This window comes from Zosterops lateralis (genome assembly GCF_965231275.1).
Source record: "Zosterops lateralis genome assembly, chromosome: 6".
In the NCBI taxonomy this organism is placed as follows: domain Eukaryota; kingdom Metazoa; phylum Chordata; class Aves; order Passeriformes; family Zosteropidae; genus Zosterops; species Zosterops lateralis.
In genome coordinates, this window is record NC_139761.1 from 8,176,652 (window position 1) to 8,247,216 (window position 70,565).

Sequence of the window (70,565 nt, forward strand, 5' to 3'; positions counted from 1 at the left end):
CTTTCCATTGCTAAAGAATTCTCATGACAGCCGCTGCCAGCCAGAGCACTGGTGACTCATCTCAGAAGACACACATGCAAAGTGCTCTGACCTCAGGATTTTCATAGTCTGAAAGCAAACTAATGAATAAAAGCAATGAATTTAGAACAAACTGGAGATACGGGCTTCTGAACTCGTTGACATGGATGTAAATTAGCTATTGACCTCGATGAATTTAAACCTCTCTGATGATTTTTCCTCTGATAAAAAGTGAGTGTGGAGGGAGGGGATTGTCCTGCTGTGCACTGAGCTGGTGCAGCCTCACCTCAAGTCCTGTGTGCAGTTTTAGGAGCCCCAATATAAAAAAGACATTAAGCTACTAGAGAAGGGCCATGAGGATGGTGAAAGCTCTGGAGGGGAGGATATGAGGAGTGTCTGAGGTCACTTGGCCTGTTCAGTCTGTATACTGAGGGGAGACCTCATCATGGTTTACAACTTCCTCATGGTGGGAACGAAGGGAGCAGGCATTGGTCTCTTCTCTCTGGTGACAGTGACAGGACTTGAGGGTTGTCCTGACATTGAATCAGAAGAGACTTAGGTCAGATGTTAGGAAAAGGTTTTTCACCCAGAGGGTGGTTGGGCACAGGAAAAGGCACCCCAGGGAAGTGGCCACAGCCCCAACCCTGACAGACTTCAAGAAGCATTTGGACAATGCTCTCAGGTACACAGTGTGATTCTTAGGTGTCCTATGCAGAGTCAGGAGTTGGACTTGATGATCCTTGTGGGTCCCTTCCAACTCAGGATATTCTACAATTCTGTGAACCAACACTGGAACCCGTGCCATAGATGAAAGGGCCAGCAATTGTCAGGGTCTGATGCAACAGCTGCAGCTCTGCCTTAGTGAAGTTCCATGCTGTTCTAAATTACTATGTCATTATGCATCTTCTCTTCATGAAAATCCTTGGAGTTTCTTTGTTCAGACACACTCTGAAACAAAGGCCTTAGAAGTAACAAAGACTTGTGCAGCCTGATCTAACTTAAAAATTTACCTAGATAATCTCCAGAGGTGCTTTCCAAACAAAAGTGTTCTGTGATAGATTACTGAAGGGGTTAGGGACCTGGTGCCAAGCAATGTATCCACATGGGAAAACTGCAAATGCTGACTTCTTTGGATAAACAGAAAAGCAGCTTTATGGCTGAGTGAGGGCATCAAGAAACACTCCATGTTGTTAAAATATCAGGTAAAGTGACTGTTTCTTGTCTGATAATTCAAGTGCACAATCTATTTTTTGTCAGACAGTATCTGACTGTGCCACTCATGCAAAGGAAAGGTCTCAGCACTGGCGCAAGTGTGAGACACAGCAAAGGGCATTTCTCAGTTCAGAGAAGATCTCACGGGCGGATTGATTGTGTGGGTCTTTCCATGGTTTCCTCCTGCAGAGACACCACCAGTGAGCCCTCAGGGACTGCTTCATGCTGTGAAGAAAGACCAGATCAGCAGTTCTCAAGACAGCCATTTGGATCTGTACCCATTTGGATCTGGCTCCCAACTTCTCCAGCTTAGCCCAAGCTACAAGATGAGTTAGAGATCTGAGTACAGAACTGAACCTAGACTGTCCCTCCCGATTTGGTCTTTAGATGGCCAGGTCTCCACACATAAGGCTCAGAGCAGGTAAGTTGCTCACTAATGTAAGGGGATGGGATTAGAAAATTTAACTCTTTTATACTCACCATTTACTCAGGTATAACTTCCATCATTTGACTAAAAGAAGAGTGGGCTATTATATAAATAAAACATTTTATTTTTACATGTGTCTCAGACATTTATAATATACCTGGGAGATAAGCTCACTGCTGATTATTTTAAGTATGACTATAAAACATGAAGTGAATAATTTCTGGCTATGAACTAGAACTGGCCAGACTAGTTTTTGCCGACAATATATGTGATTTGTTTGCTTATTCATCAATTTTAAGTTATATCTGAAGACTGAAATTTTTTTAAAGTACAGTTTAGGGTAACTCATGTATAAAACTCTATTCCTGACTAAGAAGTGCTTTCATCTTCTGTATTAAATTTTGCTGCAAGAGGATTGCTACAATTTTTGCTACAAAGCTGACAAAACCCCATAGGAATGAACCCAGACTCTCTACGTGTGACAAGTTTCTTCTGCAGTTGGTGACTTTGTGACTGCTCTCACTTACAACCTAATGTCAAATTTCTGCTGGGTAGTGAGTGATGAAATCTAACTCAGAACCAGGCTTTCAGAAACATCCACACAACCAAATGACTTTTCTTAGTGAGGATATTGTAAGTCTACAGCTCACACTGTGGGACACAGGTCTTGTAGGAAACTTCCTCTATACAGTGAAACGATGCCGAAGTTCCCTGACAGTTTGGAATGCCTGTCTTATTTTCAAACCAGTACAAAGTAACAGTAGCAAATAAGAGTGTGGAAACTGTATCAGAGACATGCAATAATTTTTTAAACCTCTGGCATGCAGAGAAGTATACAGGTGCCAGCATCCCCAGAGTTGGATCTCCCAGCATGTCTCCTGCACCCGGGTCTAGAGGATGTAATACCAGTCTTTTCCATCTCTTCCAGCACCTGCTGGAAGTAGGTGGTTTGCGTGGCATCGCTCTCCCTCTCTCCCTGCAAAATGAACCTCTGCACAGGAGAGGGCGCTTCTATTTGCAGCAGGAATCCAGCATGATTTTAAGTGACAAGAATGTGAAGCACAAAAAGAGAAATGTTATCCCAACCTGGACTAATACTAATACCCTGCTAATAGCTGTTAGTAGCTGCCATCATGAGCTGTTGGTAACAGAGGGTAGGGCTCTGAACTCATTATGTCTCATCTGTAATTCAGATCACTGGTAACTACAAGGACTTTACTGTCTTACTCCACCTTGTAAGAAATGCTCAGAGTTAAGGAGCAAACAGCAGCCTTTCAGACAGAAAGCCGGATGAGGAGATATGATAAGACGTGGTAAAAATTTTACAAAACATCACATGATTATTGTCTACAAGGGCAACCTCTCACTGCACCATGAAATGATCCATCCTGTTTGGCAGTGACAGGGTCTGTGCATTTCAGCCCATGATCACAGAGCATCCTCTATGTTCAAAGGTCTGTCTTGAAATATTTTCTTGAGGGCAATGAAGAATCAAAGAGAAGAGAGATACTGTGGGAAAAGGGTGCTGTATGATATACAAAGTCCTGAAAAACCTTATGAACCTTATGTCACAGATGTTCTGAACAAATATGCAAATGTTCATGTTCAGAAAGCTACTTAGAAATGCAGCAGTCTGTATCACAGTTCCCCATCTGTAAAATGTGACATTTCTTCCCTTGAGCATTGTCTAGCTCCTCAGTTCAAAATATAAGCCCTTGAAGGAGATACTAGAAAGCGTGAGCAGGTGTGTCTATGCATATTCAGAGCTTATTGCAATGGAGCAGTGAACAGTGTGGAGGCAAATATAAGGTATTAAAGCACAAATTCTAATTAGTCAGCACTTTCAGGGTCAGATTCAAAGTACTTTATTTGTTTCTATTTATGCTGGGGCATCAGAAAAAAAATATGCAGACTTTCATTTTAACTTTGTGTCTCCTTCTGTTAACATGGGCATTAGACCCTTGGGGATTTTGCTGAGGTTTTCTTCACTGTGATATTCTGGTGTTTGGAGGTGTCTTGTTGTTTTCAAAAGATAAGAGTGATACTGATCTGAGAGTCGATTTCCAGACTGGAAACACTCAGGGCCAAGTACTCAGAAGGCTCGTAGTACCTGTCTGGCTACAGGAGTGAAGACATCAGTAGCACTATTGCACCGCTGTACACAGGAGGCCACCAGCAATAATCTCTAAAATCCCTTTTCTTGAAGATCTATCCATGTGGACTCTGCCTCTCAAGCTCTTCCCTTCCTGACACTATTTTCATGAGTTGGAAAGCACTTTCTTAGCAGCAGTTTCCTGGGATGAGTCTCTGACAGTCTGATACACTTGAGACAACAACACTATTACTTATTGATTTGATTAATTGGGGGCAGGGGAGTGTTGCCTTTCTCAAATACAGTCAAGGAGACGAGGCTCATATGATCCACTACAGATAGTTTTTATTCTTGTGTATTTGACATTTATAGGTGATGAGGCAATGTGTTTGATACAGGACATTTGATAAGGTATAAAAAAATCCTATAATTTTCTGTTTAGCTGCATGTATGGTTTCTAACTGCCTCTAATTCTTTTGTTCAAGTCCTTCATAAAATAAGGCTCTTGGTGGAATGGTGCATCACTGCACTGCTGGCAGGTACAGCTGTGTCCCAAAGCAGACAAATGCACAAGTTTCACACTAAACTCAGGACTGGCTGGAGTGATATGGAAAAGGGAAGAAAAATGTACATTAAATAGCAAGGGAACTCAGGAATATCACTAACTTCTTGCTGTCTTGACTTGTGGGAATGGCCCACCAGCAAAAGTCAGGAGATTCCAGACAGGCCAAGAACAAATTGAAGTTTCATCAGAAACAGGAAGAGGACAAATGAGAATCTTCCTCTGTACACAGTGGTGTGAAGCAGATAGCAAAGTCAGACTGCAAACTGCAAAGTCATAAAGTTTTGATGGGAAACTAAAGGTCAGAGAGCCACTTCAGTTTACATAAAATCAGAATTCAAAGGTGTGTGTGATTTTATAACTCAACATGGGGCTTTCCCTAAGGAGAGGCTGAGTGGACCCTTCTTGCTGTGTTAAAGGATGAGTCATTGCCTTTTCTGACCAGAAATATTCCCCTCTCATGAGAAGGGAGAAGCTGGAAATTATACTAAATACTTCCCTTTTTGTCTTCCTAGCACATTCAGTTTCAGATACTAGAACAAGTTCTGAGTCAAATTCCAAGATAAGAAATAACACTGTACAAGAGAAAAGATTATTTTTTTTTAAACCTCTGGAGATACTGAAACCCATTCCAAATCAATCAATGTGAAATTAAGCCAAAGCCATAAAAATAACCATCCTCCTCCTCCCGTAAGGCTGCGGAAAATTAAATGTGAATCTGAACTTTTTTTGCCAAACCATAGTTTCAGATCATAACTACTTCAACCCTGCAGAATTTGGGGATATTTATTTAATTTAGAAATGTAGTTTGGGCATAATCTTCTATGATGTAGGGCAGTATTTATGTATAACCCTGACCTGTCCATCCTTCAGTATCATGTCTAGTTGAAGAGCATGAAGAAAAGTTTTTATGAAAGCAACACATCATTGAAATATTCAACAGATCAGTCAACTATGAGTTGTGACTCTACTGCTTCTTTTCTGAACCACGTAGAACTTTCATCTCAGAAATAACGCTGAGAGGTTAATTCATCCTCTTCTATACTTCCACCATTTGTTTAGGATAATTTTTTTGTGTGTGTTTTCCAGTGTAATTCAAGTTCTGACCACTTTTAAGTCAGAGGATAATGTTTTTCCAGTAGTTGAATGTAGTCACAAGAGGGCACCAGACTCTACCCTATTTCTCCTCCTGGGCATGCTGGACAATGGAAGAAAAAAACCATTAGTACCTCCTATATCCCTAAAGGTCACATCCTGTAAACATAATTTGTAAGACTTTGTGCTACTCTTAGGTAGAACAATCTGTACAGAAGAGTGTGTCTGTGTGCTTATCCTTACCGTACAAATAGCTGTTGGGCCAGACACAAGATCAGGCTGTAATATTTATCCAAATATGGCAGAAACACACAGCCCTTTTTCAAAGGATTGCTACAAACAGGCTGAGAAAGAAGAAGAGGAAAAAAAAAAAAAAAAAAAAAAAAAAAAAAAAAAAAAAAAAAAAAAAACCAAGGAAAAAAAAAAAAAACGGAACTGAAAACAAACAGGGAAATCACAGGGAGAAAAAGACAATTCCCTTGCATTAAAATAAAAAAAAAAATGGAGGATGATAGAACTTGCCAGGATCTGTCCATGATTTCCTGGAGATGGATGTAAGTGGCAGGCAGACCATCTAAGGCATTCAGCTGCCCCATGCAGTATCTAAACACCCAGAAAATTCTAAACAACTCTTTGATGAGCCCCACTTTGCCTCTCTGCCTCAGCAAATCGCTCTCCACATCATCCTGCACCACTGCTCACAGCAGTTCCTGCGACTTTATCCCAAGTCTCTTGGCATTTGGTGCTGTTTGTAAGTAACTCCAATTAAAGATTTATTATTCCATTAATACGAGGCATGTTGAAATGATTGCTGGGAAACCACTGGCTACTGGCAGACCACCAGGAGACAGGAGTTAACATTCCTTTGCTGCTACAAAATCCAGACTGTCATTCCCATGGAGGTGCAGGACCAGAGCAGAGAACAACACCAGCTCACAGCCTGTTATCTGTGTTCATAGTCATGCTTCTAATGGGGTTAACCCTTTAAACAAGTAAGGCACAGGTGGTAGCAATCGTTCTTTTAGGAAAAAAGTCACATTTTTCATATGCCTTTTCATACCTTAGTTTACCCACTGCTTATCCTCACTTTTTTATACTCTCGTTAAAGTGTAATTGTTTTGTTCCTGCTGTAATTTATATTTTTACAGACTATGTAATTCTGCTAAGCCACCAGCAAATCAACATCAGCAATCATTTGTGGCTACAGTACATTTTCCTTTTAACCTATTGATTCATCAGACTCTCAAACAAAATTTGGAAAAAATCCAAACACTCCAATAAGCCACCACAGCTGCCTTCTACTCTTCGAGGCTTACAGAGGGTCATTTTAATTTGCAGATAAAGCATTCATTTCTATAACCAGCATATTTCTCTTAGTGATGCTTCATTTTATTCTCTTTGTTATTTATGATGGGCCTAAAGAAAATCACATTCCTGACTTGGAAAATGTAAAACAACTAATGCTGTCAACAGCAGAAATCTCAACCACTAGAATTATTATTGCATATGAAACTCAATATTCCTATTTTTCTACTTTTCCCCCATAGATTTCATGGTCCAAATGCTTACCAACTTTAAGGCAAGCTTAAAAATAAATAACTGGACCACATATTCCTGAAAGTTTTGTTAGTTTTAACTGCGCTTTTGAATTATAACTCTCCAGTCTGCCATGACTGCAGAAATCAGTTTCCCACTGATATTGTAATTTTCAAGGACACGGCTTCTAGGAACAGCACGGTGCCTCCTGAAAGGCTGAGTTTCAAGAGCAAAACACTGTAATATCAAAAGATGCAGAACAGCAAAGGTACAAGCTCAAATCTGGACTAAAAGATTTGAAAGCCACACTCTAATGTATGTTCAAAAATATATGAAAAAGGAATTATTCATTAACTTCTTCAGCCTGCAACCACTCCGGGCTATTTTGTTCTTGCAGTATCTGCTGTTTCAAAGGAAGGTAAAGCTGATGGGGGAGAAAAGATCTTCACATGACCAGCACAAACACATTCATCAGAAACAGACGAGCTCCCGAGATGAAAATACTGTACTTAGCTGGCTGAAAAGAAAGGAATACCTTGTGTACTGACAGGCTGCACATGGTTTTTCAGCCTGTGGGTGCTATTTAATAGTAGATGCTTAGTTGCTATAGCAACTGTCATAGCCTATGGTATTTATGCTCAGATACAGAACACATATTTTAAGCAGCACCACATAACACGGCACTTTAAGTATCCAAAATGTATGTTTAAAAAATCCCTACTAAGAAGTAGGTGTGTTCTTCTAGTTCTTAGAAATCCTTTCTAAGGTGGCACTTTTGCAACAACAAAACAATCTTGTCCCTCACAAACATAAACCTAAACTATTACAATGAGCTACCTTCAAATAAAACACCAAACAACATTCAGCACTTTCAAATCCATCTTTGCTGACTGCTGGTGCAACATTTGGAGACTTTTGCTGTTCAGTCCAGTGTATGGCGCTTTGTCTCTAGAGGTTCCTATTGTCATTAACTTGGTATCATCTGGGCCTTGTTCCTTCCTGCCAATGTCTACTACAACACACTTCTCACCTGCCATGGAGAGCACCTTCTCTGAATTGGCTGGCAGCTGTAGATCTTGCTGAAAGCACTGCTTTTTACTTTTATTTTGTCACATTCTCCTGGCTGAAGAGCATAAACAAATACTGTAATGAGGGCACTTTTTCTTTCAGCGCCTTTCCACTGTAAGAGGAAACTCATGGTCACTGACTTCAACAGTGAAGGCTGTGAGGGGTCTATAACTCCAATCAAACCACTTTAGCCAGGCAGGCTAAGAGAGGTAGTGGACTGCAAACTGCAAACCTAACTGCTTCCCTGTGTCCTGCTGTCACTCTATTTCCTGCAATCAAAATGTACTAATACCTCTTCTTAGCAATTTATTGTTGGTTCCATAAAGCTACTAGCTGGCTTGGGTAAAAACAGCAGTGCTGCTTTTAGCTCACACAGTATCTTAGTCTATGCAAGTTCTTACAAAGAACTCATTTCTTGGCTCATGTCACTCCTAATCCCCATGGCCTCCTAGCAGATAGATCAGATACCCACAGCCATAAAACCTAAGGCCTGAGGCTGGTAGCCTGAGGCAGACGGATTTCTGCCTAAGAACAGAATGCTTTGCTATTGTTGTGCTGACAGCCACACACCCCTCCCATCACCTGCCTACCACTGTTCAGTTTTTCAAACCCCCAGCTGAGCCAACACTGCCATATTCAGACATGTATTAGCTGGTGCATGGATTAGCTGGGGTGATGAGTGCTCTGACTGTGCTATTCTCATTTTGTAAGCCACTAATTTTTGATGCCAGCATTATTATCATTCAACATCAAGCTACAGTTAGCCCGAAAATGTTCACTTCGATTACTACAAACCTCTGGGTTTGTTTTACAGGCACCAGTTGCCCGCTGTTCTTTATTTAACCCCTCCTACAGGTAGGAGTAACATCCAGGCTCAGAGCAATGAAGGAGAAGATTGCCCTCACTGAAGGCTGAGCAGAACTTCCAGCCACCTTTGGTGATCCATGCATTAACACACTGCAACAACACAAAAACACTTTCTCCTTACCTTCAGTGCACTGTGACTGCAGACTACACACAGTGAAGTTGCATCCTGTACCTGGCTTATGGGGCCCAGCTGAGCTGCTACTATAGGCTTGTTTCTTGAGGAACAGCCACATTTAATTACTCCTTAGCTGTTTTTCCATCTGCATCTGGATTTTTTAGGGGAGCTCTGCTGCAGGAATGTGCTTGTCTGCAGAAGCACTCAGGACTGATTCATAATGCTGCCTATCTCAGAAGTGATCAGAATTTGCCAGGTTGAGTATAGAGGAAACTGTATACTAGGAGTGGGCCTCCTGCCCTATTCCAGAGCCAAATTAAAAAGACAAACATATCTTAAATGCTTTAATCAAACAGTAATTATGAGAGAAACAATACAGACTCAGAACAAGTCCACGTTGTCTTTAACAGGCAGAGGCAGGCAAGCTCTGTCCCCGTTCTGAACCAGTGGGATCACAGCCAAAAAATCTTCCCAACCACAGGCAGTTTGTGCTGGTAATGCACAGAGCTTGAGCTAATACACCTTGTCTCTCAAAAAGAGTCGCTAGCCAGAGCACAGCACTGCACTGGCGACAGCTCACAGCTTCCAGTTCAGGGCTGAGTCATGTCTGGTTTTGCTGGGTTTGGGTTTTGGTGGAGTTTTTTTGTCTTTTAAAAGGGTAGTTTCAGCCTCGCTCCTGGACACCGCGTTTCTGTTAATTTCTGCGGTTTTATAAACATTATCCAGCTCTAAACAGCCTTCCCGTCACAGCCAATGCGTGAAAGTCTGGCCAGCTCAGCAGGGGCTGAGAAGCTTTGAGAAAGGAGCAGCCAAAGCTCCCGAGGCATCAAGCACAGCCCAGCACAGGCTTGCTCCAGACGGGAAGGAAGGGGGCTGGGCGGGAGGGAGCGGTGGCTGCTTTCCAACGCCCATGGCACGCAGGTCACACCAGCCGGTACCAGCCGCCGCTGGAGGAAGAGGCGGGCAGGAGCAGGCGGGCTCTGGGATGGGGAGAGCCGGGGCTGGCTGCAGGCACAGCTCCCGCGGCCGCGGATGCTCCGCTCGGGGAGGCGGCACGGCTGGAGCACACGCAGCTCTCAGGGATTGAAGCCAAGCCCGTCCTTCCACCGAGCACGAGGCACTCGCTGCCCGGCCAAGGGAAGGGAGCTCAGGGCAGCAGCTACGCTCGACCCGGCCCTGCTGCTCTGAGGCTGGGGCTGCAGCAAAAATCACTCCTTCCGTGTGCTAGGGATGGATCTACACCTCGGACCTGCTTGGAACGGTCGAGGCAATGCCTGCTCCTGTTAAACCAGGCTTTGTGCCTCCTGTTCCAGACAAAGAGAGCATCCCATTCATATTTTATACAGGCTGCCAGTGCTTTGAAATCCCTTCAGGCTTCCACTCACTCTGGAGATCTTGCTGCGTGTGTCAGTGGTGACCCACAGGAGAGACCTGCTGAGCCGATTTGCACCATTCTCCCTGTCACCCATGTTACTCATTTACTCAGCAGGCAGGCTGCTCTGCAGTGTCTTACTAGGTGCAATGTCTCCCAGTTGTCTAGAAGCTTTGGCTATATGCTCCGAATTAGCTTTTGATTTAAAGCTCTCCTGATGATCCTGGCCAGTGATTCCCTCATTTTTTTCCTTTTCTTTGTATGCGGTTACTTTCTTCATTTCCATTTCTCCTGTCGGGTTGTTTTGCAGACAGCACTTTCCAGCTTTCTAGTAAATACTTCAGGCTGTGTTGTTTTGCAAAGATCTGTCCAGATTTTTTCCATTTTGACTTTTCAAGTTTTCATTCTCACACATGAGAGATGTGAGAGTTGCTTTCTGCTGAGAAATGAGGAGACAGCTAGTTTCTTAGATTTTTAATGAAGATGGAGAATCACAATTTTTCTTTCACTGATATAATCAGAAACATAGATTATTTAGTTCTTAAGCCATAAGACACCCTCCAGTTTCACTGGAGAGGTTATTGGGGGAAAAAATGTTGGAATGTTTGGAAACAAACAAAAATGTTGCCATCCTCTCACTGTAGCTACACAGAAAAAAAAAAAAGCAAAAAGGATAAGGATAGGGGACTTAAGTAGCTTACTCTATACAGATGATGCTCTCACTAGAAAGAGCAATGCAAATGAACTCTCCGAGCTGTGATCCTTCAGGGAACAACCCCCACTCTGCCTCGAAAGGGGCCTCCACGGAGGCTCAAAGGTTCTTGCAGGATTTGTTGTGGGAATACCTATTTGAATTCCTGCTGAGCTGGGGCTGCCGGGGGCCGTGGGAGGAGGGTCAGGCTCTGCTGCAGCCAGCTGTGGGAGGCGGTGGCCTGCGGGAGCAGCCGGGGCTGCAGAGCCTAGATCTGCTCCCGGAATATGCTGAGTGTCTGCAGTGACTAAGGCATCATCAAGACAAACCAGGCACTGCTTTAGGAGAGACTGTGCCCAACGGGAATGTACTTTTTCTAGATATTTTTCACACTGATCATCTTTTGTTTCACAAGGAATTTAGAGATTAGCAGGATTACATTGTGGCTGACTACATGTTGGGGATTACACTGCTTACTTATAAAATATTACAAATTAATTGTCTAGGGTTAAGTTTAATTGTAACTTGCTGACAGTTTAGCATGAGTGGGTCCTGCTCAAAGCTTGGTCAGGGAACTTTAAATGGACTTTGTTAGCATGGACAGCTAAGCAGGGGAGTAAACAGAGAAAGACTGGGTATCTTCAGATAAGCATTGAGATCCTGAAGGGCCCCAGGATGGAAGATAAGAACAATTAATAGCCTGCCCGATGTGGACATGGAGAAAGAATTCCTTCCATGAGATGTTAAAAGACTCCAGACCAGAAACCACCACTGGGCACAAGAAGATCAGGTGCACAGACTGTGAGGATATAAAGGCCCAGGGATTTCTTTCTTTGGGATCCCTCTCCAGAGGCACCACCTCAAGCTGAAAGAAACTGATTCTGGCTCAGAACCTAAGGGCCAAACTCTTCCTTAACACTGCAAAACTTCAGAGGTGACACAATTCACAGCTGAGTACCTGGACAAAGTACCTTTGCACCATGTGGACAGCAGGAAATCTGGTGTACAAATGTGTTTGAGGTTCTTGTTGGGGTGGCTGGTATGGAGTACTCAGCTCTGAAAGCAGTTGTGAAACTCAACCTTTCTTGTGTGAGTCATGGGACATCTGGAACTCTTGAAGCTTAAGGGATACCAGATACCAGTGTGGGAGCTGAGGGTTGTATGTATGAGTCAGGAGAGTTTGACCAGACAGCACAAGCTGTAGAATATCTCAGGCTCTTTTCCAGTGCATCTGGAAGACTTGGACAGGGAGAAGGAGGAGGATGACTTTGATTACTTTGTGTGATGTGTTGAGCCTTGATTGAGGTTGCATTCTGACATCTGAGTACATGGTGTGATTCTGGGCTTGTAGTTGATTGTGGTAAAGACCTAGAAATATGGTTTCACTGTAATCCACTGACAGCTGTAAATGCCTGTTATGAAGCAGACAAAGTCATCATCTGCCCTGGTCACTGTGTTCTAGAGGGTCTGTTCTGCAGTGATGATTCAGTTGAACTCAAAGGCTATGGCTTCTATATTGTGATAAAATAAACAAGAGAAAGAAGACATCTTTCTTGACTGTATAGAATCCAATAAATAGAAGGATTTCCAGTATGAAGTTGTGAAGGAGATTTTAAATGCACATCATGGGAAAACCTCCATGGAAAATTTTTGTGCTACAACGTGAAACCAGAGGTATAGCAGTGCAAACATCAGCCAAGCTATTAATGAAAAACTCAGATCTGTGTGATGCCAAGGTGTGGAAATATATCCATATAGTGCATGCACTCTGTTGAGCAATGGTATGTACTGCTGGAAGGAGGGAATACTTATAGGCAACTTCTTAGGTGAATATTATGACATTCCCAAGGTAACCATGGTCAATAATTTGATCCATAATAATAAAGAATATGGTGTGGTCCTGGCCAGATCAATGATGGTCTCTGATGTAAAGGATGCTTCAGCAGCCAGAACAGACAGCCCACCCAGCTGGGGGATTGCCAGCCTTTGTAGAGGCTTCAGGCATCAACAATTACCTGAATGTGCAGCTTCACGAGAGAGCTGACATTTCTGAGCAGAGAGCTGACATTTCTGAGCAAACTGAAGGCAACTTCAAAATTGCAAATGAACTTGGGGCTATTTCTACAAGGAAGAGCCAGATGAAATGACAAGAGATAACTGAATGAAGTGTCTTGTCCTAAAAGCAGGTCTTGTTTTGCTATGGAAATGTTACTTCCTCCTGCTTTACTGTATGACGCCAGGGCTCTGCCGTTTCCCAGCCTTTCCTACAGAGCCTCAGCCGCAAGCCTCGCCGATCCTCCAGCTCCCTGCTGCCTATCCCACCCTTTCTCCATTTCCTTCCCCTCCCCGAGGGCGGGAGGCGGGAGCTGCCGCCTGTGCGGCTCTCCGGCAGCCCGGGCCAGCCGCCCCTCCTTCCCCCGGGCTGCCCCGGAGCCGCCGGCACGTAACTGCTGCTGCTGGGCCGGGAGAGCGACCGAGAGACGCTGGGGCGGCCTAAGTGCTTGCAGATGTGCAGCTGCATCGGGCTGGGCTCACAGCGCCGAGCAAGGTTTGGGGAGGGGGGTTCGCCGCGCAGGGCGGCGGCAGCTTTAGGACAGAATCAGGTTGGAAAAGACTTCTGAGATCGTCGAGTCCAACCTGTCAGCAAACGGGACCTTGTCAAGGAGATCATGGCACTGAGTGCCACGTCCGCTCTTCCTTCAGCGCCTCCAGGGACGGTGACTCCGCCACCTCCCCAGGCAGCCCATTCCAGTGCCTAATCACCTTTTCTGTGAGAAAATCCTTCCTGATGTCCAGCTGAAACTCCCTACAGCACAGCTTAAGGCTATGTTCTCTCCTGCCCTGTCACTCGTTCCCTGGGGGCAGAGCCCGACCCCCACCTGGCTGCACCCTCCTGTCAGGGAGTTGTAGAGAGTGGTAAAATCCCCCTTGAGCCTTCTCCAGGCTGAACACGCATAAGCTGCCTCGGCTATTTCTCATAAAACGTGTGTTCCAGACCCTTCACCAGCTCTGTTCCCTTCTCAGGACACACTTCAGCCCCTCAATATTCTTCCCGAACTGAGGGGCCCAGGACTGGGCACAGCACACGAGGTGTGGCCTCACCACTGCCCAGCACAGGGGGACGATCATTCCCTGGTCCTGCTGGCCACACTACTCCTGGTAGAGGCCAGGATGCCGCTGGCCTTCTTGCCCACCCGGGCACTCACTGCTGACTCGTGTTGAGACAGCGGCTCCCTGCGGGGTGTGAGACATCATCCCCGCCCCAGCACGCGGGTTCCTGGCTCTGACTGCCAGACCCGAGGCCAGGCCCGAACAGGAAATGCCACAGGCCTTGCTAATGGAGTGCTGAGGCCTCCTGTCAGCCCCGCGGGGCGCAGCTCCAGAGCTCCTCGGCCCTGAGGGAAGTGGCGCCTGACGGCGGGGAGCGCCCAGGCCGACGTTCCCTCTCCCCTCCCCCGCCACGGCTCCCCGCGGGCTGCAGCGCGGCCAGGTCTGAACCTGTTGCCGCCGGAGCCCGTGGCCGGGAGCCCAGACGCGCCGCAGGGCTTTGGCTGCGATTTGAAATCGGGGCGGCCCCGCCTCGCCCCCGCCCTCGCCTCCTTCAGCCTCTCACGGCCGAGGGGAAGGGCCCGGCTGCCATGGCAACCCCACAGCCTTCGGGGGCGGAGCCCGGGGCGGGACAGGCGGGCGTTATAGCCAATCGTAACGGCGAGTTGCGCCTGCGGGGCCTGGCGGCAGCCAATAACAGCCGCCGCCTGTCCCTGGTGGGCGCGGTCTCCGGGGAGGGCCCGCCCCTGGCGGACGCGGGTCCCTTTGTGGGGTTTGACAATAAGATGGCGGGCGGGGGGAGGCGGGGCCGGCTGGCTCCGCCCGTCCCTCAGGCGCGGAGCGGGCGGTGAGGCGGGAGCGGAGAGGGGATTCTTGCACGGGTGTGCGCCGGCGACAGCAGCGGCAAGGAGGTGAGTACGGTGGGCTGGGTCGGGCTGGGCTGGGTCGGATCCGCGGGAAGCCGGAGCTGGCGGAACCCGCGGAGGGGACGGGGTCGGTTCAAAATGGCGGCGGGAGCGCGGGGCGATGAGTAACTGCCGTGAGCGCTGAGGGGCCGGGCGGGCGGGACAGGGGGCCCGCGCCGCACTTCTCCTCCGCTCGGTCCCTTCCGCAGCCGCGCTGCCTCATCGTCCGCGCCTCTCCCGGGCGCTTCCCTGCCCTCCCACCGCTGGGGAGCTCCCCCTCGCTCCCCGCCCCGGTCCCGCCTCTCCTCCCGGCTCTGCGGGCTCCCCCCGCTCAGCGCTGCTGGCCCCCGACTGTGTTTCCACGAACTGCTGCCCCAGCTGGCCAGCCTGCCCTTCCCCGGGTGCTGGAACCCCTTCCCCAATCTCTGTAGTGCCGGAGAGGTGCCTGGCAGCCCCTACGCCCCGGGGGTGGGCAGACCCCAGTGCTCTATGGGGGCCTTTGTTCCAGTCCCAATAGCGATGCTTCTGGCCTTGCCAGCCCTCTGCTGTGTCTGCAGCCCACCTTATACCTCAACACCACCCTATGGGTAAAGAGGAGGAGTAGTTCTCTTTCCGTCTTTTTCTCTAGTTACACAGAGCTTTGGTTTCTTCCCACGGTTCTTAGAAAAGCCAGTGTTGGAGTGGAGAGAATTAGAGTGGTAGAGGGGAGATACGGCCCCTTGCCTTCCCGTGCTAAGCATCATCACTGTACTTACTGCAGCACTGTACAAAAAGCTTCACTGAACCTCCAGCACTGGCCTAGGAAGGTCTTGTCTGCTTTCTCCTAAAGATAAGCCCTGCTGAAATTCCCTGTCTTCTCTGTTACCCCAACTAATGGAAAGCAGCTTTTTCCCTTAAGTACTTGACTGTATCTTTGGCAGCATATCCCTATATGAGTCTGGATTAACTGTGAACCTGGAGTTCTGAAGTTGATGCTCTAATAAGAATCGGATCAAATTTCAAGCACCTTATTTGTAAAGCAGAACGCGAATTTGTCGATCCTAAGAGCAAAACTTGTAATGAATTCCATAATGCTGTGCTGTTATTAAAAAAAAAAAAAAAGCAAACCCCACAAAACTCCTTTTTCCTAGTGCACTATGCTGCAGCTAGCTGTTGTCTCCTTGACAACATTTTTTTTTTTTTGCATAGCTGTTTCAAACAGCAGTTTAGTTGAACACACAAAATTTGGGCTCAAGGCACTGGGGTAGCAGAGGAAGGAAGGAAATGATGAAGCTCATCCAGATTCTGCTTCTTGGACAGAGAAAGATGATGCTTGAAATTACCAGGGGTAATTTTGAACACTTTGACTCTGTAGCAGCAGCAGCAGCCTTGCTCTGATGTACCAAAAGGGTTTACATAATGGCTATGAGCACGTTAATACATAAATCAATAGGAAAAGGTACTTAGATTTTAATTAATTAAGCTTCAAATTTAGCATTCCCTTGAGATGAGTGCTTGTTTGAGATAATGCAGAGAAGTCTGCAGGAGGTCACTTGTGTGCAAGGTTTTAACTGCATCTGATAATAGCTCTGAAGTTAATATGCTTTTAGTGAGAACTTGGTTTCTGAGGTGCACATCTATGCCAGTTTATGGAACCCAAAGAAGTGACTGCTGTGATGGGCATATTCTTCAAGTTTGTAGCTAACAGAGGTGCACGTGGTTTGGTTATTGCCCTGGGGAAGAGCCTGGAATCACATGCAGCAGGTTTTACACATTATTATAGTGCATGGGAAAACCTTCCTTCTGTAGTATGTAAATAGATCACAGCCTGGACTGGTCTGCCAGCATCTGTCATTTGGTTTGTGGATGTGATAATGGCTCTTTTACCAACAGCAACGGTCCCCTCCTGTATTGTCCACTATTTTCTAGGCAAACAGCCACAGTCTGTCCCTCTAAAATTGTCTGATATGCCAAATAGCATCAGAAAAGACTTCAATTTCTTTTTCTCATGACTGTACCATATTTACCTGTAGTTACTGGGGGGAGGGGGAAGGATGTTTGATGTGTTTTGTGTGGTTGGGTTTTTTCAAATTAGGTTTTTGCTGTTGTCACCTACCCTCCAATAAAGTACAAATTTTGGGATTCAATAGTTACCAGACACAGGCTCTCAAAGAGACCACTTCTCATTTATAGAATGTTTAAAAGCGTACCTGGGGAGCAAAAACTTCTAAACTTTTACAGTGTCGTAAAGTTTGCCAGAAATAAGAAATAGTTCATTGAGTTGATATGGAGTCTGACTTAAGTTGTAGTTCAGATGCCTTAAGACAGTGTTTCTAAAGTTGCTGTGAGCTCAGTCCATAAAAGAAAATGAGACTATGGATTGCTTGAAATACAGTTTCCATGACATAGCATCATTTAGTTTGAATATCTGGGATCAAGTAAAAAGATTTTGAGAATGTTAAAGGTGGGGATTTTTTTTCCCCAAAAATTCCCCGTTAAAATTGTGGTATTTTAACGACTTGAAGAAGGTTTTCTGCACTCCCACCCCCAAGTCCTTTGTCAGCCATCTTCTTCCCCCCCACATTTGAGAACAAACAATCTTAAAAAACTGTTTATTACTACACAAAACAGAAAATAAGAAAAGATGTCCATGTGCATCCTCTTTGTTTCGTTTCTTTCTTTTCTAGGTATTCACTTCAGTTACAGACACGGAACTGTCTTGTACTGCACAGACATGTCTAGAAAAGTATCTGAATTGTTTCCATAGTTTATTATAAAAGCTTTTGTAGCCTGTTGGAACAGCATTCTTTTTAGTTTCAGTAGTTAAGGGAATTGTTGCAAGCCATGAGAAGTTACATTTGAGATATCAAATCTTATTGCACTTTAAATGGGTTTTTAAAAACTCAACCTTTGTAATTAAAGAAGTTTAATTACTGTCATTACTTTCGTTATTGTCATCTTGCAAAGTAAATCTTAGTCATAAAGTTTCTGTGCTGGTAAAGGAAAATTGTCTCATGTTTTGCTGTGTTACAGTTTTGTGTTTGTGCCACCTCATTTTCTCTACAGAGATACACATGGGTTTGTACAACAAAGGTGAAAACTATAGTTTTTTAATAAAAGTAAGGAAGACTTGCTTTCCTTACCTTTTGTTTGTGGACACTTTTAATGCTCATATGAAAAAATTTTGTTTGCTTTTTAAATGGCAAAGGTGTGGGCATAAGGGAGAGGCTGGTCCAAAGGTCAGGGCAATAGCCTGGGACTTGGAATTAAACTGGCATTTTCCTCCTGCTGCAGATTTTGGGGGCATTGTTGGCCAAATCACATTTGTGCTCTAATTGTATATTGAGTTTAATAGTACTGTTGATGTTTGTGGGAATGATGCTCACATCACACAGGACAGAGATACTGAAGCAAAACAGTTTTGTTCTGCATCTCCTGTCCCTGCCTGACATCCGCCTTCCCTGTGCTTGGCAGGTGGTGCTGTCACTTTGCTGTATGGACTCTTGCTCAGGAGCATGGGAGAAGAGGAAGGACTGCATCAAACACCATTCCTGGTAAGTCACTTCTTGCTTCTTAATGAAACTGTAACCTGGTACTCTCTGCAGTCACCACAACGGGATGACAAAGAACTGGCTTTATGGTGCAAGATACTAATTAAAAGCAAGTTTTAGAAAAAAAGTCAGTGATTTCTGTGAAAGGTTTACCTTTAAGAATCAATAAATGTTTTTCCTCTGCTTCTAGGTGCCCAAGTGTGTGTGATGTATTGAGATGTTCAGGTTTTCTCCTATGTTCTGTTCTGTTGATGTCCCTTAGAAGGCACATAAATGCTAAATTATAGACATATGAAAAAGAGGTTAACGTTCAGTTGAAGCTTTAATTACCCTTCACAAGAATGTAAGTTGAAATAAAAGAAGCTTCAAATAAAATAAGTGTTTAATGTTTGACAATTCAATCATACATGATTTGTACACAGTCCCAAAAGATGTTTCTAGAAGTTGTTTCACAGGGGAGGGGAAGGTGTGTTCAGAAATTACTGTACATATAAATGTAGGAAAAATTAAATAGGATATCCCCGACAGGAAGTTTTCAGGAATGTCTAAAAATCTGGAAAAGAAGCAACAACATGTGTTGTATTTAACAGGAGTAATGCACATATGTTAGGTTTCAGGATAAAGTTTTAGAAGAAATGTCCAAAGTATTTAATACATAGTTAATCCATGGATAGCTTTTAAAAAGTTATGAAAAATGACTACAAGACCAAATTCATTCTATATTGTAGTCTCTGTACATCATCATGATTTCTAAAGAGGTTTTACCTTCAGAGGAAAGAAATCTTTTAAGAGTTGGCAAATCCCAAGGAAAGTTATTTCATGGATATAGACAGCAGTGTAACAAGTGTTGTACAGAGTCAGACCAAGTGTTTATCTATGTACTGTGCTATACCCAGGTTTTCACAGTAGATAAGCATGTAATGTATTTTGAAAGGAACAGTGTTGTTGCCACTTGGTGGATTTTTAGTGTCTCTGAAAAAGCTGAGAGAGAATTTCTTGAAAATATGTGGAATGTACTGTAGCAACCAGAAAAGCAAGGCAGAGTTGAGGGCTTATCAAGGAAAATGGGAAATTTTATAGAAAGACAATGCAATAAGTGTTTCGGTTTTTATCAGCGTTTAGTTGGAAAACTGTTTTTGTTTGGGTCACTACCTTGAAAAAAAATGTCCCCAAATAGTGGGCAAACAGGAATTCTAAGGACAGAAGACTTAGAAGGAAAATAAGGAAAAAGCATAAATATAAAGATCAGGTACCAGCTTTCATTTGCAGCTCAGTTTTTATAGGACTAAAAGAAGTGATATATACGGCTTTTAAAAAAAAAAGTTACTTTGTATTCCAAAGGACCAGCTACAATATTTCCATAGGATACTGCTGTGAAATTATTGTAACTGAGAAGAAGAGCTGGGGCTGGTACTTGAGAGGCACCCCTTGGAGAATTCAGCTCGTGATTTTAGACGTGAATACTGAAAAGCCTACATGCACCCTGTGTATTTTTGGCTGCGGAACCTCAGCTACAAATACAGGAATTTTGCTACCTTACAGTCAGCTGGGAAAGGAGTACAGAAGTCCATACAGAGGATGACTGTGACTATCCTTACTGGACTTGCCCAGTTCTACCCAGTTCACTTGCTCACCTGAGGAAGGGAACCGGAGGGACTGCTTTGGACACCTCTGCTGAATGTCTGCATTTACATGGAACAAATCTAGATATTACTCTCTTTCTGTCCAAAATAAGCTAATCTTTTCACATATGCTGCCCATGTTTTGTTGTTTTCATGTTACTCTGTTAGGCATATTGATGTTCTGAAGGGGTCAAATCTTTCAAAGATGGTGTGCCAGGTTGTATTTTTATTTCCAAAATTAGAGGTTAAGCATGCCAGTAGAAACTCTGGAGGAGCGAGGAGAAGCTGCCTGTGCAGTAGGTGAAATGCAGCCGGTGAGATGTTTGCTCCTGTGCGAGGCAGCGGCTCCCGACTTGCATCAAGTGTGGAGCTTAGAGGGAGCCAGGAGCTGGGAGCCCCTGCCTCTGTCCCTGTCTCCGATGCCTTGTGGACTGCTCACCCCTGGTTCCCGAATGTCGCCTTTGGGACCCGGTCCACATCCTCCTGACCCCTGTTGTACCACACTGGCCATTCTAGAGCATGGTATGACAATTCTGATGTTTCTATCTTTAAAGAATTTGCTTTTTAATAAAAGATTAAAGTTCGCTGTTCTCTTTCTTAGTACTTTTTTTTGCCTCTTCCCTCTTGAGCTGTTTACGTTGTACATTTTTTTTTTATTATTTGTTTGCTTTTTTTAACAGGACACAATGTTTATGCGAGGATTAAAGAGAAAATGTTTTGATGGTGAAGAAGATATTGAAGGGACTCTGGCTGGTATTAAGGCTATTCCTTCCTATAATCTCCAGCGGCAGTCGCTTCTAGATATGTCCTTGGTTAAACTTCAGCTGTGTCACATGCTGGTGGAGCCCAACCTCTGTCGTTCAGTCCTCATAGCCAACACGGTACGGCAGATCCAAGAGGAAATGACTCAGGACGGGACTTGGCAGATGATCAATACACAGAGCACAGGGCAGGCATCCCTGGATCGTCTTGTTTCAACAGATATCCTCTGTCGTTCATCTAGGGATCAGGCTGAGGGAAAGCATGTTCCAGCCTATAGTACTTTCAATAAAGACTTTGAGAGTGACCAGGCACAAGACAGTTCAGAAACTATGTCAACAGCCTCTTCAGTACAAGCACCAAGAAACCTGCAGAGCAACGTGTGGGAAATGGAGAATCCACAAGAAAATAAAGGAAACTTTCAAAAATCTTTAGATCAAATATTTGAGACACTGGAGAATAAAAGTCCTAATTCTGTTGAAGATCTGTTTTCAGAAGTTGACAATTCTTATTATGATCTTGATACTATGTTAACTGGCATGATGAGCAACACAAAAATGGGACACTGTGATAGTCTTGAAACATTTTCTTCTCCAACAAATACAGCTTCTAACTCTAATTGTAAATCTGATCTTAATGACCTTGATCATATTGTGGAAATCCTTGTTGAATCCTGAACCTTCTTGTGTAGGAGGTAAAGATCTGTTAATGGGAAGAAAAGACTTGAGAAAGCAATTTCCACAGTTTGTTCTATCAAATCTGCACGAGTATTTTACAAATATCTATATATTATATAGATATATATATTAAGAAGCACTTCATATTGCAAAATAGTGTTAACTCCTAAAGTTAACCTGCAACTTGTAGTGTAATAATCTGATTTATCATCCACTGCACTGTAAGTACACACGGTAAATGTTTTTAATGTCGGGAGTCCAAGGCTCTTGAAATTGGGTTCCTTTTACCAATTTGTTTTAGCCTTTGATGGAGGATACCCTCAGGGAGAGGAATTCTCTTATCTTTTTATACTTCTCCCATAAAAATGGTAATAAACAGAGACAGAAGTTGGATAACTGGTTTCCTATTTTCCTCCAGTTTCCACTTTGTTACACCACAGAACTCCTACCATACCTGCTGCTTCTTTTTTAAGTCGCTACATGGCTCTTAAAGAGCAGTATGCAATAGTTCTTGTTATCCTTGCTAGCTTCTTCTGGGTTTTGCTACAATTTTTACTTCAAAAATAGTTTTAAAGTGTTTATTGGTGTTTAGATTTTTCCAGGTATTTTCCTAAAATATATTTTTTACTACAGATGTTATGTCAGCTGCTAACTTAGTAACTTTTGATCATATCTGCAGTTGATGTATTTTTTGCAAGATTTTCAAAAAGGGATGTTTTTTTACCATGAGCTACCCAATGTAGTTCAGTAAAGTGTATGTAAATGTAAATATGCAATTTTATACTTTGCATTAAAATGTAAGAGCTGTTTTCATGATTCTGTTTTATAGAGTAGTACTTTACTAAATTGAGAATTGTACATTTATGCTTTTCATACCCCACATGTTTTAAGTATCATTATAGAAAGAGCTCCGATTCAGCTAGACACAATTACATTTAATTCATTTCAGACCATACTTTTTGTTAACTATGAACCTAAATGATGTAGGTTTTTATTTATGTGTATTTATATGTAAATGTCATCAAGTGAATTGTTTATCATTGAAGTCTACCATCAAATATTTGTTTATATGGGATAACTATCTTGCACTAATTACTACAAAAAATGTTATTAGCGGCCTTTAAGTCTCACTGGTTGGTATGTCATGATGTCTTGTCATAATTAATATGCTCCACTCTTACCAAGGATTTCCTCTTGGCTTTTTTAATAACAAAAAATGTAATACAACATGGGATGGTGGTCTTTTCTTCCAGCACATTCTGTTTAGAGTGTAAAACTAAGCTTCTTCCTAGGAGACTTTTTTGGGGGAAAGGGATAATTTGAGTAGAGCCTATGATTTTATTATAAAATAAGAAATGTTCACCATCAGAACCTGGTACAGGGGAAAAGCCCCCCCAAGCTAGCAGGGAGTAGGGAAGGGGGAAGATATGGACTGGTTTCTGGAATGTGTTGGCCATGGCTGTGCCAGGGGAAGACATCTGTCAGTAACGTGGTTGTTTTCTGTAGATCTGAGCCAAGCAAGCTGCTGAACAAGAAAAGAGAATCTTGCTCTGTGTGACAGGCTCTGCCTTCCCATGAGTGACCTACCTACAATGCAGATTTTCAAACCTGGAAAGGGGGTTGGAGGTGGGGGTACCAAAGGAGTATTAAGAATATTTGAGTATCACCAAGAATAAGGAGACCACTGAGCTTATGTGCTTTAGAATCATCTGCTTTGAGGAAAGATCATATCATTTAGCTAAATTTTGCAAATCCAACAGTGGAATGCGTATCGGCTCCATCTTCTGAAACCATGCACTCGGTATGAGTCTTCAGTGAACTGGAAGATGTTTCCTTGTATTAAATTTGACATAAGGTAACGTGTAGTTGTTGTAGTTAAACTTTTCTTTCTCATTTAAGCTTCAATTAATAACTTCATGTTAAAAGGAAAAAATAGCACAAAGGCACTTGCAAGTTCAGTCTGTCACATACAGCTGGACCAAGGAGAAGCCCATGCTACATGGTCTTAATCAAGAGACATCACTCTTAGGTATTGCAATAATAAATGCTGATTCAGGAGGATCCAAATACAGATACAAACTGTTCTATTTCCCAGTGAAATAAACCTGGCTTATTTGGTAGTGGTTATTGTAGTATCAGAGATTCCTTCTAAAATCATAAATCTGCAGGTAATTTTTCTTTATGATTTTCTCTGTGTGAACCACTGAACTTGACAGCAGATGCCTTAGAGTAAATCAGAGAGCCAGGCAGTTTCAGAGTTTTATAAAGGGAACATCAGCATTGATTGGAATAATTAAATATCTTCTGTTCCTCTAGGAAACTTTCTCAAAACTGCTCTGAACTCTGTTGAAAAACCACAGGTTTGAGCAATTATGGCTGTTCCCCTCTGCCCCCACACCCTCTATCTTCATTAAATGAGTAATTTCATGTTAAGATATTTTTAAAATGTTCTTCCCCACCTCCTTAGTGTGCACCAGTCTGCATGTTACAGGTAGGAATCAGTATAGCTTGTTCATAACTGTTAAACTGTATGTCAAATGCACATGTGTGTATTTATAACTATACTTTATTACTGTACAAAACATGTAGCTGGGTGCATTCCTTTACTGAGGAAGCTGTGCCTAGTTACAACAATTTATAGAGATTACTTGGCTTAACAGGAAAGGTGTTATGTAAGTAGGCATTTGTGGAGTTAAGCATTTAAACAGAAATGCATATCCTAGTTTATTGCATTCTTAAAACTTATGCCAAATCTTATGTGCTCTTACAAGCCTGATATCTTGGCTCAGCAGGTATAATAATTGGTATTGCTGAAACTTGCACAGTCACCATGCAGAACTGAGGGGTGCCTACAACTGGTCTGACTTTCCAGAGACCAGTCTGTAAAATCAGCTTGTCTCTCTATTGCTTTAATAATGTGTTTCAATCTAATTCAGTTTCTCATACTTTGCTTCTCCTGGTGCAAAAAAAAATTATTATTATTAATAATAATAATAGTAATAAATAAGCTTATTTTCTAACTGCCATTTCATTTCTTTAATGATCCGTTGCTACAAATGATGAGAGATGATACTTGCAGGTGGGGATTTTCTTAATTTCTACATGTAAATGGGAAATTAAAAGAATTTCCTCTAATTTAAAAAACTTAGCCTCTTAAATTAGGAAAGGCTTCTGACAGATTTTGCTGCCACTCCTAGCAGCCTTTTTCCTGTTGTACTCCTAGGGAAGAGTCACCGAGCTTGCACAGCATTAGTGCCGTGTGTCAGACAAGGCTGTTGGTCTGCCTGGTTTCACTGGGCTGTAGACTCACACAAAAGAAAGCACTGTCAAGCACATAGCTAATATCCAATCTGCTTCCTTTGCAGGTAACACTGACTATCTGTCCCCTTATTCTGTGCCTGTGGATTTATTTCTGCTTTTCCCTTGCCAGAAAATCAGAGCTCGGGCATTCTGCAAAGGCAAGAAGTGCAAGGATCCAGGCTGCTGTAACAATGCCTTGTCTGCTTATTGCTTCTCTGTTCCTGCGGCGTTTGCTTGTTTCTTTTAACCTCCTCTCTCTGCTGCAGCTCTGGGAGTTTGCCTGGCAAAAGACATTGTCTGTCTGACCGTAGCTACATTTGCCTAAAGGACAAATTTGGTCAATGAAGACAGAATCATCTTTGAATAAAAAAAGCATCTTTCCTGACCAGACTGTCTTGGAGGCACAGCAGTGAAGGGTTTCAGCCTGGAGCAGGTTAGGAATTCTCACGTGAGCTGAGCCTTCAGACTCACCAGGAATTACCTGTTCTCAAAGCTGTCCTTAGACTTTTTTTGAAGTGTCAGGTATGTCTGGGCTGCTTTAGTAAGCATTTTAAAAGGCATTACTGTAAATGGACTGAGAGTATAGTTTAATATTGTAATTACCAGACTATAATGGATTTTTTGTGTCTCAGAATATTGATTTGTATGACTGCTTTACAGTCCTGCAACTTATTCCACACTCCCTTACAAGTAAACAAACTGTGAAAAGTTAGAATGAAAACCCTATTTCTTTTCTGACATCTATGATAGACAAATAAAAATTCTTCCAAAAATTACTTCTGTTCAAAGTGAAAGTATGCTTGTATCTCAGGCCTAGGATGTATAGTCCCATATGCAAAAGAAAAAAAGACTGCTGATGACAAATTTTGTTTGCTCATCAGTTCTTAAATGAGTGTTATTTCACACTCTGTGACTAATACTAAGAATACAAAGCCACTAAGTTTCAAAGAAATGAAATAAACATTTTGGGAACATACGTATTTTTGTCAATCTGGCCTACTAAAAATATAAAGTTTTGCAAGGATTGTCTGAACTTCTTTTGTTGTCTCTTGCAAAGCTGACAGTTAAGATAAGTTCTTCTACTTTCTTCCAAGGAATTTTCATGGAGAGGTGAAATCCCATTGAATCATTTGTCAGGAAAGAGACTTATTTTAGATGTTTGTAGTGCCTTAAAAAAAAAAAAAAAAAAAAAAAAAAAAAAAGCTAGTGAAAAATACAAAAATTTTATTTGTATGGTAGCTCTTTCTTTAAAAAAAACCAATAATTATTCATTTTTTTAACCAACATTCCCCCAAAATGAGTAGTTTATGACCTGAAGAATTATTGTGGTAAACATTCAAGCATGACAAACATGTCAACAGGAAAACCTAATGCTAGAGGCCACTTTGCATTGCCAGGGAAATATTTGAGTAATTCCAACTGTCATCTTTTTAGGGAAGAGTAATTGAAGATACAGGTGATTACATGACTTCTTGCAAAACCAGAACTAGACAGAAATTGTATCCCCATCTATGCTGTATTTGAAAGTCCCCTAAGAGCTTGTGGGAAGTGTGCTGCAGCTAAGGAACTGTATATACTATTTTTCATGTTCCATTTACAGACAAGATTTGGAGAGGAAATCAAGAAAAAGTAATGCAACTTCAACCTGGGGTTGTGCAAGCATACAAAACAGGACTCCCAAAGGGAAGAGCAGGTATGTTGATAAGAAACAAACTCAAAACCCAAAAGAGTTTAATACTTAAAAAAACCCCAAAACCAGTACTTGTAAAAAATTCATTTTTCTGTGTTTGAAGTCATTACTGAGAGAAAGAGTAGATATGAAAAGCACCGGGTGTTTGGATTATTTTGTGTCCAGTGAGCTGACAGAAGTTTAAGACAAAATTGTTGAATTGTTAATTGTTTAAATTGAAGCTCAGTACCGTAATTTGCTTTTGTCTTTCTGCTTTGTTTGAAAGGTATGGGGGGAAGGTGCTTTTTCTTGTAAATTGTGATTGTTTTGACAAAAGAAAACAGTGGCTAATTTCCTACTCTGAGAAATATTTAGTAAGGTGGTGTTAGGTTTTGTAATAACCATCTTGTGTCATAGCTCTTTCTAATAAACTTGAGTAAGTGTAGGATGAGTTTGTTCACAGAGGCTTTACCACCAAAAAGAGGTGGTAAAACTAACGGGGCTTTAGTGCAATGTGCTCTGCCTTTCTCACTTCCCTATGGAAGGATGGCATAACAGGATCATTCTGCCATTCAGCTTTAGAATAGCTAATTTATTTCAATCAAATACGGCAGATCTCACAGTCACTACATTTTTAGAATGTTTCCAAGTGTGGAGATACCAGAAGAAAACAGCATTCTGTACTGATATCCAGTAATCCTGATAAAGGAGAGACATAAGTTTCCAGGCATGAGACCAGCTTCAATTAGAGCTCATACCTTAGACACAGAGTAATTAATCACAGGCATAAATCCATAGGAAAGCAGTCTTCATTAGTTCCTGTGTTCCTGGAACCGTGCTTTTGAATAGATGCCGAGTATGAAGGTAAGAAGAAGTAGCAAACCTCCAGCGTTCCTTTCAGATGAGTTATATAGAGACCTTGATTGGTTTGAGGGTTGTGTTTTTTCCTGGTTTATGCGAAATTTGCTGCAAAAGCAAATATGCTGCTCGTGAGAATGGTATCCTGGCCTGCTGCAGTGAGTATAGTCATATTGAAAGGCCATGTTTAAATCATTAAAAAATCATATGCAATCCTCTGTTTGCCTCAAGCTTAGTTCAAGTCAAAATGGGAGAGCATTAGACTCCTAGAACATAACCTCATTTGAGAACATAAGGACCTTTTAAAGGAAGGTTTTTTTAAGAAAGACTTTATTATGGGACCTCAGACCTCTGAATTCTGTGTGAGACAAGCATGGCTCCTCTAGCATGAGATTAAATATTGCCAAGCTAAATGAGGTTCCAGTTGTTTTATGTGAATCCCACTGTTAACACTAGCAAAAAAATTATCAAACCTTTTGCAAATAATCACCATATTTTGTGTCATTTTTATTAACTTCTTCAAGTGTTAAGTCATGAATCCAAAGTTCTGATGCATGCATTTAAACCACCCCAGGTTCTTTTTTCTGTAGCTCTTGTCAGAGCATGCTTGAAACAACTGACCTTTCTAGAAACACCCAGTGTAGAAGGTGCATTCACCCTTTCCTATTGCACAGAACAAAAATTGCTTACAGAGCAGCTGACCACCTTAGATTAATAACTCAAGAACGAGTGAGGAGAGCAGGGTGACTGGTGTTGGTGTCTTTCTGGAAGTTCTGCTGGATTGGAGAAGAATGGCTGTACCAGAGGCTCAAGCTGTAGAAAGTGAGAATTGTCCAGGACTGTACTGGTGCTGCAGGGCTGCCCAGAGGTCACAGACTTTAGGCCAGCAAGGGTCAAATCTACAAAGCCTAATCTTGGCTCAAGCTATGGGGTCACTCTGGTAGTACTGGTAGTTAAACTGCCCCTTTATATTCCATATTAGATGTAATGATACCAGATCCATCCTTTCTGCACCAGCTACCTTTGTGTGCCTATCTTGTGTCTATTCCTTGGAGATAATCCCCAGCATATGGCAGGGGTCGGTCCTGGTGCAATTCTCCTGGTTGTTCCTGGCTGACTTTAGCAGACAGAAGAATCCTGAACATGCCAGAGTTACTGCTCCACATAAGCCACAGTGTGTGGTGGGAAGGAAGGGGTCTGGGGGAGGTATTTGGTCCACTCCTCCCCCTCAGTGCTGACACACTTGGTGCAGCAGATGGACCACGGGGGTCGGGGTGTCACCCCTCAGCTGTGCGGGGAGGTGACACAGCTCTGGCAGCGTGTCAAAAAGGATTCATTAGTGCTTCTCATGGCAGCACTCGCTCCCCTTCTGTGCTCCATGACCCCCAGCACTGAGGTCAGAGCACAGCTGTGGCTGAGGAATTGGGGGTACCACGCTGCAGGAGAGAGGTGGGCTGGAGAGACAGTCCCCTTGTCCTCAGCGAGGGACCCGCGGGGTTCAGCTCTGTCTCTCTGCCCTTTGCCCCTGCATGTGGGTCAGGCCTTGCACACTCCTACCCCTTCACCAGTGCCCATCAGGAGACACAAGGGTTAAAATCTGTTGGACCTGAGGGTTTAAAAGAAAAAATCTCCTTTGCTGAATAACCACAAAAAGCAGCTGATCTTTCATCAAAGCTGTAGTGTATCTCCACCAGACAATTACATATGTTTCTGAAGCATTTGTGAGACCAACACGGACCCTTGTGTGTGAACTTGGTCTGTGCTCACCGTTAATGTAGGAACCCGTCTGTGCAAATGTCCTTAAGTTTTGTTTGGTTTTAATGTCCTAGAGATTGACTCTTTCAGAGATGGGTTTAGATCAAGCAGCTTTTTGGGGATGCACCAGGTAACCAGCCCATGGCAGGGTTTGACAAAGGATCAAAATCGATCTTTACAAATACTTCAATGTCAGATTTTGAAATCAGGTTTGTACAAACACTCGTGCCAACGTAACCTGATTACGCAAATGCCCGTGAAAAGCAAATACGAGGTTTGAGCATGGCTAAAACCATCTTTGAAGAAAAAAAAAAAAAAAAATCAAGTGAATATTCATGGGAGAATTGTGCAATACTTGACGTAGCTCTAGGGCTGGTCGGGAGACGCGTGTGCCTCATTTCCCAACAGCCCTGGCACCGGGCGCTGTAAAACGCTGCTCTGTGGAGGCCCTGGGCGTGTCTTTTACTGAAATTTGGTAGTTTTGGTCACAGACGGACTGCGAGGTTATACAAAAAAAAAAAAAAAAAAAAAAAAAGGCGGGGGGGGAAGGGATGACGGGGGTGGTTGTGGGCTTGGGTCCGGGCTGGCCGGTGGCTCCGCGGTGGTTTCAAGGCGCAAAGAGCGGCGGCAGCGGCGGGCGGAGCAGCGCCGTGCGGGGCCGGCCAACCTGGGCCCGGCCACTCCGCCATCCCCGGCAGCGCGGGCGGGGCCGCCCCCGGAGCGCCGCGCCGGGGGACGCGGGACTCGGCGGCGCCCGTGTCCTCATTGGGCGAGCCGGGCGCTCTGCCCCGCCCCCCCGGCTCTCCCGGCTCTCTCATTGGGCGGCGCCGCGGGTCCAGCCGTAGCCCCGCCTCTCCGGCTCGCCGGCCAGTCAGAAAATGGTTGCCGGGCAGGTTGAAAGGGCCGCCGGCCAATGGGAGGGCGGGCAGCTGGCGCGCGCGGCGCACGCAGCGCCCCACGGCGGGAGCGGCGGGCGGAGAGAAGGGCGGAGCGGAGGTGCCGGGGCCAGGCGGGGGTGGCGCTGCCTCCGCCTCCTCCCGGCCCGAGTCCCAGCCCCGCCGAAGGGAGGGAGCTCGGCCGGCTGCGAAGGAACCGGGGTTCCTCTGCTCCCAGGTGGGACGCCGGTCGGGAGGCGGCGGGAGGGCGCGGGGCCGGGAGCCGGGGGCAGGGGAGGGCAGCGGCCCTGACGGGGTGACGGCCGGGGGCGGCGGGAGGCCGAGGCGGGGGCGGCAGGAGCCCCGGCGGGGCGGGGGGGCCCTGCCCGTGAGGGGCGGAGGGGCAGCCGGCGGGGCGGTGGGAGAGGAGGAACCGCGGGGACAGGTGGAGCGGACGGTGGGCCCCGGGGCGCTGCGGTGCGGTGCGGAGCGGAGGGACGGCGGCCCCGGGGAGCCGAGCTGGGACCGGGGCCACAGCGGGGCCGGGTGCGGGCAGGGCCGCCCCGGGGAGCCGAGCCGGGACCGGGGCCACAGCGGAGCTGGGAGCGGGCACGGCGGCCCCAGAGAGCCGGGCTGGGCGCGGGGGGAGCGCCCGGAGCGCGGCCGGCGGTGGAAGTTGTTCGCGCAGTTATAATTAGCCCGGCCGGGGTCTGAGCGGGCCGGGCGGAGGAAGGGGGAGGAGTGTAACTTTTCGCAGCTCGGGAAGCCCAAGGTTGTCTCTGGTTACCGCTGCCCACGGCCGCGGGCGGGGGGGGCGGGACGCCCGCAGGAAGCACCGACGCTCCTTCCACAAAGGCCAAATGGTGGCAGGAGCCGCGGGAGGGCGGCAGGAAAGGGCTTTCCCTGGATCCCAGCGGCTCCATCCTGGTACTCCTGGTCGCTGCCGTTTGCTCGTTGCGACTTGTGTATAAGCCGCAGTTACATTTTTTAATAGCAGGTTTTGTTCGGCGTAGTAAACGTATGTGTTAGTCTGGGCTACGAGCAGGTGGATGGGACTGGAGGAGCATGAGATTGGTCTTCATGCATATTGCAGATTGAGCTCGCGAATAGATGCAGTTAATAATTTCTGCCCTAGTTAGGCCTGGAATTTTTCAAACTGTGTTGGAATGTTCGTTTCTAAAAGCATCATAGGTAGGAGCCTTATGCAGTAGTTTTCCACTAAATTTTTGATGTGGCTAAAATTCCGTAGTTCAGGCAGCTAACTGCAATGTGGGAAATACCATTAACATTGAAATGATGCTGTAATCCCCAAATTCTAAAGTGATCCCTAAACATGTACTACTAGGAAGGGAGGACAAAATCTAATCCACTAGAGATACAATTCATAGTGATTTGCAGCTACTCTGTGTCTTCTATAGTTGTTTTTTTTTTCTCCTAACAGATTATAAAAACTAAACCTAATAACCTTGGTTCTGTACTTCTTCCTGACACTCAACCCAGTGTGAAATCATACAGGGCAAAAGTCAAAACATCCACAGTTACTCCTGCAGGAATCCTTTGAAGTATCTAATAAAGAAATTAAATTTGAAAACTTCTTGACTTCATCTCCTTCTAGCAAAATATTGGACTTCTAAAACACAAGTAACAGTGCTATTTTTTTATGCAGTGCTTCTAATTTTGTTGGGTTTGGGGTTTTTATAGCTAAGGCGCTAAACTCTAAAACGTTTCAGCATTTTACTCTGCTTGTTAGCTTTGTGAAGTTGTTTTCGCATTAAAAATCCTAAAACTCTAAAGCATGTGTCTTTATATTCAGTGTATCAAGAATGCAGTGACTGCACACCTCTCCCTGTGACCAAACAAGTACATTTTATTAAACCTCAGTAGTGACCATATGAAGTGCTGCTGTTTCAGAGCAAATAGGTCATGAATCTTCATTTGTCTCTTTGGGGCTTTTTTAAAAAATTACTTATAGATAGCTTGGATATCATACTGGGAAAGAAGTCAGCTTCGAGGAGGAGGAGGAGGGAGATGTTAATGTGTTTGCTGCTGTGGGTTAGATTTGCCTTGCTGAGGTCACGGGCATTTTACTGCTGTTTTACTGCATCTTTACAGTTCCGAGGTTCTGTAAGCGGAGGAGCCCTTTGGTAGCATCAGGCTATGAGTTGCTATGTAAGATGAACTGTAGGCGTTTACTTGCCCGTCTGTCTGAATGTAAGATTGCCTTTCACTACGTATTATTTTAAGATTTGTGAAATAATGTGTGAATTCTTGATTTTTTTTTGATCACAAGGACTGTGTTTATGTGGGTAGTACTGATCCCTGCTCCTGCGGTGCATTTGTGAGGCGGTTTGCCGTAGCTGGGTCAGGTGTCTGTGTGTGTGATGTGCACAAACAGGAATGTCACATCCAATCCTGGCTGCAGGCTCTTAGCCCCTGCAAGGGCTTTAATTCTTGGAATTCATAAATTCGATTCTCCAGGTGGAGGTGAGACCTCAAGAGCATGGATCGTGCGATTCCCTCCACATTTCCCAGCCTAGTCCATAGTTTACTGTCACTTCAACCTTTTTCACATTTCCCAGTTTCCAATGCCTTGAGCTAATCCATGATTTAATCCATGTGGTTTCTAGCCAGACTGCAGATATTGTTATATCAGGGGTTGGATGGAAGTGGTCCCACACTGAAATTAGACACAATCGTAGGACACCTTGTCAGCTGTCTTCTCATACTGGTTTTGTGTATGCTGAAAAAGAGGAAAGTTGGGAATTAAACAAAAATCTAAATGCTTTGCAGCCTGTAAGCATTAGGGGTTAATTCTGAAATGTAGTTCTTCACAATGCATGGTATTCTCTCTCCTGATTATGTAATTTTGGAGGTGATTACAATTGTAAATTGGTGTTCAAAAACTTGAGGAAGTAGCAGTGTGAGTCCTTATCCTAAAGCCTGACACTTAGAGGATCAGCATTCTGTAATACTCATTTATGAAAGTTATTTCCACATGTATGTTCACAGGTGAAACTGTTAGGTCCTCTTATTTCAGTGGATTCATGAATTTTAGGGGGGTTTACCCATATTTACCTGCTTTAATAGAATTTAGCACAAATCATTTAGAAAGTCGTATTGAATTGTGTGCTTAATGCTTCTGGTTTAAAAGAATAAAAACCACCACATCATAATTAATACTCGGGTTTTGTTTTGTTTTTCCTCTTAAGTCGCATCATCCTACCTCGGTGGATGGCTTGGCCTCTGGGATAGTTCCAGACTCTTGGATGACCACATTTTATGCAAAATCCAGAATCTTCCTGCCTGGACTCCTTTCTGTTTTCTAAGGGTAACTACTTGTATGATTTTATGAAATTGTATCTGATATGCATCAGGCATGTTCCGATAACGGGCTGCAGATGTTACTTGTGGATTAGAGTGCTAAACTGAAATGTACCTTTAAAAAATGGGATATAGAATATAAAGTGAGGTGAAAACTCTTTGGTTTGAGAATTCTGAATTTCCATTACTATTTTTTCCTTCATAAGGGAGAATTAGTCAATAAAGCACATTGCCTTAAGATCACATTTTTCTTGGAAATTGCTTAATTAAGACTTCAGTCTTATGGCAAGATCCACTGTTCAGCTGCTAAAATTGAGTGTTGCCATTTTGTCTTGTGAGAAGGTGAGACTTGGGATACTGAAGTAAAGTTGTGTACTACGAGAGAAAATTCAGTGATTTCTGATTTGGTTACTGAAAGAATAAATGCACAGTCTTCTATCAGGAAAAGAGCTTTTTTTCTTGTTTGCTTTTACTGTTAATGGTCCAGTGTTTTCAGTTAAAGTGGGAGTATGCCAATTTTTAATATTTAACAAGCTATAACTTCCTTTATTAGTAGATCTTTTAGATCACTGTAACCCTAAAATGTGTGTCAGTGTTGTGTAGGTGAATGCATCTGGTATCTCTGTTTGAAGCAAATATGGGATTGAGAACTGCTCAGTTGACTAGAATAAGCTGTGAAGAGGTCTGTCTGCATTAGCAGCTCTAAGGATCCTTTGTCTCTCCAATGAGATGCTTTGGTAGAACCATGGTGGTTCAATTCTTGTTTTCTTTATGAGTCTTATGTTCTCATTTAATTATAGTTTAGTTTTAATATGGGAGTTTCTAGGTTTAGTAGCTCTTGATCATATATTAGCTTTTGCCAACTAGTATAGATTTCTTTGTTTAAATGATTCCAGGCCCTTCTTCTACTAAAAAAAAAAAATCTGCCCAAAATCCCTGGAAAAACCTTGCTAAACACACTCTCCTTAAAAATATACACATGACATGAGCTTTATTAATAAATGTGGAACAAGATACACAAGTGACAGACAAGAGTGATAGTAGTTTAGTTTGGGGGTTTTTAAGGATGAAAGTTTCTCTCTACTGAGCCTGGAAGCCACTTGTTTTAGCTGTAGAAGGTACAGACCCTAACAGAGGAGTTCCTTCTCCAGGGTGAAATGCCATGCTCTGAAACTTAGCTGCCACAGTTTGTAAAGCAAAGCTCTTATCAGTGTTTTGTGAAATGGAATGGGAGTAAGGAACTTAGAAAGATGTCCTTAAGTGCAGGAATTTTTCAGATCCCAGTAGACATAACAAAAACAGGTTGTTGTGGGGACTTTCAAACTAACTTTTAAATCAAGGTAAAACTTACATCCAAGTGCTTTCTAAACATAATTTCAGCTTCTAAAATATTCGTGTATGTTACAGCTTTATTTTCTACTTCCACACATAGTGAATGACAGTGGGAAGGTTATTATTAATTCCAGAATAATTCTGTGCTAAACTCAGTCTTCCTCTCATTCCTTTCCTGTACCTAATGAATGCTATTCAGACTATATGTGGGGAAATGTGGGGAAATCCTTAGGTGTGGGGTTTTTCTCTGTTTTGTTTTCAGGGTTGGTGTGTGTGTGTTTGTTTTTGGGTTTGTTGTTTTTGTTGGGGTTTCTTGAATCTGAACAGCAGCATATCTTGGTCCTATGTTCCAGTCACTTTGTACCAGACCGTGGGTGTGTTATAGGTCAGAGTTTGTTGACCAAAAAGTTGACATTAAGTCTTCTTTCTTTGAGCAGCTATTTTCTGGTAATTTCTGACTCTTGTGTAGAAGTTGTTGCATAGGAGTTTAGGTATGGGAGTAAGCTGGTAGGACTGCACTCCTCCCTGTATGCACACTTTTAGTCACTTGTGCCTTCCCCAGCAGTTACTCATCTTGGCTAAACTGGGGCAGTGCTGAGGAGGGGGTGGGGAAGCAATGGACTTAAACACACTTTTGTATATTTAAAAGTATCTTCAGATCTAAACTGCTTTTTACTTTGGTGTTTCCTAAGGGGTTTAGTTTTTCCCTCACTTGCTCTGGCTAACAGCTGAGGAGGAGTGTGGGGAGCTCCAGCATTGCTGGGGACCCCAGATCAGAGATGTTCTGTGTGCTCTGACAGCTTACACTGTTATGTAAGGCGTGTCCAAGTGATCAGCACTAAGCCTGGATGGGAGGAAGGGATTTGTGCTGTGTCTGTTAACTGCACCTTCAGCCTTTCCATTTTCTTGTGCACTTCCTTCTGCATGAAGTACAAACCAATAGCCAGTCCAGCACTTAATTAAAACTGCTCCTGAAGGTGTGTTGCCTAAAAATGTATGTCAGGTAGGGGAATTATTGTCATTAGAAGTAGTATGCAGCATACATAGAATAATTCTGGGAAACAGCTGTATCTGTTGGGGTGTTTGCCTTCCTTTGCACTTCTGCAGATAGATGTGTGCTTGTGAGATGTGTCCATGGAAGAGAGGGGAGAGCAGAACACCAGGTTATCAGCCAGCCTTGGTCAGTCACTAGCACAAGTCTACGGCACAGAGAGACTTCTGTCTTTACTCTTACGTGGTTTCTACAGCTATGAGACAAAGGAGACTTGGAAAGGGAATTGCCCAAATTACAATAGCAAGAAGTCTCTAATTTTGATTTTAATACTTAAGCTGCATTACTGCAAACTGGACAGGCAGCTTTCACTCATGAGGTGCTCACACACCTACAAAGCAGGTATTTTTTTCCTGTAAGAAAAAGTAGTATTTCAGACTTTGAGACAGTCTTGGGCTGAAAAATGCAGCAGTGTGGCTGTACAGAAAGGATCAAACAAGTTTGAATTTATTAATACTCTAAAAAGAAAAGCCAAAAGGAACTACTGTGAATTCAGTTATCTTTACCTGCATAGTGAAGCCCAGGTACTTTATTGATGATCTTGCTATTTAAACATATTTTGTGGTAAATAAATAACTATTGTGTAGTTTAATACAGTGCTTGTTTTGTGCATGAAAAGTTTGTGTTCAGACCATACTAACCCTGGCAGTTGTGTTTGATGCACTCATTATTTTTGAAGCTGTTCTCTACTGAAAATTAAAGGTCTGAGAGGTCCTGAGTTCTAAACATTGTTTAACTTTTCTCTTTAGTTCTTCTCCCTCATCTTCCAAAAAAGTTTTTAAGTAGTAGTTTGCTCAGATAGAAGTAATTGAAGGTTTTCACATGTTGCATTATTCCTTGAGAGTGTTCCCAGCTGTACTTCCCAGCCATGTGTCAGTGGCAGCTGCACTGTCAGACCGTGTGACAGATGGAGCTGAAATGGTGGCACGGGCTCTGTATTGTCCACAACACATCGCAATGTGAATTTTTCTTGGTAGCCTGGAATGTTTCTCCTGAGTAGCTGCACCCTGACCGGGCCTGTTTGTTTGGTATTGTGTGGATTTGCCAACCAGGGATGTGCCTCTTCCCTCCCAAGTTTTTTCAAACCCCGGGATGGTGTAGGATTACAGTGCTTGGACGCTTCTTCCCATCTTAGCAGGGAGGAGTTGCTGTGAAATGTCCTCCATGGAAGGCTGGAAGGAACTGAGGAACATGCTGTCAGGGCAAAATTTCTGCATAGACTCCATTGTAGTTCAGTGATGTGTAGAGAGTTTGGTGCTCCCAGATACTGAGTTCACTTTGCTTCCTTTTCTCTGTATCTGAAAAATTATTTTCGTTTAAAAAGCATTCTGCCATAAACGGCCTGTGGCTCAGTTCGCATTACTGTAATGAGAGAGGATGAGAAAATGCCAGGAAAAAAGTTGAGATGTGTTGCTCCTCATTGTTACTGTTGTTTTTCATGACAAAAGATTCTAAAATAGATCATCTGAGTGGAAAAAAAAAATCTATTGTGGAACCTTTTCAAGTTCAAGAAAAGGGTGACTTAGAGCTTGTTGCTTTTATAATTGAACAGCTATGTACTGACCTCACATTTGAAGTTGGCATAAACTTTTAATTTTTATTCAGTTTATTTACTTACAAGTTGCAGAGTTATCAGATTGGCACATTCCAAAATCTTGTTACTTGGTCCATTTTTTTGAGATGTGAGTAGGTTCCTGGAATTAGGCTGGAGTAAGGAGAGTGCAGTTTCTGGAGAGACTCTGTGCTTTAGTGTGCCCAGATTGTGCTGCTCTGGGCAGGCAGCTGGGGGTTTGTGTGTGCATGGCTGCTTGTTTGCCCTGCTACCAAAAATTGAAGTGGAATAAGCACTGCATAATTAAATAATGCCATCAGCATCTTCTACTGCAAAGTAATGCAGCAAAAGAGAGCATCTGTCTGAATTTTGGGTTTGGGGTGAGGTGTCAATATGCAGTGCTACGAAGAACAAGCTACTTAGAAAATACAGAGTAGTTTGTTAAGGATCTGATCCCGTCAGAAATTCTTGTGTTAGAAAGTAAAGCAAAAGGCCTGATAAAATGTAGATTAGCTGCTAACAAAGGGGCTTTGTGTCTTTTGTAGGTCAGCAGCTGAGTGTGTTTGACAAGAACTGAAATTTAATGTCTCCTGTAGCAACCATGACACTAGTCATTTTTAAATCCACTGTACCAGTGGTACTCTGGTTTTTATTAGCCTTTTCCAAATTTTTGTGTAACCTCTGAAGTAGTCTAGCTCCTGGAGGGAGAGGAGAGGATATTTCCTGTTAGGAAATAAAATCAGTGTTAGATGGAATTTCTAAAAGTAAGGTAGTACTATGTTTGTTTATTTTAGAAACAGATCTTGAGAGTGAGGAGTATGTTAAGTAGAAACATTTTGAAGTTGGAGCAAATAGTGTTTCTTGCACTTCATTTTTATAGTCAAGTGCTGTCATGCTCAAGCATTCTTACATATTTCTAAAATGCTCTGGGACAAATTTTATGAAGGCAATTTGAGGAATCAAAAGAGGGGTGTCTGCCTATATGAGCATGAAGTATTTAGTCTAACTAGACTGCTGGTTGAATCGAAAAGTAAAAGATGTCATATTAAGTTGGTTTTGTGAAATTATACATCCTTGCATATCATAGTCTGCTTGCTCTTTAAGCTTGATTACAGAATTGAAATAATAGCACATTATTAAGATGTTAGGAATTAACATCTTTTATATAATTCAAAGAGATAAGAATAGTATGTCCTGTGTGTCTAACAAAGTATAAATATGTATTTTAAAAAGATACTAAAAGCAGTAAATTATCAAAACCAATTATTCTGAATGTATGAAATGTCAGAATTGTTGTTCCCTGTGTGGTCATAACTTCATTCCCTTATGGGTGTAAATTTTGGTCTGTTTAATTAACTGAGTGAAAAAAACAAACACACAAATCCAACTAGTGTCCAGAATGATGGTACTTAGTGAAGAAACAGCTGTTTTGATGCATAATTTTTGTTCTTATGGTGATGCTATGAGGTAATCCTTGAGGTAGTACTCAACATTTAAATGCAACTTAAAATAGAGAGTTCACAATTTTATTGTGAGTTTAGGATTTGCATAAATGATTGTCTTCATGACAAGTGTTGGTATATTTAGCAACAGTCTACTTGTCCTGCATAAATTTTCCATGGTTTGTGTCAAAAATGATCAGTTACTGACAACATTGTCAGTAGTTTGAGGATCGTTGATACGCATACTGCCTCCCCAGAATACTTTGTTATTGTATTTTGTGGCTGAAGTTTGTATCCAGATTTGTTCTGATTTTGTTGTGATGGAGTGCTGGGTACTGGCTGGGTCTGTTTGCTCCTAATGGGGTGCTGGAGTGGGAGAGAGATACATGATCAGTGTGGGAAGATAACCCAGGTGAACAGCACACCAATCCAGACACCTTCTGGTTTTTAAAGAGATTCAGCTGGTGCTCTGGCAGTTTAGCAGAAAACTTCGGAGAAAAACAGAGTTTCAGAGTTAAAAAATCATAGCAGTGATAAAACTACAAGTAATTAAAGTTTGTTGCTGTTTCAAGAGTGACTGTGTTGGTGAACTGAAGATAGACCAGACTATTCCCTGCTTAGTAAAAATGCAGTCCTAGGACAAGTTGAATTTCATCCAGATAAGTCCTTAAAAAACAAAAGTGTATACTATTGAGAAGTCTGACACCTCAGCTCCTGTAGCAGCTGTTTACTCTCGCTGTGTCTTGCTGGGGAAGATGCACTGCTTGCTTGCTTTCTGTTCCTCCAGAGGAGCTGAGTTCTCCAACAGCCTTCTCTGGGCAGATGGATGTAGCCATGGAGCCCTGCCATGCTCCCTGCAAATCTGGAGAAATCCTGAAAGTAAAAGAGGCTTTATCCTGCTGCCTTCTCCTTGTCCCCAAAAGTCTAGCAACAGGCGAGCAGCTGGCAGCTGCGGCCATCAGCTGAGCTATTGCTGGCAGCATCCAGTGCTCACATGAAAAGGAAGTTGGGAGGCCCTCGGCAGCATGCAGGGTCTGGATCTTTGTGCGTGAAGGAGCTGCCCTTAATCTGCCACTGGTGCCTGATTTATGATTGCTTAATTTTTTCTCATAGTTGGAGAACGAGGTGTCTGTATTCATGGACATTTTAGGATATGTGTAACTAAGATTTTACCAGTGGTTTTTGTGCAGAGTATACTCCTTTTCTGTATTTATGTGAGTGATTGCATAGGGCTTGTTTCCCTAATAAAATTTTTCAGACTTGGGATGGTAATTGCAAAGTACCCAAGCAGGTATTTGTTTGGATCACTTATATTTTAGGTGTGTGTGTACAGGTTTTTGTATCACATTGTTCTAGACCGACTTTATTTCAGTGCAAGACCACACAAAGCAGAATGAAAGCAACTAAATTCTAATTTTTCCTAACTATTTTACCAGAATTGGTCACCTTTAAAATGCTGTTTGATAGCTTCCTGCCTGACGTTCTTCGTGTGAGGTCAGTAGCAGTTGTGAACCATCAGCCATGAGCACCAATTGTCTCTCTGTGGCCTCACTGGCCCGGCCAGATTTTCTCCCACAAACTACCAAGCTGTGGAATGGATGTAAGGATCCCATGGGAGGCCCTGCTGTTGGTCTTGCTGTAAAACAATTTTGGGTCACCAAAGAAAAAAAAAAGAAGAATCAGTCCTATGTAGAGCATAGAGTTCTCAGAGACACTGAAGAAGACATTAGAGTGCCTCAATGAGATGAAAATGGGTGTTAAAAACTAGCTTGAAATCTTACCTGCTGTACCCAAGAATGAATGTTAAAATGGAAATTATGAAATGTTCTGTAGAGTTATTTGATCTTTAATATAAGCATCTATTTCATTTCATGTGGGCAGTCAGTTATACTTAGAAGTCTGTAGCTTTTTAAAAAAAGTTAGTATGTTTCTTCCATGTTTCCTGTTTAGAAAAGAAGTTGCCATGAAACAGTGTAGCTGGAAATTTCATCTTTTCAATGGAAGTAGTAGTGTGTAGGATTTCTTTCTGTCTCTTGATGTTCTGTGACATCAAAAATTTCAGCTAACCAATATATTGTACACTTCAGGGTTTTCAGAATTGTCTCTTGGGCCTGCCCACGGTTAATTCATAATTTCTGTCTTCCAGGTTCATGTTGGGGAGAGGCCTAAAGCGCAAGCTGAGTGACTATGAGGAGAACATGGCTGGTCTCTCGAGTGCCTTTGACTCCAGTCGAAGTCTGCCCTACCCCCTCAAGAGGCAGCTGGTGCTCAACATGTGCCTCACCAAGTTACAGACGTACAAAATGCTGGTGGAGCCCAACCTGCACCGCTCCGTCCTCATCGCCAACACCGTGCGGCAGATTCAGGAGGAGATGAGGCAAGAGAGCAGCCAGCAGCCAGTGAATATCTGCCCTGGCATTGCTGCTGCTGCTGCTTCTCACAGCTACACAGGGATGGAGTCACCTGGGATTCCCCTTCAGTTGCCTTCAGGTGTTGGTCAGCAGGAGTCTCACTGCTGTGACCTGCGGTCTGTAGAAGACCCGATTGAGAACAGCCTGCTGATTGTTTCAGACGACGACATGTCATCTGCTATTTCGTCTATTCTGAAGGATTTAGACTTTGTAGAAGATATAAGCCCACCTACTTGTCTGGTTCCTACTGGAGATGACCAGCCAAAGTTTCCAGAAAATACTGGTCTGAAACTAGAAGATGATAGACAGGATTTGAAGGGAGCTGAATGTGTGTTTGGTTCCTTTGAGATTTCAAATTCAACCAGTTACTTGAAGGATTTGGCAATAGATGACATTTTTGAAGATATTGACACTTCAATGTATGATTCAGACTTTTGTTGCCCTCCCTTAATGCCGCCCAGATCACCATCTCTTGCTACAGAAGAACCATTGAAAACCTTCCCATCTTGTAATTCTTCTTCAGCAAACAACATTCAGATCTGCAGAACAGATCTGAGTGAGTTGGACCACATCATGGAAATTCTGGTTGGATCCTGATACTTGTTTTACCCAAAGATACTTTTAAACTGCCACTTTCATTTGGTTTCAGGATAAAAGCCACTGGAATAGTTGTAAAGAATTCTTTAAAAAGCAAACTAAATAATAATTTGTCCGTAGTAGGATTTTCTAAATAATTCCAAAACTTATAAACCAAAAAAGTGGCAGATTTTTTTTAAAAAAGAAAATTATTTATCAGAACTGTGCAATCATCATTTTCCTTCCAGGGTGTATGTGGAACAATGGGCACATACCCTCATCACCCCTCATGCCTCTTTCAATAAACTTTTTTTATGTGCAATTTTTAATTTGACAGAAGAATTTACATGCAAAGCAAATTTCATATGAGGTGATCTTTTACAAAGCCTCCACTTTATTTTTAATATCAGAGTTTATGCCAAGCTGGCATCTGTCAAGTTGCAGAGTTAGATTGTGTGGATTGCAGACATGTTACTAGAGATGGGTATATTTTAAAAATGAGACACGCTTTGCTTTCTTTTGGTCAGAAAAGCAGATCAAGACACTTACCAACAAAGTCTCTTGCATTTTCTAAAGCATTCAGAACTATTTATTTTTGTAAATTTTATAGTCTTTCTACATTTTACTACGTTATTTCATCATAGTTCAAATATAATGGACTTCTAGTTGGATGTGTTTAGCACTACCTCTGAGCTGAAATGCTTTAACTCTTTCCAGTGCTTCATCTGAGACTGCAAATCTTTTTTTGTTTCTGTTTCTTTCTGGGGGAAAGTACTTCTAACTCATTAAGTTGATCCTTTGACAGTGACCTAGCTGATTTGTAAAATCAAGGGTATTCAATGTTTAAAAACTTTTAAGTATTTACAAATTAATTTATATGTAGATTGTGCAATTTAACATTTTTCTGTCAGTATTATGTGCTTAGATTTTGAATAATCTTGGCGTTCTTTAAATTAAAACTTACTATGTACAGGTAGCTTTTTATTCTCTTTTGGAAAACACTGTCCTTCAACCCTGCTTTCACTACAAATTTTAAGATGATTTTTTTATGTGCAATATTATTTAAAAAAGATACACATTTGTATACCTGGCATTGTGGGAAGAAACACTTCAAACTTAAAACCTCTAGCACCTTTGGAGGATACTCAGCCAACATTTCTGCATCCTTTCAGAAGCCAAGCTGAGGACACTGAGAACACATCACCCACTGCTGTGACAGCCCCAGGAGCACCATGGGGCTCTGGGGAGCCAGTGCTGGTCCCTCTGTCCCTCCCAGGGGCTGGGGCCTCCTGGGCTCTGGAACCCTGGAGCTGCTCTCCTGGGTGGGGCAGGGCTGTTTTTATGCAGATCCACAAACACACTGCTCAGCTGGAGATGAGATTTGCAGTGAGAACTGTTTTTCCATCAGGCAGTTTGGGTTCTGTGTTTCAGCCTGACCCGAGGTCTAGATGGATCCCTGCTATCGTCTTCTGAGTTTCACGCTTGCACATTACTTTTTGGTTTGGGTTTTGTTATTTTATTTTTTTTTCTCCTTTTTTAATTATAAAACTTTTTCTTTGTATTTGAAAGCTGCAGCACCTGTCTTGGAAACTTGCAGTTGTAAAACCTTTGCTTTGGTTTCTTTGTATTTTTTGGGTTTTTGTTGTTCTGCTGAGACTTTTTATGAACGGAGCGTTGGCAGAGGGAGAAAAAATGTTGCCTGTGTGTTGCATCTCACAGAAGTTGAAATCCTGGCCCTGTTGAACGGGCCAGGGTCTCACCTGGTATTCCTAGTCTTAACTGATGCTGTGGCACACCTACCTTGTGCAGAGATCTCCATTTTTTTACTGTGACTCTCTTGGTTAACAGTTAGCTGCCGACATAATTTGGTATCCCAGGCCAATGGAGAACCATTTCAGGTCACATCCTTGCAGCCATCTGGGTTGTTTAGCAACCGAAGGGTATAAATGTATTTATATGCATATATTGTATTGATTCTAATATAAAAACTTCTGATCTAAAGCATTTTGAATTGCTGGATAAAGGGATTTGTTTGAAGAGTGTATAACTAGTTCTCGAAGAGGTACAGCTTCGGAATGTACACAGATTGTGCATTGTGTATAGACTACTCTGGCTTTCCTCAGCCTCTACTTTTGTATTAAAAATATGACTGAATAAATCCTTGAAATATTAAGGGCCTTCTGCACTGTGATGAAACAGAGATGCGGTTAAAATGTCTTTAAATTCAGTGATGAGGGATGAAATAAAAAGACTGCATCTAATCTCTTTTTGCATTGAAAATATGGAATGTTACTATGCAGTAAAGATATTTTGGTATGAAAATTGTATCATATAGCAAATAGTGAACACTTAATAAATCCACTTACCTTGCAGTCTCTGCAGAAACAGAAGAGAAGACAACTTGCTTTTTGACATTTCTGTACTAAAGGTTTTTGTATACTGCAGCAAAAGATTTAATTGTTGGTAGATCTTTTATCAACAATTCAAAATGCAATTTTTGTACAAGTCCTGCCTACAGAGCTCTGTTTCTAATTGGTTGCTTGTGTCACAGTGCCAAGATCATGAGCTGGTGTGTAATGCAGTTCGGTTATGTTTGGAATTATGTGCAAAGGGAAGTTTAATTTTTAAATATGCACAAACTAATTTTAAAATCCTTCCATGTAAAATGAAGTTAGAGGCTAGTTGTGGTGGACCTATTTATTGTATGTTTGGAAATAAAAGCCACAGTTTTGCATTTAAACCAGTTATATTTTGGAGCCTTCACTATGTGACTGTTTTAAAAACAAAGCGTAAAAAAAAATATCTGACACCTTGCCACTTTTTCTTTGGTCTTTCACTCATACAGACATAACATGTTCCTTAGGCATTTGCCCTTTTCTTCCTTCTCCACCTGCCCCCTCTCCCCCATCCTTTGTCCCTAGAAATACTAAACACTTTACACATCTCTACAGAAATTGCACAGGCCAGGCCCCATAACAGGGTTCCACATGAGGTTTCCATGATACCCTGAATGATGGATTCCTTTAGGGAAGCACCATAGCTTGAGCAGGGTGTCTCCAAAGAGGGACTGTGAACCCTGAAATCCCTGGGCAAGAATAATAAGGTTTGGGATCTTCGTGGTGTTTGCCCCTTGATTGCTCAGTGGTTGTCTTACACAGCACCTCATCCTCGCAGCTTGGGAGCCTGAGTTTGGAATCTTCTGATAATGTTTACACTCATTTACCACAATCCATATGTTTTCTCTACATCAGCTATTCATCTCCAAGGTGCAGCTTTGCTCTGGCTCTTAAGTTTTCATTAAAAAGCACTACACCCTCACACCCCCTTTGTAACCAAAGACGGGATGGCCCACTGAGGGTTTTTCCAGCTGGTGGGGTGGGGGGATTCCTACTGGGAGCAGGTTACCTGTGTTTTCAGCACTGAGCTGTCCTCTGGGCTTTGTCTGCAGTGCCCTGTGAGGTGCTCCTGAAAGCAAGTGTCACATAAAAGTGTCCTTGACACACATAGCGACTCTTCAGACCCGTGTGCTTGTCAGGCTGGACAAAAGCCCTGCCACTCTGGGCTACTGAAAGGCAGCTTGTACGAACCAAACCAGCAGCTTCAGGTTCAGAGGTTTCCATCCTCTTCCTGTTGTAGACCTCTAAAATGAGATCCTCACCGTTATGCAATGAACTTTCAGGATATAAATTGAGGCAGAATCGCCATTTCCCCTCTTTAAGTGTTTAAATAGAGACAAACCTCTTTATGTGCCTTTTTAAGAATTATGTCAAGTTCCCTCCATTTTAAGGGGAAAAAAACCATATCATACAGAGTGAGGCATAACAGAGCACTCTCCAGCAACTTTCACTGATGAGACTGCCCTGGCTGCTGCTTACAGACTTCCTCCTCCCTTTGTCATGAAGCCTGCTGACCACAGTGTGAAAAGCACAGGTCTGGAAGGAACTGCACAGAAATCCGGTGGTGTGACCATGGTGCCATCAGCTCCTGGACTGACTCATTCCTGAGGAAGCTGCTACGGATGCTGCAGCACAGGGCTGAGCCTGAGCCCGTGGCAGCAGAAAACGCTGCCTTTTGAGGGTGTGCTGCAGTTCAGTGTTTAAAGAAAATATTTTTGAAGCTTTCAGAGCAAGCTGAGGCTGTTTAAAGGTGGTGTAGGTTTTCATACGCTCGCATCGATTTTAGCCACGCTGAGAGATCTGAACTTAAAAGCATTCAGAGCAGCAGAGCTCAGTGCAGTGGTGCTTCTAACAGCTGGCTGGGGAGGTCTGGGTGCCACCCAGAGTGCTCTGTCCAGCTCTGTAATCTGTGTGCTGGAAGTGACACTTCAAAAGACTAATTTTCCAACACAAGCAACAGTAAAATATACAAAATTAAATAACCTATCTGTTAGTTCTGTGAGGAAGATGAATTATAAATTAGCAGCAAAACTAATTTTGAGCTGTTCAAAATCAATGTTAAAAGTGAAGCATCAAGCTCTGAAGAGGCAGAAGTGTGTCTGTAGAAGTGTGTGTTAATAAAGCAGATGTTTGGGGAATCTGGAGGATTTTTGGCATTTCAGGATTTGCCCAGCGTTCACAGGCATCTCGCCTTGATTGAAAAAAAGCAAAAAATGTTGCAACTTCATTCCATACATTTTTCACTCATCAGGGCCTGCTTACTCCACCCAGCAGAGCACTAAGCCAGGCTGGCTGTGCTCTGGCATCCAGGCTGTGCTGTGGGAGGCAATTTAGGAGGTTCTCAGACATGTTTCAGTAGAAGGAGCAGAAATTTCTCTTTTGAATCTTCCAGAGTGAATCTCAAAAGTTAAACTTGGATCCACAAGGAAATTTGGGAGTTAACAATTAATTTGAATGTAGCTCAGTTTTAGGCAAATTCCATTTGTTGTCTTAACTGGAGTAGGAGTATATTCCAGGAAGTCCCATTTTAAAAACTATTAAAGCTCATCTTCATAATTTAAAAAACCACCAGAGTGCTTTTAAATCCTGTAAAGACCTTGCATTTTGAAAAAAAAAAATTTACACCTTTAAAAGATTTGTTTTTCACTCTATTTTCTGCATACGCAACCAATGGTGGGCTTATAGTATGGTTCAAATCATTGTGGAGTCTGACTGTTCCCCCTCTTTTCCTTGACTCTTTTAAAAATTATAATAATTAATTAAATTCCACATTTTACAATATGCATTGAAAAATTTTCAGTCTTTTACCATGAAGTTGGTTTGAGTTGGTGTTTTTTTTTTTTTTTTTTTTTTTTTTTTTTCCGAAGGAATGTTTACAGCATTCCTTCCACAAAGGAAGCATTTCAGTAATTACACTACTGATTGGAACTTTGTAAAACTTTGTTCTATGGCTACATTTTCCTTCCAATATCCTAGCAAGAAGAAAGAGGCATTCCTGTCTAGCTCTGCTGTCCAGAACTCCTGCCTTGCTCTCGTTTTCACCTTTCCAAAATCCTAAGCAAATGTCAGAAGTCTGTGGTATTTGCTCTCCGCAAACACAGAGTACAGTAACACGTTTAGTCCATCAAAACTCAGGATTCCACAGCTGAGAGCTCCTAACTAAGACAAGAAAGGGTGAAACTTGTAGCTGAAAACCTGCCGAGGCACAAAGTGGTGTCTCCTCTGTGCAGCTCTTGCAGAGCACAGGGAGCTGGTGCCCGTGGTGCAGGCGTGCCTGTGGGGACACAGCGTGTGCTGGCACCCTGGGCTGGCTGCCAGGGACAGCAGGAACAAGGAAATGACTCAAGGAAACCCACAGCCCACTGCGTGTGTAGGACACGTCACAGGCGCTTCCGGCACCCCTCGCTTCCCAGGAGAACCACGGAAGGCCAGCCCACGTTTTTACTATGAAATTTGCTTTAAAAGGGTTGGTTACACTTTGTTTGTCTCCCCTGATCTTTTGGCAGTCGAGAGAGTTCAGTTCTGTCTTTGTGGGTACCCCCAAATGTGCCTGGCATGTCCATATTCTCTTGGGGGCTGGAGGGTTGCCAGAACTCCCCACCCTTGAAGCTGAAGTGAATTACTTTTGCCATTAAAATTTTGCCAGTCTTTTCCCCAAAATGGTGAATTTGTTCATCTCAGATTGGAAATGAGAGTTACGAGGTCCCTCAGTCGTCTTTTGCAGCCAGTGCTCACAGGCAGTGAGGGCTCAGGTGGCCCAAAGTGTCTGTCCAACAGAGAAACACCTGGAAGGTGGAGCCCATCACCTTTGGAACCCCAGCAGTTTGCTTCCCTGCTGAATCACAAGGGCTGAACCCTTTTCTCTTTCCATTCTGTACCTTGGACAGGGCTGTAAAATCTGCTAATATGAGGGAAAGATGATGTATTCATCCTTCTCCCAGAGTGACAGTGCAAAACTTCTTTTGATACATTCATCCAAAGCTCACAAAAGCAAAGGCAAATTTGAAAGCCCAGAGGAGAAGAGGGATCTGATGCATCAGTGAATGTTACACACACCACAAATTGCCCCCTCAAGCCCCTCTGCAGGCCTCTGCTTGTCTGAAAGCATAAAAATGGGATTTTAATCTTATAATTGATTTTAATAACGTTATTAACCAACCTCAACTATTCATTCACCATTTACTGGCAGTTTAACATTTTGTGAGTTTATTAGTACAATCTATTTAATATATGTTTAAGAGCTCTGAAAGAATAAGAGAAACTGAAAAATAATTTAAATCTAGGGTTAACTGGAAAAGTTAACCCTGCTCTTGTATCCAGATGGAGTTTCCAGTTTGGCATTGCAGGACTCCCTCCAGGGCCAGGGAAGTTGCAGAGCCACTTTAAAAGAGCATTTTTCCAAATGCCCTGTTTCATCTACTGAGTAAGCAGGGCAGAGTTCATCCCATGCTAATAGCACTGAGGTATCATAAGCATTACTAAAGTTATTACAGCAATTGTAATGTCACTGCTGAACAGTTTACTAGATTAAGGATTGAAGTCTGCTAGTGCTTTATAGTATTCTTAATTCTGAGAACAGACTAGGCTCATCATTAAATAATTAACTAACTTAGTTTTTGGTACACCCAACTCTGTTCCCTGCTTTCAACACATAAAATATCAGTTGCCGTGCATAGCAACTTGTTAAAACAAAAAGCCATATAAAATTTTCATATTCTTATTTCATATTCAGAATGGCCAGAGCAGCAGAGAGATCAGTAACTTGTGTAAAAGTTACTGCCAGTGAATAAATAATTCCCTGTTGCAGTTGGCAGGGAACCAACACAGATTCTCCTGAATGACAGTGAAGTGCATCCCCTGTGGCACTTCAAGCCTGCAGGAAGATGGTCAACAGTCAATAGTTTGTATAAAATTTTAAAAGGGCAGGAATTTACACCATTATGCAAGTCCTGAACTGCGACACTGCTGAGCTTTTACAAGCAGAGTATGCATGGGGTTAAGTGTGGCTGAATGAACCCAGCATGTCCTGTGACAATCAGCTTCAACAAGGTGATTTATTTCAGCCACAAACCAATGGCAGAACCAAGCATTTTGCTGCCTCCACTCCTATCTCCACAGCAGGCTTCACCAGACAGAAATTAAAAAAACTTTTATTCTGCTAAACCCCACTGAAAGCCCCCAAATGAAGAATTCTCCTCTCATTACACCCAGCAGTGGTAAAGCAACAGATCTCAGCTGATCCAAACTGGAGCAAGTATGAGGAGAGATGGTCACAAGGCACAGTAAAACACACCTGAGATTTGTGCAGATTTTGGCAGGGAAAAGAAGAGTTTTGGTTGAAGAGGCATTAAGGCCTGAAAGGTCAGTAGTTCAGGAGGGTCCACCAGAGTTATTTTGAAGTGTGGTTGCAGCTGCAGCATGTACTGTAACAGACACAACTCTGCAGCAAAACTCAGCAGAGCAGAATTACTAAATTTGACTTTACAACTAAACAGGAGAAATATCTTTTAATAACGTGGCCATAGGTCCCTCATATACAGAAATATGTCACTTTCCTAAAGAATGTCTGTAGTCTATAGTACCAAGTCAGTAACAAAACAAAGGTAAACTGCATTCAGTTCAAAAAAAGAAAAGAAAAAAAAAAAGGCTAAAAATTGCCTTTAGTTCAACAAACATCACTACTAAAAAATTTAATTTTTAGGTTGTGTGTAGCAAAAATCTGCTTCTTCTTTGGGATTGTTATACACTGTGTGCTTTCATTTGATGATGAGGTCTTCAAAAAGAGGTTACAGGTGAAAAGCTGACCATGTTTGGAGTCTGGTGGCACAGAAAGCTGAGTGAAAAAGAAAAACTTAGTAAATTTTTTTCATCTTACAGGAGGTTAATCACTTTGCATATGCCAACCTAATTTTTATAAATTTTCATTAAAATAATTTTTAAAAAATTTATTTTAAATTTTGTAGAGAAAAAAAGATGTAAATATGAAGATAAATAGAAAACATCCCATTTTATTTAACTTACTTTAAATTAGAAATAGCAACATATATTTTTAAATTATTTTTTTCTTTGAGACACCAAGCTGCAGTGTTTGTTCTTTCCTTTATGAGGCTAAGAAAAATATTGTCCTTTTACCTTAACTTTGTACCACAATTCTTTTTTCTTTTATTCCTTCTTTGTCTACCTCAAACCACTTCTCCTTTGTCTAAACCCTATTTCTGTGTTTTACACATTTCCAATATGATTCAGCCACTGTGACCCCCCCTTCATGTACTCACTGCAGATAGTAGAACTGAATTATGAAGGAATAAGCTTGGAAGGAATATGACAGTCCTTGTAAGTTTTATTTCTGAATTCTCCAGCCTATCATCTCTTATGTACAAGGTTCCCAGAACAGTTATACACCTTCACTGTCCAAAGCAGTAAATAGAATAAAACAGAGCAATGAAAATGTGTCTCAAACTATCAGTCTCCACAGTGACAACAGCTGCTCAATTTTATTCTCCACTGAAGAAGGGACCTTGGGTTAAGAATATTTCTCCAAAATACCTTGCTAAAAATAGACTGAGGTGACTGAGGTGTTTTACAGCAGTGGAGAATGACAAAACTTTCCTTTCAACTGGCATTGCTATAACAAGAAACAAGTGCCAAGGTGTCTTTTCTGAAGCTGCCAGAGAGGTTTCAAAGGGCAAAAACCAACTCCACATCCAGAAGTTGTACCAGGACTAAATGATTACACGAAAACAGGTGCTGGGACAGCAGGGAGGAACATGCTAAATACACTCTGTGGTTCTCTGAAGTGCTCACTTCCAGAACAATCCTTACCTTGGTCTGGATCAATGTTTTGCAGTCATTAACACTGAATCCATCAAATCTAAAGTCCTCATTGTCTTTGACATTTGATTCCTCAAAAATATCAGCCTGGTTCTCTGAAACATCCTAAAAAAGACATAATTTACATTTTATTTATGAATTGATTTATGCATTTCTATCTGATTTCAATACATACAACCTAAAGAGAAGTTCCCCTCAAATAAAGACTGCTAAATTGTACTTTCTAAAGCTGTATTTTATCATGTGTCCCCCCCATAAAACAATTTTATGCCACAACCGGTTCTACAAATGATGCCTTAAGTTTTAGCTTTTATTTTTTTCTGATTCTGTACTGCATTATTGTATAACTCTGAACTCTGTATAGAATGCTAATTAGATTTCTTCACATTTTGGTCAGACTAAACAATCCTTTTAGGCCTGAGAACCAAGGTCATCAACACAGACTCAGGCCTGAAAAGGATAAACAAAAGTAAATGGGGGAGAGAAGCAAACTGGGAAAATGTGACTTCATCACCTGAAGCTATAACTGGACAATTAACCTCTGATACGCAAATATATCTGTCTGAGAAAACTGGTGACCATCATCCCTCTGCCCAAGGTGTATCCTTTGAAGGTCTTTTAATAAATATGTACTTTATTCTCTAACTCTCTCTAGCCTCTGTTCCAGGTAGCCCCTCAAGGCATCACCTACACACATGAATCTGTGACTTCAATTAATGAAAAAGCCATTTCCAATTAGAATTAGCCTTAATTAGCACCAGAGCATTGCTGAGAAATGCCTCTTAATCAGTATTGTTAAAAGCAATACAGTTTTCCAGTAACAGATAAGAAGTAATGATGCAAGTTTAAGCTGCCTGGGCATTGATTTAATTCTGGGGGGCAAGAAAGGAACAGAATGGGAGTTTAGCTATGTTAGAGAAATGTCTCTGATTCTCTGATTCTGTCTCTGTTAAATTACAGTTCTACAAAGTGACTTTTTCAAGTGCAAAATATGTTTCTACCTTCAGCATCATCCTTCTGTTTGTATATAACTTGCACGAAAAGTCAAATCTGCCCATAAAATTACCTTGCCAACCCCATGGTTCAACATTCGAATAATCAATTGAAATAGTTACTTCTGAAAATGACTAAATAATAGTTACTTCTGAGAATTACATGTGACTAATTAATCCCAGCTAAATAACTGAATTCTAAACCATCCCTGACACCTGTATCTTCTCAAAACAAGAGACTGCCAAACAGAAACATTTCTGTCTGAGATCTTTCAACACTGCTGGTTTGGATTCAATCCAATTTAAAACATACTCTCCTCCCTCAAGCCTCCCAAAAGCAGACAGAGGAATAATGTGAGGAAAGGGGAAGCTGAACACGCTTTCAGTTTCTTCACAGTAAAAATATCTAATAACTCCTGTAACAGCCTCTCTGGTTCAGATCTGATTTTCACTTTAGAGAAGGATATTAGAGGCTAAGTTTTCTCCCACTCTGAGCAAAAAAAGTAAACAATCCTACTGCACACACACCAGGGAGCTGATTCTCCATCTCTACCACCTGAAAGTTCCTTCTCCATCTTTCCAAAGCTGAGTGTACCACCTAACAACAGGAAAACTGTGTTGGGCAGTCTTCAGTGTAAAGACAATTAAAATGTGATCCTGCACAATTTCTTAGTTACTTACACAAGAAGATGAGCTAAGCTATTGTCTTAAAAAGCTCCCTTTTAAAAAAATACCCCTTTGTGACTCACCCAGATCCAGTCCCTCATGCATCTGCATGTGCAGCCTAGAGAAGATCAGATTCCCAACCCAGTGTTTATGCTGGCAGAATGGAAAACCATTGTTCAATTACCTTTTGATTTGCATCTATTCCGAGAACACTCAAGAGGTTTTCTTGGCAATGAGATTTACTCCAGGGATGTCTTAAGCTGGGGGTGTTATCAAAGTCTCTCAGTGCTCTCCATACATTTCCAGAATCCATGCTAGGAAACAAAACACAACTTGAGGTTTTGAGCTGAGGTTTCCAGTGAACATGTGCAACAGTTATTTTCACTACATACAGCTGTATGCTAACCTTGATCTAACAAGCCACTTGTCCTAAAACTCTTTCTACACTTGTCCAAACTATCAACCAATATATTAATGAGCTGGCTGACAATTAGTGGAAGCAGTAAGTCAGCATAAATGTATGTTTGTGCTCCTCAGATAAGGAGGGCATTAGAACAGTTCAGAGACTGGTACATGCCAACAGCTCACAGTGTTCAGTTGCTTCTGTGAAATGTGGGCAGAGTTCAGCCCTGTGAGTTCTGCACTTTGCCTTTTCTGTCTCTCAAGTCCTTCTCCATCCCACAGGTCACACTTCACCTCTGCAGCACCTGGCCTGCAAAACAAGCCAAAGGCACTCAGTGCTGAAACAGTGAGAAGGAGAGAGTTTCCTCAGTGCGGTACTTTGGATTCTTACACTGCATTCATCACATACAAAAATTCAGTTGGGCTTTACTTAATTTGCACTTGTCATTGACCATAGTTAGTCATCACAGTAGATCAGGAAATTTTTGGTTTTACTTGGCACTCTGCTGTAATAATGCAGTCCCCTTTGCAATTATATTTCTCCAGTTTGATGCTGATTAAAATATCCAGGGACCTTGGCTGAAAGGGTGCCCACATTAAAAGTTTTACCTATGTTTGTTTCTTCTGAGTCTTAGGGCATTTCTCAAGTATGGTCTGACACTGCCTTGTGGACACAACGCCTCCAAGTTATGAAAAAAAAAAAAAAATCCAATGCTGTTCATTAACTACAATAGTGTTCTGAAGCTGTTGATCCTTAAAAACATGTAACAAAACTAGAAGTGTTCCAGCTGTCACAAAAGAAAACTTGGTTAATTATAACATTTGCTATTAACATAGCCCAGGAAAGAAGCCAGATGCACCACAGATTCTGAAGCACATCTGGTTAAACATGAGAAGTTACCAACTGGGAAAACTGAGGGGGGAGGAAAAAAAAAAAAGGCAAATAAGTTGTTAGTAGAAGCAGCAGCCTCTAATGATGAAGAAATAAGTGGGATGTGCTGTAAAGAAAGGAGAAGCAAACAGGAAGAACAGGCTGCCTGTTGGGTTCTGGCATTCCAGAGGCTTAGTCATAAGAAGGCACACCAACAGCAGGAAAAACCCTAAGCAGGAATTTGTAATTTTGATATATTCCCTTCATTGTTTTCCAGTGGCTAAAACACCATCTACTTCCTTTAACAATGTGCTACAAAACTCCTAAGATCTATACACTGAAAAGCATAGTACTAAAAAGATTTTTAAGTGCACCACTAGCTTTTAAATTATGAAACAAACAGTGTAATTGTTGAGGAACTTTTTCTTTTTTTAAACTGTTAATCTAAACTCATTACCAAAGTTGATTCTTCAAAAGTTCAGGAATCCAAACATCTTCATTATTTGCATCAAGAACTTGTTCTAAGCTTCTTATGCACTCTCTGGACTGTGGTACAAAGACTTCTGGAAAGCCCAATTTAAATATCTCCTCATAGCCATGATCTTCCTAGAAAAAAAAAGAGATTTTTATTACATACACCATACAGGCCATCCCCATAGTTCATGAAGGACCTACTCCAAAGACTACAATAATTCTAGAGATTGTCTTATTGGTTTTAGAATTTATATTAATATTAATATTAATATTAATATTAATATTTATATTTATAGCAGAGAGACTGAGTCACATTTCAGTGTTTTGAGTACCTAGAATAAGAGGAAGCAAGAGTCCCAGAGCTTCTGATGAACCTTAGTCTTTAACTTCCCAGCTTCTCGGTCATAAATTTGCATATTTAACACTTGTGACTCCTCCTTCTGCTCAGTTAATTCAGTCCAGGTCAAATGTGATGTAGGCATCAAGTCAAAAAGCTTGCTTTGCTAACTCAGTCTTCAAACACTCCTAATTCAAATGTAGCACACCTGCCAAATGCTACAGTTACCAATAAATACTTGCACTGTGCCAGTCTGCAAAAAAGCTGGTGTGGAGATGTTCCTATATCCTTGCATTTGCACCAAACTTTTCCCAGCCTATGTTAAAAATCAGAGCCAGATTTAAATCTTTGTTCCTCCTCAAACAACAATGAGAAGGAGGTTTGAGGACTGACCACAACATAGGAGAGATCTGGACAGGCACAGTGGAAGTAACCACTAGTGAGCAGGGTTATCTGACAACTAAGAAATACATATACAAGGGAAAACATGCATAATTTACATCCTATCCTAGAGGCATGCCATCTGGTTCAGAAGCTGTATCCTTTTATTCCTTCAAGGAAGGAATCACTACAATTTTCAAAATAAAAGCAAATTAATTGACTTCACCACCCTGCCCAGAGACTGCAACGCAGGAGCAGCAACACTGTGTGAAAACTCAAGGATGGAACCAGTCAATTTGGGGTTTTTGCCCAGCAATCAACAACTTAGTCTGAAAACCCTAAGCATGGATACTCCAAAATTTTATAGTTTCATTTAATTGTAATTCAAACAGCTGAAATATTTCCACAGTCTCATTACACTGAAGTCAGACAAGTAGGGTGAATATTGAGACAGTACAGATTTAAGGTAAATAGGCAAAATCAACAGAACTGACAGAAGGCTTCTGCACTTCTGACCATGCTTCAAGGAACAGAATTTGTGCCCCATGCTGCTCCCTCCTGAAGTAAGGGCTTGCTAAAATCCTGACCTGATGATTCACTGCTGGGACATTCAAAGACTGCTGGGTAAATTCCTTTGAATCTTGCCCAAAGTGTCACAATACTTTCAATCAATTTGTAGATTATTCCAACAGGGATACAACACGGAAGGTCCTGACAGATGCTCAATAAGCAGAATTCTGTGAAGTAACATTTGCTAAAGCATACATGATCAAAGATTAAAAAAAAAAAAACAAACAACTTCCAGGTAAGCACCAAACCTGAAGTGAGATGGGAGTCAGGGAAAAGCCAGGCAGCTGCCCTTGGCTTTGGGATGGGGGAGTGCATCGAGGGAAGCACAGCTCTGCCTCCATTGCAGCATCTCTGCAGAGCCTTGGTGCTGGTCCAACACACATACAAGTCACTGACTTAAAGTTTAGCCAAGACAGATAAAGAGATTTTCTTATTACCTTTAATACTGTTCATTTCAGTGAGTGTTTCTGAAACAAAGTTTTGGTATATTTCCATTTATCTTGTGGCTTCGTATTAATTATAAAAAAAAAATGTACAAAGTTCACATCAGTACTTTCTGAATAAATCCTCTGTATCCTATTATATCAAAATACCCCATGGCTTAAACACAAGCACCAGTCCCTCTCTCACATGAAAAATCCTCAAAGTGTTCAACTGTGTAGGCAAAATACCCAGCTACTGCGAGGAAATTATTGATTGTTTCCATCTTAAAACACATGGTTCTGATCCCAACTGATGTCATTTAATTAACTGAGGCAATAAAGACTGAAGGTCTCTGACCTGAGATGATTTCTAGATGTCCCTTCCAACTCACCTGGCCTTTTTCCTACTCATCATACAGAAGCCAGAGTCCCAGTCTAAAGATTTTGTGATCTCAAATTAACAAAGCAAAAAGCACAGGGATAAAGGACACATATATTCTACAATCCAAGGGATCTCCAGCAGCTCTGTGGCCGTCTCTCCACCTTGAGAAAAGACAGCTTGAAACTCTAAGCATGGTTAACTTATTTAACTTGTACTGGACATTTCCTTCTGCCTTTAACAAATGCAAAATAAAGAAAAGGCTTCAGTAAGATTAAGATCTAGTGCTTTTGGAAAGAAACCAAGCAACCTGCTATATTACATTTCAGCTTGTCATTACAACATTCTCCAACAGAAGACTTCTTGTCCCCCATTTCCAGCATTACAAAAAGTTTGAATTCTCTGTGCACACCAATAACTGGGTATTTTGTGTATCTACACTCAATCAGTGTGGGCAGCTTTTCCCACCTGTATCTTCGTGCTTTTCCTAGTAATACCTCTGCAACAAGTAAAATTTCTAAGCAAAGGGCAAGAAATGCTGTCTCCAGAAAAGTCTCTCACATACTAAAACCCACCCAACAAACTACAAGCAGTAAGTTATTACTGCTACAGATTAACCCCATGGAAGTCTTAGCTGATTGTTTTCTTTTTTCAAATGTCATTTAGGATGAAAGTAGTAAGAACAGGGGATTTTGTTCTGTATTTCTATATTCTTTCTTTCCTTTTGTTACTTTCCTTCCCTTTGCTGCTGCATGTTTGGTCCACATGGAAACGTATTTATCCCAAAAAGAAGATATAACCCTTCATCTGAAGATATTTTTTTGTGCTGATAATTCATTGCATTATTTACTCAGAATTTTAGGTCTAACATTGTAAGAGTGAATCTTATATCCTATGCTAAAAAATTAACTCTATTATTTCTATTAATTTCTTGTGTGTCGCCATCAGTCTAAAATTCCAGAAAAACTGTTGACATTATTCAGGGAGTATACTGAATAACAAAAGACATTGGTTTTGCCGATTTCTAACTCAATGGTATGTGGGTTTACTTCAGTAAGTTTGCAGAAAACTCACAGAATTTCTGTCCACTCTGCTTTTGTCGCCCACCTTCCCAGTTTGTCATTTCTTAGGCTCTTTCTTGTCTAAATTTCCAACTGCATGTCCTTCAGGGCAAAGTTCACGGTGCCTACGTGCTTACTTGCCTATATGCCTACTTATTCCTAGTGCCTAGAAGCAAAATACTGCATTGCATTCTTTAAAGCTCTCCAGCAGGACAGCTCAAGTATTTGTCAAACACCGTAAAGAAGTTGCTTTTTTTTCCACTTGAGGTGGCTGAGAAGTAGCTGGACAGTTTCTCTGCAGGTGCAGCAGCGTTACCCTCTGCAGAGTGGACAGATACAAACCTGGAGGTGCAGGAAGCAGCGACACAAACATTTGTGGCCCTTGGTTTGGTGTGGACACGTACCTCATCCTGCATCCCCTGGCACGGGGATGGCCCAGCACCGTGGGCAGCAGAAACGCCGCAGCCACCCCTGCCCAGGTCCGGATCAGCTCCACGAGGCTTTGCTGACTTCACCAAAACTTCAGGGTCATGACTGAATCCCTCTGATTTGTCTAAGGGCTCCTTGAAGGCTTCAAAATCGCCCCAGGAACCACTGGGTTCTGAGGTACTAAAGGTGCTCTCAGAAAACCCCTCACAACTTCTCCCTTTGCTGTTCATTCCGGGGAGGCTTTGCCGCGTCGCTTCGTGATTAAAAATTTCTTCATTATTTGTTCTTTCATTCCAGTTAAAGCCACTTTCATGGAGAGACACACCACCTGCCTCAGCTGCCAGCTCCTTTGGAGGCTCACAGTATGAAATGTCTGTATTAGCAAGACTTTCTACCACCAAGTTCTGCATCTTTGTCCAAGACAAAAAAAAAAAAAAAAAAATTTGTTGAAATCTGTACTGCAAAAAGGTTACTGAAGTTCAGTTGCATCAGAAATACGAGTGTTTCCAAAACAAAATCAAACTCTTCATTTCACCCCAAAGAATAACAAGACTGCTGAAACAAAACAGGATGTCCTTCAGCCTCTCCTCCAGTGCTCGGCATGTGCACGTTATTCAGCCTCACTTTCTGTGGAGAGTATTAAGCCTGCAAAGAAAGGATTATAAATAAATACCTCTGTGATAAGGCCCGTGTAGGAATAAAGATAGCTGATAAGGCAGGAGAAAGAATGCTTGGGTTAAAATAAACACATTCCAGCATTATCCACCGAAAATTGCCGCAGGCAAAATTATTTAAAATTTACACTGAACTATCTGCCCACACCACAAGAAAGCCATTAAATTAGTGAACAATACTCAGCAAATACATAACAGAAGCTGCTGGATTATTAACTCAGTACTAACTGAGGATACTGGAGACAAACCAAAATTACAGTCAACATCCAGCATTTTAAAAATACTTTCTGTAACTACTTCATCCACCTTATACACACTCAAATAATGCTATTTCTGCCTGCACAGGCTGCTCCATCCCAACGACTAGAATCCTGTAAAAAAATACACTATTTCCAACTATTTAGGTAATTGAGGCAGATCTAATAAGTCCAGTTTGCCATCTGTAAATGACACAGACAGTGATCATGTCAGATCAACCCCATCTCCTCAAGCATCTCCCCGAGCCGGTTTTATGGGGGCGGGTTAAAAAGCACTCACTAAACGCGCTCCTCACCGACCTGCCGCTTGGTGCTTTACAGAACCAAATGTGGGTTTTTTTCCCCGGGTTTCCTTCGCAGGCGGGCCGGGCACAGGCCGGGGGTGTGGGCAGGTCCCTCGGCAGGGACACGGCGGAGCGACAGGGCGGGGGACGCGCCTCCGGAGCCGCGGGCGCTTCACCGGGACAGCGGCGGCTCCGCCCGGGATGTCACCTGGCCGGGGTGGGGCGGCCCACAGGGGCGGCCTCAGGGGAGCAGCCTCAGCCGAACAACCCCACAGCAGCGGCCCCACAGCAGCGGTCTCAGCCAAACAGCCCCACAGGAGCGGTCTCAGCCAAACAGCCCCACAGCAGCGGTCTCAGCCAAACAGCCCCACAGCAGCGGTCTCAGCCAAACAGCCCCACCGCAGCGCCCTCACCGCCGCTCCCCGGCCGCCGCCGCCCCCTCTCAGGTCACCAGGGGCGGGCCGAGGTGTGCGGGGCGGGCCGGGGCGGGCGGCACAGCCCAGGGATAGCCGAGCTCTCTATCTCTCCCCCCCCATGGAGGGCAGGGAGTCTCAGCTCATCCTCAGCGCCCGCTGTCTGCCCTCGCTCTGCTTCGACCGGCGCCTCTCCATCCTCACCCCCCGATCTTCGCTCGCACCTGCATCCCTCGGGGTACCCGCCGGGGAGAGGCTGGGGTTCGAATTGTGATGTGAAAAAATAGTATTCACTCTTTTTTACTGCAGCCCGGCAGGTTAAGGACGCACGGTTTGATGGTGGTGGTTCCTGTTCGCCTTTCGTTTGAGGATAGCGAAAATTCCCACGTGGTTGCAAAGTTCCAGGATATGGATTTTACAAAAGTGACAGTCAGTCCACCCATTAACAGAACCTCAGGATAAAATAGTAGGAACTATTATATTACTAATAGTAGGAACCAACAACTCTCTTCCTCCCTCTCTGTTTTTGCCCTCCAAGGTGTTTGGCTGTCCCACCTCTCTGCTGAGGCTCGATCCCTCCCAGGAGGGATATCCAGGAGCTGTGGGTCACTGCAGCACACTGGTCACTCCACGGCCTGAGTGACCATCCCATCCCACCCACCTCACAGAACAGGCTGGCTGCTCCCAGGCCTGGGGGACAGAGGGAATGACAGAGAAAACTCCTCAGCTCCCTGTCCTCAGGCTGGGTTAAACATCTGGGTAGCCCCAAGGAACCGGGGACAGTTGTAAAAGCAAGGAAAGAGGTTTTCTGGAGCAAGGCCCAAAGTAAAAAGCTTTTCCTAGGCACTACAGTACACATGTTTTCCAGCCCAGACACAGACACATGCACTGCTCCCACGCATGTGACTCTCGTTCCAGGCTCCAGTGCTCTATCCCAGGGCGAGAGGCTGGATTTGGGAGCCATGCCCAGACGCAGAGCCAAAGAAACTTTATTGGCAACTGTCTGAAAGATTTTTTTTTTTTTTTTTAAATTTGTTTTCTCTCTTCTTTGGAGCAGTTTCCTGCCCTGCGTGGCCATCCCGTGGCAGCCTGCAGCTCTCAGGATATCCGACCGGCTCGGCCAGACTGTGATTCAGCCCCAAAGCTCCTGACACCGGCTGGGGTGGTGTCACCGCCCTGCACTGCTGTCACTGTGTGCCCTGGGGTCCTCAGGGGCTCCAGCTCTCTCTCTTCAGTGTTGAAGGGAGAACAGCTTTTTTTTTTTTTTTTTTTTTTTTTTTTGCAACGACTGAGATTGTTTTCTTTAGCTTTACACTTTCACCTTTGTCCCACGAACAGACGGCACAAAAGGCTGAGGTGCTCATCCCCTCTCCTTTGCCACGCTTCACATCCGGAGGGGAAGGGCTGCGTGGGTTTTGCAAACCCTGCCGAGTTCAAGGCGTCTCTGCAGCAGAGCAAGAGGCTGTGGGAGAGCTGGGGATCTCCAGAAGCTGCCACAGGCTTTAGAACACCAAAGTGTGGGAACAGAAAGGGGCTCTAGCTTTTCTCAGAGTAACATAAGAAACTCTGTGAAGGGCTGTTGTTTGTGTCTCTCCAGCACATCCTATAACCCACCTTGGGAAAACCAGGTGCTTCCCCTGGGTCCCTGCAGTGGAACAATTGGCTGCAGCATCTGCTGGGTGTAAAACCACTGCTGCCTTCTGCTCTCAGGCAAACACTGCTGAAAACCCACATAAACACATTAAAAACTTGCACTGGTGTGGTTTTGGAAGGTTTTCACTTCAAAGGGGGTCCGTGTGAAGTACGGCCACCCTGCAAAAGTGGATTTCACCTGTCCTTGTCTGAATTCAGTCCTCTGGACTCAGCTGAGTGTGGGACAGCTCCTGCTTTAAATGACACTGGTTTGAGTTAGAAGCATCAACGCAGTTAGATTAAGAATTTTCCCCTCTAAAGTATAGTGGGATAAAAGTCCTGTTATCTGTTTGAGGGAAAAAAAAGAATTTTACAGTTTTGTCAGACCAGGCCTTGAGCGTAATTACTGCATTAAATCAATATTTTCTTTTTGAACTATCACCATGAGGTTTTGGGTTGTTTCTTGTTGTATTTTTTAAATAATTCAGTCATTATTTAAAAGGCAGAGAGGTCAAAAGCTTCAGACATGGACTATAAGCTTATATTTAGACACACGTGCATCTACCAGAGCAGAATATCATTACTCAAAAATTTACCAATGCAAACAACTGAATTGACTGAACATTCATCTTTAACTATTATAACTGCTCGTCCCAGCATTCCCACTGGAAAATCATTTGAGTTTAGTACACATATTCTAGAATTATTATTTTTTTCTTTTTATCCTTTAGAAAAATACCTATTTGCAGTGGAAAAAATTTAACATCATAACTGAAAAGTGTTTATTTTCAGGTCAAATCATGCTGCTGTATTACGAATTTGTGTTTGCTTATGAAAGATCTGGTCCTGGATTATTGAATTGGGTTGTTCCCTTGTAAATGACCAGGATTTTTCTTTTATGGATTGCTTTTTTCTTCATTCATTTTTTTCTTTTGGAAAAAAAATATATAAGCAACAGATACCTTTGAATGCAGAATTTTCAAATCTGTTTTCAAATTTGAGTTTTCTTAATTGAAGATTTAAACAATATTAACTTACTATTTGAAGGAGTGAAATATTTTCTTTAATTTGCACTAAATACTTGGATGTCTTGTCATGTAAAAAATAATACAGTTACATTTAACTGAACTGCTATAAAGTGTCATTTAAAAAATAGAAGTAAATATGTTTTCAGAAGCAAATAATTTTGAATTACTCAAAATGGCATTTCAATAAATGAGCTGCCTTTTCAGTTAGTGATTAACGGGATTTTTTCACCCTAAGTACCCAGAGTTTAGAAGTGGAGGACATCACTGATTCTTTCATTTCCACAATAATAAAGAATTCTCAGCTTTTTGAAAATCCACTGCAGAGATCAGGTCTAAATACTGATCTAATTGACTATCCGTGGCTTACATTTGAAGATGTGGTTGATTTTTCCACTGAAGTCCCTCCTGGAGGCACAGTGACCTTTTTCCCCTCTTTTCTTTGCTGATGGCATGGAAAGTTCAAAAGGTCAGTAAATCCATCTTCTTCTTCCTGATTTACACGAGATCTGAAGATCTTCAGGACAAACTTTTCTCCCCTCCAGAGCAGATTCCTGTTTCTCCTGTGGAATATTGCTCTGTGTGCTACCCCAGTGTGACGGGAGCCACGGGCACGAAGGAGCCACCTGCAGCTCTTAGCAGTGCCTGGCCTAAAAGACGAACCAGGATTTTTCCAACAGCAGATGGCAGCTCTCCCTTGTCTCTCTTTCGTGCACACAACACATCTGTCAGTTCTCCTGAGCGGGGGGGAAGTAATTAATCCCCTCTACACTCCACTTTACAGAGGTATTGGACCACCTGCTTTATGTGCTGACCACAGAAAATCCACCCCACGGGACCCCTTCATTGATGGGCTGTCAGTGTAGAAGGACATGGCCATAAACAAAGTGACATCCTGTGCAGGAGGTGGGAGATGTACTTTATTTCCTTCTCGTCTTGTCTCAGGTGTGAAGGATAAGGGAGCTGTTATCCAACTCTGAAAAAAGCAAGATGTGCCAGAGGCATCAGCGCCCTGTGTTCAGTGGCTGCCTTTCCTGTTTTTGTTTGCCCACCACTGTGGCTCCAAAGCAAAGCTCACATTTGCTTTGACAGTTAGTCTAGTTCTCAGAGTGATTTTGAGGAGCACAAACTGGGGAAAGGCAGTGAAACATCATTCCACTCTGTCACTTAATGAAATATCATCTTCCAAATCCAGTGGGCAGCACTACTTTAGGATCTTGCAATTCACATAGCCCATGCACTAAAAGAAAACTCCCAAACCATTCAGACCTCCCACAAGATCCCAAAGTGGGTTTTGTGCCTATATGGAAAGGGCCAAGTGCCACAGGCACCTTCCTGTTTGCCAGCATTTTCCCGCCTTCCACTCTGCCACCACTTCATCATCCAGTGACATTTCTAGTTTGAAATCCTTCCCTCTCTTCAGCTGCTTTCCCTTCTGTTCTCAGTCCCACTTGCTGAACCCCTCAATTATTTTATCAGATCTTTTTCTTACTATCCATTTGCCAACTGTTCTCTCTTCTGCCTTCAGCCTCCTGAAAACTCAGAGAGTGAGACTTGGGCCCCTGATGGAAGTGGTGGTGCTTTTTATTCAGTGAGCAGGACATGAGAGGGACAGAGGTTTCCTGGGCAGCAGAATAATTTGCTGGTAGAAGCAGGAGATTGCTAATGTTATGACTGTGTGAGAGCACTGGCCAGCAACAGATTTCAGAGAATAAAGGTGATCCTCTTGAAGTTCTATTACACTGCACTGAGAGCATGGCAGACACACACCTGCTATAGAGCACAACACAGCAGCAGCTGCTCACATGGGCTCTGTCACCATGCTGGAGGACCTGGAGAAGTGTCAGTGCTTTGATGTGGCTCCAGGTGCTATTCTTGGATCCCACAGAAGATCTCTTCAAGGTCATTCAGTAAGATGCCTTTTTCACCTCCTCCCCTCCTCAGCTGAAACCAGCACCCTGTATCCACACTCCTGTTTCTAACACAGTGAGTGATGCTTTTCCATACAGGTTGCTTGGCAGGGGGGAAAAGTTTCTGAAGGAATTACAGCTCTGGGCTCAGATCTGCAGGGAAGTGATAAATATCACCAGACTGCCCAGGAGTGCTGGCACACCTCTAAAAGCAATTCCACAGGGGCTACGAGCTGCAGGAGAAATAATTCACACAGCAGCTACGTGAAAATACCAACAATGATCAGATCTGCCTGCCCAGCCCTGCTCCAGGATGGATGGCTTTGCCTCAAAGCCACAAAGCAAAAATTGCCATGTTTATGTAAGACAAATGGTGGGATGGCTCCTTCCCTCCTTCAGCAGGGCTGGCAGATATGCAAGGTGCCAGACTGGCTTCTAGAGGCTCTGGAGAGGTGACACGGCCTGACAACAGTGTCCTTCTCTAGAGCCACCAAGGTGTTGCACACATATCCCACAGAAAGGCCTGTGGCAGGAGCCAGAGGTGGAGGGAGTTCAGCACCTTCCATGACTGAAGTGCAAACCCAGTACTTATTGCACCAATTATTTATTATTGTACACATAGCAATGACCATCTAAATATCTTGCTTTTTATGATTAACTCAGAAAAGGATCCTAAAGCAGACAGTTATACATTTCTTTTAGCTCTGAAACCTCCAACTCCTGCTTCTCTTAATCCTGTGGTTTTTTCCTACTTCAATTTCTCCTTCCCTTGAGTGTAGTCAAAGCAGATAAACTAGGATTATATATTCTCCTTGTGGTACATTTTCTGGACACAGGTGAAAGTTCACTCCCTGAACATGCTACATAAGCCACATCTTCAAAATGGGGGTTGTTTAAATGTAAGACAGCGGGGTGTGGTACCACACTTGAAATCTATTTGATGCTTCACACTCACCTACCTATACCTGCTCCTCTATTAAAATTTCCCATTAAGCTCCTGTTCTGTGCTGCTTTTTCTGCTGATCTTTCAAAATCATCACATTTATAAATTAAGCCCAACAGTCTCTGCTGCCCATAGAGGTTTTTCAGGTACAGAGACATTAATTTACTGGGAACATGCTTGGCAATTTTTGCCAATCCCCTGCATGCCCCGTAAACCGAGCCATGATCACTGCGGTCTGCAGCTCACTAATCCTCTGTTTTAATGCCTGATTAGGTCCCAAATCCATCATTGTTAGTGAGATGTGGGTGTGGGGAGGGCAGGAGGATTTCATCCTCTTGGCTGAGAGTTAAGCTGCTGGAGGTACACCCGCCCAGTGCCGTACAAGTGTATTAATTAGCTTGCCTGGAAATTTCGTCGGTGCTGTTCAGCAAGGTTGTGGAAAGGTCACACACTCCATTAGAAGTGCTGTGCTTCAACTTGAAGTCATTACATTTGACACTTAGCAAATCTCTAGGAAAAAAAGAAATCAAATAAAGCATTAGCATAAAAATATTTTTAAAACTCAAGTCCCCACTTCAAGCAGCATGTGAAAGAACACAAAATCATGATAATAAGCATCTTTGTAGCTCCTTAATTACAAGGATCTTGCTTCTTCATTCTGCAAGTGAGTTCTGCAGGGGCTGTAAGCCTGGTGCACTAGTGGCCATCACTGCATTTTGCATGGGGGGAAACATCACCACTCTGCCTTGCACAGTGGGAAATACCATTAAAGATGGTTTAAGTTAGCTGCCCCTAAAAGAAGATACAAAGTCCCTCACGGATGTCTCCGTGTCCCAAACCCTGTGAAATTAAATTGTCAGTAAAGGTGTCATTTTATTGCTTAAAATGTAGCACTGCAGTATGAATGAAAAATACATGCCATCCTCCCATGCTGGGAGGAGTGGCCAATGCCCCAGAGGGCCGTGCAGCCCTTCAGAAAAACCTCAACAGGTTGGAGAGATAGGCAGAGAAGAACCTGCTGAAATTCAACAAATGCAGGTCCTGCACCTTGGGAGGAACAACCCCGTGCACCAGCACAGGCTGGAGGTGACCTGCTGGGGAGTGGCTCTGTGGAGAAGGATCTGGGTGTCCCAGTGGACAACAAGCTGTCCATGAGGCAGCAGTGAGCCCTTGTGGCCAAGAAGGCCAATGGGATCCTGGGGTGCTTTAGGAAGAGCATTGGCAGAAGGTCAGGGAGGTGATCCTGCCCCTCTGCTCAGCCCTGGTGAAGTGCATGTGGAGTGCTTTGTGAAATTCTGGGCTCCCCAGGACAGGAGAGACATGGAGCTCCTGGATTGGGTCCAGCAGAGGGTGACAAAGATGGTGAAGGGATGGAGATCTCTCTTATGAGAAAAGGCTGAGGGAGTTGGGCCTGTCCAGCCTTGGGAGGAGATGGCTGAGAGGGGACCTCATCCTATCAGTTTCTGAAGAGAAGGTGGCAAGAGGATGGAGCAGGCTCCGCTTGGTGGTGCCAAGCCACGGGACAAGAGGCAACAGGCAGGAAGAAACTGATGAACAGGAACTCCCACCTGAACATGAGGAAGAACTTCTTTACTGTGCAGTGAGCACGCACTGGAACAGATGCCCAGAGAAGGTGTGGAGTCTCTCTCAATGGAGATACTCGAGCACCATCTGGATGCAGTCCTGTGTCATGTGCTCTGGGATGGTCTTGCTCAAGCAGGCAGGTTGGATCAAAATACCCCATGTGGTCTCTTCCAATCTTACCCATTTTGTGATTCTGTGATCCTTGCCAAAAAAAACCCAAAAAACCCCCAAAAACAACAAACCCAAAGACCCATGGAATTAAAGAGCAAAAAGACAGAGTTTGTTTGAATTTTGCATATGCGTGTAAGACAGTCACCTGCCTTTCTTACCAGGGGCTCTCCAGTAAGCAGAATGGCTGCAGTACAGACAACAGGCAAGGGCTTAGCTGTCAAATAAAACAGGTGACAGTTTCTGAAGATGAAGTAAACTGCCTCCTGTACTTCCAGATCCCTGCTCTGCCTGCTTATGCCCCTGGGAGGTGGGAATGTGCTACCTCAAACATAGCTGGGTGAGCTAGAATGTGTGTCCCAGGGCTAGGACAGGTGACAGATGGCAGCTGGTGAAGCTGCAGTGAGTCCATCATGTTGGGATGCAGGTGAGCCCAAAGCAGCCAGGCAGGCTGCCACAGAACCATAGAACCATAGAATCATACAATATCCTGAGATAAAAGGGAACCACAAGGATCATAGACAACAGGGCACAGGACAACCCCAGGAATGAGATCCTGTGTGCCCAGAAATGTTGGGAAGGTCTGTGGGAACAAGTCCTTCTCTCCCACTTTTGCTACAAACATCCTTCATGCTCTCATCTTGTCTATCCCCTCCCCTCAGCTAAAACCACAGTGTGTCCCATACTACAATTGTTTTACAACTGTGCCTCCATCATATGAACTGCATAAAAAACTTATTTAAACACCTCCCTGAGCTGTGTTTCCAGATGCTCTATGCAGCATGCAGTTCATAAGAAGTCAGGCTTTAGCCTCACTTTGTCTATATTGCAAGTGGTAAAACTAAATACAACTAAATGTGATCACAAGGTAGTTGTTTTTGCACAGAGAAAACTGTTTAAACCCCTGAGGCAGGAGCTGACAGCCAGGAGCTGGCTGGGGAAAGGCAGCTGCTCCCAGCTCTGTGTCGGTAACACCATAAATATAAGGCTGGACAATTTACAGCAAAATCAAAAGAGGGCAGAGGAGAGAACACAGCCAATCCTTCTTGCTCTAACAACGCTATCACAGCTCCAGCTGGAAGAGGGCAGCATGTGTTTTATTTAATGGTTTGTATTGCTCCGTGCTGAGGTCACATTTCTGAGAGCAAAACAAATCAGCAGCAAAAGCAGGGAACCTCTGCTGCAGCACCTGGGTCTGGCCTGGAAATTCAAAGTTTGGGTCTAGATCCAAACTCTCCCCAGGTGCCCAAGGACTTACACTTGAAAATTTAGATTTTGTTCATTTTTATTTGTGCTAAAAAACCCCACCAAAGAGAAAAGGCTTACCATGCATCTATTCGCAGCTGGCCTTGGCTTCTTGTGCTATTGTAAATGAGGTCAGCAGGACTCTGCAGAATATTATCATAAGGTTGCAATTAGCAATGAGACTTATGCCACACACATTTTACATTAAAGGAAACAGTTGCAGTAAAAGGCTGTTCAATTCAGGCATCAAAGCACATAGTTCATGTCAATTAATAATACAGTAAAACATACACTTGAGCTGCACAGACACACCAAAAGTTCAAATTTTTTTTAAAAAAAGCATTTGTTGAGAAGTTCAATCACACTTTATATTAATTTTCCATTTTTGAATATTGTATAAAAGTGCATACATTTATTATTAGCTTGAGTAGAGACATGATTTACAAGGGTATGAATGTGTCAGGGAAAAACATAAGTTATATTTGGATAGGATCATGTCAAGAAAAGGCATTTCATTAACAAAAACGCTCTTTCAAAGTAAATCTAATGTGCCATTAAATTTTATGAAATACTTAACCACAGACTGGCCTCTAAGTCTATTCACCAGTTGCTCTTTTCCTACAACCCATTTAGATGTGCTGTTCAGGAGTGGAACACTTCAGATTTCTGAGTTTATTGCTAACACCTGGATGTGTACAGTCAGTGAGATCAGTTCATCGCTATTACTGGAAAAAAGATTGGGTCCTCTCTTTTGAAATAATGATACCAAGGCTTCCATATTTAGATAAATTTATATGGAAGAGCTGGTTGGCAAAAATATTGAGAATACAGAGAAGACTGAGCTGAATATATTGTGGTAAGGTTAGTATTTTAGATCTTTGCATTGTTTAATTTTTAATGTATTCATTTTGCACTTCTATACAGCATCTTTCAACATGGAAGAACTGGGCTAAATTTAGTTCCTGTTAATGAGAGCTCCTCACTAAGTAAGCAAGGGCTGTGAATTCATTTGACAACATCTGCATGAAGGGCTATGGCAGCACAAAGCACCTTCCAGAGAGCCCCAAGGAGAGGCTTGGAAGTCAGTGACATTAGATGCATGAAAAATGTATGCAGTTACTGCATCAGGATCAGCATATCCCCAAAACTCTGCTGCAGGGGGCCCCTCCCAGCCACAGCCAGCTTCAAGCTGCTGTTTTCCAGGCTGGAGCCTCGTGGAGGACGGCAGTGCAATTTTCCTCAGCCTTCAGCTGAGACTTCGTGGTGCATTTTGTGTACAGCATCCTGCTGTCCATACTACCCCAGGGGGTGAATTATGGTGAGAAAATCTCCTTGCAGGTCTGCTGAGTATTGGAAGGGCCAATACACTGTGGGAAGAGAAAAGCAGCAAAGTAGAGCCTGTAATATAGGGAAAAGCATCCCAGGTGGTTCCACAGTCTGAAAACAATCCTCAGACACTATTCTGCAAGGGAAATGTTGGTACTGCAAGGGAAAGGTCAGTGGTGCAAGGGAAATGCCAGCTTAGCTGTGGAGCCATGGTGGTGGGACCTCTTTGGCCCTCTTGTCCTGTGAGCCACATGCCAAAATCTGCTGCTCTTAGGTCACAATCATCCAAAGAGCTGGATCCAGCAGCCATCCCTCCATCCTTCCATCCTGCTGATTCACAGAACAATCCCTACTGGGCAGACTGGTTTGCTCAGCTGGAGTGTGTGTATTTGTTTTGCCTCTCACACTGGGGATTTTGCTAACCCAGCAGAGCATAAGCTGTAGGTCTGGGGAGCTCCATCTGCTCAACAGGAGCAGGTGGCTGCTGGTGGATCACTCCTTGTGCACACTGTTGTGATTTGCTGCCCAGGTTTCACCCAGTTCTGCAGAAGGACACTGTGAGCCCAGCCATGCCCTATGTGCCATTGTCAGTCCACCCTGAGGGTGGGCTGAGAGAGATTCTTTCCCTTCTCACCCACTGGCATGAGGGTAAAAACATAATTACCCATCACTTGCTCCTCTTCTCAAATTCAATTGTCCATGAGATGGTGGTTCAGCCACAGGCATAACTAGATGCTTTGCACATCACTCCTCAGACAGCCAGGCCAGCAGTCTGCCATCAGGAGTAGTCTGTGTAAGGCAGTTGTCTCTTCTGTTCTGGTTTTACTGTTATTTTTACCCTTTTCCTCTACTACATCTCAAAAAAATCTGCTAAGACTCAAAAGAGTCTTAGCTCATTTGGCTTAATTTACTGCAAAGATTTCAACATTCAGTGAACCAGACCAAATTACTGATTTTAAATGTCTGGTGTATAGTGTGGATAGTCTTGACTCAATTACAACCAGCAGAAATTATGTGTGTACATAAGTAAAGCCTGGTTCTAGCACTGTACCCCTTTTTATCTCTATGCTTTTCCCAGGAAGTGAAGAAACTTTCTCAACAAGACACAGAATCCATGATTTTATAACTGTGCTTTCTAGAGATCAGTCCTGAAGC

General features: G+C 42.9%; 3 protein-coding genes across 8 annotated transcripts; 2 read left to right on the forward strand and 1 right to left on the reverse strand.

Moving 5' to 3' along the window:
• The first annotated feature begins 14,927 nt into the window (after positions 1 to 14,927).
• Positions 14,928 to 24,513, forward strand: CDCA4 (cell division cycle associated 4). 3 transcript variants are annotated; one of them, XM_083862995.1, is made up of 4 exons: positions 14,956 to 15,014; positions 15,637 to 15,808; positions 18,460 to 18,541; positions 20,841 to 24,510. In XM_083862995.1, exons 3-4 carry the CDS (start codon positions 18,503 to 18,505, stop codon positions 21,594 to 21,596), a joined length of 795 nt encoding a protein of 264 aa, XP_083719121.1. In that variant the 5' UTR covers positions 14,956 to 15,014; positions 15,637 to 15,808; positions 18,460 to 18,502; the 3' UTR covers positions 21,597 to 24,510. The 3 variants fall into 3 exon arrangements, with proteins under 3 accessions (XP_083719120.1, XP_083719121.1, XP_083719122.1); XM_083862994.1 differs by lacking the exon at positions 15,637 to 15,808 and having other exon boundaries at positions 14,928 to 15,014; positions 18,462 to 18,541; XM_083862996.1 differs by lacking the exons at positions 14,956 to 15,014; positions 15,637 to 15,808 and adding an exon at positions 20,403 to 20,682 and having other exon boundaries at positions 18,462 to 18,541; positions 20,841 to 24,513.
• Positions 24,514 to 29,513: 5,000 nt separating this feature from the next.
• Positions 29,514 to 44,478, forward strand: LOC310910273 (SERTA domain-containing protein 2-like). The gene is made up of 3 exons (XM_083862761.1): positions 29,514 to 30,291; positions 33,263 to 33,381; positions 40,898 to 44,478. Exon 3 carries the CDS (start codon positions 40,902 to 40,904, stop codon positions 41,757 to 41,759), a length of 858 nt encoding a protein of 285 aa, XP_083718887.1. The 5' UTR covers positions 29,514 to 30,291; positions 33,263 to 33,381; positions 40,898 to 40,901; the 3' UTR covers positions 41,760 to 44,478.
• A 5,148-nt stretch (positions 44,479 to 49,626) lies between these two features.
• On the reverse strand, positions 49,627 to 59,296 carry CLBA1 (clathrin binding box of aftiphilin containing 1). Of its 4 annotated transcripts, none has more exons than XM_083863179.1 (6): positions 59,181 to 59,296; positions 57,925 to 58,594; positions 54,354 to 54,502; positions 52,808 to 52,937; positions 50,957 to 51,070; positions 49,627 to 49,967 (listed from the first exon to the last, which is right to left on the reverse strand). In XM_083863179.1, the coding sequence occupies exons 2-6, from the start codon at positions 58,357 to 58,359 to the stop codon at positions 49,800 to 49,802; spliced, it is 996 nt and encodes a 331-aa protein (XP_083719305.1). In that variant the 5' UTR covers positions 58,360 to 58,594; positions 59,181 to 59,296; the 3' UTR covers positions 49,627 to 49,799. The 4 variants fall into 4 exon arrangements, with proteins under 4 accessions (XP_083719305.1, XP_083719308.1, XP_083719307.1 ...); XM_083863182.1 differs by having other exon boundaries at positions 59,177 to 59,242; XM_083863181.1 differs by having other exon boundaries at positions 59,161 to 59,238.
• Positions 59,297 to 70,565: the final 11,269 nt, after the last annotated feature.

What these genes read in the sequence shown, in the direction of transcription:
- CDCA4 (XM_083862994.1), top strand. Translation starts at nt 18,503, where the DNA reads ATGGGAGAAGAGGAAGGACTGCATCAAACACCATTCCTG. An exon ending in TGCATCAAACACCATTCCTG is followed by an intron (nt 18,542 to 20,840) that starts GTAAGTCACTTC and finishes TTTTTTTAACAG; the next exon opens with GACACAATGTTTATGCGAGG.
- LOC310910273 (XM_083862761.1), top strand. Translation starts at nt 40,902, where the DNA reads ATGTTGGGGAGAGGCCTAAAGCGCAAGCTGAGTGACTATGAGGAGAAC.
- CLBA1 (XM_083863179.1), bottom strand. Translation starts at nt 58,359, where the DNA reads ATGCAGAACTTGGTGGTAGAAAGTCTTGCTAATACAGACATTTCATAC. An exon ending in CTTTTGAAGAATCAACTTTG is followed by an intron (nt 52,938 to 54,353) that starts GTAATGAGTTTA and finishes TTTGTTTCCTAG; the next exon opens with CATGGATTCTGGAAATGTAT. An exon ending in GAATAGATGCAAATCAAAAG is followed by an intron (nt 51,071 to 52,807) that starts GTAATTGAACAA and finishes TGTCTTTTTTAG; the next exon opens with GATGTTTCAGAGAACCAGGC.